Below are 69,424 nucleotides of genomic sequence, written 5' to 3' on the forward strand. Positions count from 1 at the left end.
GAGCAGAAGGGATTGGATGGGACGCCCGAGCAGGAGTTACGGGAGTCGTCATGGGGCTTGGCCACTGCCAAGAGCGTATCCCAGATAGGGGCCGATTTTTCCTCCTGAACCTATGAATGACAAAGACACAAGGAGCAGGGGCCACCTGACCCACAGCAATCTTCAGCCGTCATTAACATACATGAGAAACAAACCTTTGTTGTTATAAGTCAGTGCGGCTTTCAGGGTTCTTCGTTACTGTAGCATAACCTCACAAAAGCTGACTAATACAGGGCGAAGGCGGGGAGGGCCCTGGAGAAGCAGTTCGGTTAAGATGACCCCTGAAGTCCCTTGCAGGCCCTCATCCTAGACGCCCTGGGTTCTGAAAAAGAAGGGATATGGGTCCTGAAAAAGAAGGCACTGGAGGGAGGCAATAGAACCCATTTATTAAGTTTTGGAGTCAGGCGGCCTCTGGCTTGTTCCCAGCGTTGCCATTAACCAGCTGCGAGCTCTTTTTCCAATTATTTAAACTCACCGAGCCTTAGCTTCCTTCTCTACAGAATGGAGATGGGGATGTTCCCACCCCAGAGGGGCAGGGTGAGGGTGAGATGAGCTAGTTCCGGGGCCCGGACCGCAGTCTACCTTCCGTCAGCAAGAGCTGTGGTGGACGCCTGTTACTTTCATAGCTGCCCTGTGTCTTTTGAATAGGCTTTCTGTGTGTGAAAAAACTCCCCCCTGCCAAGCTCCACCTCCCAAAGTGGGCATCGAAATCTCACCCCCAGCCTCCGTGCATCCAGAGGCTCCCTTGCAGGGCTGGGCTTCAGAGGGAACAGGCTCTCAGGAGGGGCTTCTGCGCTTTGCTCTTGTGATGAGGGTAGCGACCTCCCGGGCGGGGGGGGGGGGGGGGGGGGGGCGGTCTCCCAGGAGGGGCCGTGAAGTTGGCTTCCTAGGGCAGGGACGCATCGGGCAGATCGTGGTGACAGGGCCAGTGGTCTTATTTGGCCAGGTCAGCGGTGGAGTTTGAGCCTGAAGCTCCACTCAACAACTTAGGGGGCTTTGCAAGTGCCTTTTACTAAAGTTTTCTACGGAAACAACTAGATTCCTAGCACGTCTTGTGCTTACAGGGCCTGCTGTCGTTAATGGGATTTAGTCACCATTGTTAAATCAGAGTCACCAGGTCCTCGAGGCCTCCAGACACCAGGGGAACTGCAGGCCAGCTGGCATTGGCTCTTAAATCCTACACCCCAAGTTTCCCTTTGTGGGATGGCTGGGGAGTCAGCTGGAGCTTCTAAGAAGATCTAATTTCATGTTTCCCCAAGCCTGGCCCTCAGGCCAGGGCCCCACTCTGCTCTGGGGGAACGTGACCTAACAGAGGCCAGGAGCAGGTGGGGAGCCGGTAGGAACCCTTCCCCCACCCCCTCCCTCCACCTTTTCTCTCTCCAGGCTTCTCAGGATTGGTTGCACTGAGCAGTGTGGACACCAGAGGGCAATACACGCTCATTTTGGAGGGAAGGGTGTGGCGAGCTTTTGTTCGTTTTTTTTTCTCTCTCCATGTCTGTTGGTGACAGCAATGACTTGGAGACCACTAACATGTCCATCTTCCAGCGCTAAGGTAGCAAGTGCTGTGTGTGCACCTTACGGTCAAGGTAACAGACGCAGAGAGGTGAAGAGATGTGCCTCAGGTCGTGAAGTCAACAGGGAGGGGACATCGGCGGGTGTAAAATGGCAGGTCCCTGGGCACCTGGGTGGCTCAGTCCGTTGAGCATCCAGCTCCAGATTTCAGCTCAGGTCATGATCTCAGAGTTCACGGGTTCGAGCTCTGCATTGGGTTCCACGCTCACAGTAGAGCCTGCTTAGGATTCTCTCTCTCGTCCCCTCCCCTGCCCTCTCTCTCTCTCTCTCAAAATAAATAAATAAGCTTTAAAAAACTAAAAAAAGAAACAGCTCCCCTTCCTGTTCCCCTTTCTGCAGCACCGCCCTGTTCACCTTAGGGACTTTTAAGTGTCTGCAGATACTCACAAAGGGTTGCCCAGAGGACTTGTCTCGTTGGTTTGCTCCCACAACTCCTACCTGTGAGCATGGAGGCCGTGGTAGATGGACTCCAATGTGATGTACTGGCATTCAAGGAACAAATAACAGGACTGCTTTATAATTATTTTCATTTTTGCATACATTGAAAGTTTTACACAATTTTTGCCTATTTTTAAATTTTGTTTTTGTGCCTCGTTCAAACGATGCAGCTTGGCTAGCAAAATAGTACATATGTCTCGACGATAAATAAATAGAGTAACATATGTTGGGGTGTGGACCCATGACTGTTTGGGGTGTCCGGCCCCTGCCACAGGGTTGAGCTGCTGCCTGAAAGAGGAAAATAAACAGGTGTCCAGGGAACTGTGGATGGGGAGACGTCACTGAATCATTTCAAACAAACAAACAAACAAGCTCTATAATATGCGAAGTGCTTCGCAAATGCTAGTCATCAAGTGAGTTAACCATATTCAAGGTCATTCTTTAAATGTCTGGCCCAGGGGCGCCTGGGTGGCTCAGTCGGTTAAGCGTCCGACTTCGGCTCAGGTCACGATCTCCCGGTCCGTGAGTTCGAGCCCCGTTGTCGGGCTCTGTGCTGACAGCTCAGAGCCTGGAGCCTGTTTCAGATTCTGTGTCTCCCTCTCTCTCTGATCCTCCCCCGTTCATGCTCTGTCTCAAAAATAAATAAACATTAAAAAATAATAAATAAATAAATAAATAAATACATGTCTGGCCCATGGTAATAGCTTACTTTTTTTTTTTAATTTTTTTTTTCAACGTTTATTTATTTTTGGGACAGAGAGAGACAGAGCATGAATGGGGGAGGGGCAGAGAGAGAGGGAGACACAGAATCGGAAACAGGCTCCAGGCTCTGAGCCATCAGCCCAGAGCCTGACGCGGGGCTCGAACTCACGGACCGCGAGATCGTGACCTGGCTGAAGTCGGACGCTTAACCGACTGTGCCACCCAGGCGCCCCAATAGCTTACTTTTAAAGTGAAGCCTGTTAAAAAAAAAAAAAATGAAGGTTGCTATTACTGCTGTCCCCTTGCTATCGGGGTACTGTTGTGACAGTACCACGCATCACCCCACTGGTTTATCTGTCAGCTTCCCCTGGGCCAAAAGTCATCAGGGCTGGGTGGCATTAACCCTCACACCCTGAGGTGCAGTAGGGGTCTAAAGGATTTTGGTCAAATGACTGAGACAGGAAGGAATCCATGGGTCAGTTTCTCAGGCAGGAAGCAGGGGCCCTGCAAGGAAGGCCCTTGGGGCTTGGGATGTGGGGGGTGGTGGTGCTTGTTAACCCACTGTGGGCTTTTAGGGATAAGACTCAGTGGCTCAGTGTCGGGTGCTCAGAATCTGGATTCCCTGGGCCTCCGTTTCTGCGACAGAAACTGGGTTGGCTACAAACTGGTATTTCTCTTTCTTCCATCACTGACTAGTTGTATGAGCTTGGGCAAATTACTTACCTTCTCAGGGCCTCCATTTGCACATCTTGGAAATGGGCATCACAATAGATAGTATGTAGCTCATAGGGGTCATTATTAAGGGGATCATATGAGTAGTATTTAAATGTACAGCTTCAAAGAAACAGTATAGGTGGTGAGGAGAGAGGTCTTAACTCTATTCTGAGGACTCTCTGAAGAAGGAAAATCCTAAATAACCCAAGGGCACCGGACTCCTTGTCCACCGGACTTCCTATTCTCATTCTTGAGCACAGATTGCACGGAGGCCTGTGCAAGGAACATCATACACCTTTTTTCCTTTTAAATCGGCTAAGTCAGACACTCAGTTCCCACCAGAGGAAATTTTTCTCCACTTATTCTGAGGACCCACTGGGTGCAGATTGTATTTTCCAAAGATGGCTGCGACGGTATCTTCCGTTCTGCAATCTCTTCCAGAACTTTGCCACCCCCTCATCGACAGAGGGAGGCTATGTCTCTCATTCCCTTGAACCATGGTGTCTTTGTGCGCTGATAGAATACAAAGGAAGTGATGCTACACGACTTCCGAGGCTAGGTCATAAAATGCCACGTGCTTCTACCTTGTTCTCTGTTTGCTCTTGAAACCCAGCTGTCTTGCAGTGAGGAAGCCCCAGCAGCCTGCAGAGGGGCCTCATGGAGAGGAACTGAGGCTTTGGTCCACAGCTCCAGCTGAGTTTCCAGCTAGCACCTAGCACCAACTGGCTAGCCATGTGAGTGCGCCATTTTGTTAAGGGTCCTCCGCTTCTAACCGAACCAGCTGATGGTGCACAGAACAGAGACAAGCCTTCCCCCCAGTGAACCCACGCCGAATCGCAGATTTGGGGGCTAAATAAATGACCACGAGGACCTTCAGGCCTCCTCCTCTGAAGCTCCTGTGCCAACTCTGGGGTGGGGGAATCTTCTGAGAGGCTGGGAACCCCATAGACACACCCTTTGAAGGTCTTGCCAAGCCACCATCTACCTCCACGTTGGCCATTTGATACCTCCTCTTGTCTTTCTAGAGTAGTTCTTCCTGCCCCTGTTCCCACCTCCCAAACTCCTGGCTTCACCTCTGGAATGGACCGAAGAATTTCACAAAAGAAGGAAGCTGTCTCTCCCTAGAGGCTGCCTTTGCAAGATGCCCAGGGTAAATCATGACAAAGTCTGACTCCTGCCAGAAGAGAGGAAACAGGGGAAGAACCAAGCCAATTTGATATTTTAGTAAGTAATTCAGACACACCTCTCCTTAATGACTATTCCTTACGCTTCTAATATGGACCAGGCAGTGTGCTAAGTACTACGGAGGCAAGGACAAACAGCAGGGCCACTCACAGACCCAGGCAACAGGGCCACCCGTGTCTACTCAAAACCTATACCCCGCAGCCTTTCAAAATCATGCTTCAGGTATCTAAAAACCCTAGAAATCTCTGCCTAAATGGCCCAACACTTCCCAAGGCCCATCCTTCTGAGGGTGCAACTTGCCCCCATGTGCACTCCTGGAGGGGCGACTAAGTGGTGGCTGTAGGCAAGACGTGTGGGCAGAATTTGGGCATGTGGGCTGAGGTGTTTACATCCCTGGGTCCTAGGCTACTTGTATGCACAGGACAGACATGGGGCCGGGAAGAGAATCCGAGTGGATGGGCTGAGGGTTGAGGGGTCAGGACTAAACCCGCCCCACACTGCCATGTTCCTGCAGAGAATTCTAAGGAGTCCAAGAATTCTAAACTTGAACGTGGCCTTCTTGGTCAGTATGAAGAATAGTTCTCAAGGTAGGAGAATAAACATATTTTATTTTATAGTCTGTTACATGTTTAGATGTAAGCTAGGTGGGTCTCGATTTTTAGCATTAACATGTTGATATTTTTAGCATTTAACAAAACATTTACTTTAGCATTTAATTCAAGCATTTTTTAGCATTTAGGGTACTTAATAGGACAAATAGGCTCTGAGCTCCTATAGGAAGGCCCTCATCTATGGGGCTGCAGAGGGGGGTAGGGGGTATGGCAGAGATTCGAAAATCTGCCTGCCTCCGTGTTGCCACAGCTGCCCCCGTCTCTAATCTGGAGTGACAGACCCAAAGGGGTAGCAGATGGGCCTCCTGTGATTGAATGTCTGTCTGGAGGCGAGGGAGGGGCTGATGTGATCCCAGCTGTTTTGCCAACTGCCAATCACCATCACAAACACCCCCAGCTTGAGGGGAGGGGACGGGGAACAGGGTGGAAGAGGAGGGTGTTTTACGCCCATTTTCAAGGGTCGGCCAGGAGCCCAGTCCAAGACAGAAAAGCACAGTGGTTCTGAAGATGTGAGCCCTGGACCAGCTGTGTCGACGTCATCTGGGAACGTGTTAAGCTGTTGGCCCCTCGCAGGAATGATGGTGTCCCTTTGTGGGAAAGACAACAAAGTGGGACCCTGTTGGCCTTAAAGATTCTTTCGCCCCAATCCCTTGACTTGGTGTGGAGATTCTATAAAGGAGACTTTTTACTGGAAAGAGAACATTTACTGAGCATGCACGGTGTCCAAGAGTGGGCAAACATTTCGTGAACGCCAGCACGTTTAATCCCCAGCAGCCACCCTCAAGACTGGTATTATTATCATTATTCCCCTTGTACAGGTTTCTCCCAGAGTTCAGGACCTTACCTTGCCTTGGGTCGCAAGGCTCCCAGGATGCTACCAGGCCTTTGTGACTCTCAGAGCACCCTAATTTCTTCACCAGTGTGCCCAACGGTGATTCTCCAACTTGCTTGTGATTTCAAAATCACCTGGAGGCCTTGTTAAAACAAACTGCTAGGCTCCTCTCCCAGAGTTTCTCATTCAGTAGGCCTGGGATGGGGCTCCCAAACACGCATGGCTAACAAATTCCCAGACACCACTGCTGTTGCCAGAGGTCTAAGGACCATGCTTTGGGAACCACCGTGCTGGGCTGGGATCCAGCTCCCCACCCTAACTCCACCCATGCAAAACCCGGCATAATCATACCTTCCCCATAATGGCGTCCTTGTGAGATGCCAATGAGATAATGGGAGTTAAAAAGCTTTGTCAGCTGCAAGGTGAATGGTCCCGGTCATAAGTAGGAAACCTACCCGAGGCTGGCCCCTGGGGTCTGGGAGTGCAGAGGGCTGGGATGCAGGTCAGGGCACCACAGCCATCTGGAGATCTTTGCAGCCCTTCTTAATTCTGAGTCACTTCTTAAGGGAGAAAACCAGCTTCTGGGGCTCAGGCCAGCAGCCCCTCCTGCTACCCGCCTCATCAACCCACGCCTCCTCCCTCACCTCAGGCAGCCTGCTGAACACAGCCCCAACAGCTGGCTGGCCAAGGCCACTTCTCCAGGGGCCAGTCCAGGCAAGCTGGGGCAGTATCAGGCTTGTGATTCAGGGCTTGCAGCCGGATCCTGCTCACCTCCAGCGTGAGACTCGGAGGCCACGACTTCCTTTCTCTAAACCTCAGGTCGTCCGTCGGTAAAATGGAGCAACAAGCTACCATCGCAGAAGGTTGTGAGAATTTAAGGGCCAGTCCTTTTAACAGGGCTTGGCATAGAGCCCGGCCCCTGGCGAGAGTCCAGTCGGTAGTAGTTGTTAGTATTTTCAAAAAGTGCCTGGGCCCAGGTCGCCTGCTGATAAAGGCTCGGACTTGGAACGCAAACCGCTCCCACGCCGTCCCCGGTCGCACCCGGACGCACCCGCCCTGGAATGCCAGCTTGGGGGCCCGAGGCCGGCCCGCCCCAGGTTGAGGTTGGCAGGGCAGAACAGGATTAGGGAGGCGCTGAGGCGGGGAAAGGCGTGCCTGGGGAGGGGGCGCCTCGCCCAAGGGGGCTGGGGTAGGCCGAGAGGAGATCGTGACCCAGGCGGGGTGGCGGTAGGGTCTGGGGGGGGGGGGCGGGGACAGCTGAGGAAGGCCGAGGAGGGGCGGGACGGTTAGGCAGCGCTGTGTTGGGGCTTCCCACCAGCCGGGCTCCCGCGCTCGCCTGGCAAGGTTGGGAGGCAGGCCTCCTCCGGGCGCAGAGGACAGGGTCGAGGAGGCGGGCCCGGGGGCGGAGCTACCGGGCTGAATTAGGGAGGCCGTAACGGGGAGGGGCGGGGCAAGAGACGGGCCCACCCCCCGCAGGGCGGGGCTGGGCGGCTGCACCGGAGGCCTGGTGGGCGGAGCCGGATCTGGCCCGGGGCCGACTACATTCCCGCGGGGCCCGGGAGCAGGGCAGGGGGCGTGCCCGGGGCGTGTCCTCCAGGAGGGCGGGGCCTGGCCCCGCCGCAGCCATCCCCGACGGCCGCCGGGAGGGGGACCGCAGAGAGACTGAGTCCAGGGCTGCGCGGTCGGACGGCGAGGGGCTTGCGGCTTGCAGCGCCGAGCAGAAAGCAAAGCCAGCCGGTGAGAAGGGGCAGGGGGGAGGCCGGCCGGACAAACAATAGCAAAGTTAGTTTTCGTTCCCACTTCCAGAGCCCGCTCGGGCAGCTTTCTCGGAACAAGTGACAGATAGGGCTACGGAGGCAGCTGGTGGGTGAAAGGGAGCATAAAGTCTCCGAGTCCTGACCCCCCAGTACTCCAGCTCCGCCACGTACCCGCAGTGTGGCCCCGGGCCCGACCCCCCAGCCGGGTCGGGACTTAAAGGGTTCAGTAAACCGAGGAGGTTGAACCAGGTGCTCTTTGTTGCCCTTTCTCACAAAAACCCTGGAAGGTGCGGGCTGGCAGGTGAGAGCAGCCTGCAGTTCGGCGAAGGGTGTTCACAACGCTGCCCAACTGGAGTTTCTCTCCCTGCCGAGCAGCACGGAGCCAGGTGAACTCTCCTGGAGCGTTAAGCGAATTACTTTAAAGATCACACGAGTTCTTCGCATGGCCCTTGAGCCCACAAGCCCTGGGAAGCAGCCTAAATCAGGGAAATTTCAGTCTCCCCTTCCCCCCAGCGCTGAGATCCCAGTAAGCTTCAGACCAGAACCTCGGTGGGGCTTTTGTCACCCTCCTGGGGCATTTCCAGGTGAGCTGGCCTGGAAGGCCCTGGTTGGAAACCAGGGGACAAGTTCTTACCAGGGTGAGTGGGGAAAAGAAGGGAAAGCCCCACCAAACTGTGGGCCCAGAGTCAAGCCCCCGGCCCAGGGCTCTTGCTGCTGCATGCTCAAGGTTAGTTCTTGGATTTCTGTTCCTGGCGGTAGTAGATCTGTGCCACGGCTGTGGTCGCTGGGCAGTCTAGTTCAGTGGTCAAGATCTTAGGCTCTGGGACCAAACTGGCTAGGATTCCATTCTCCTCCAAGCTTCAGTTTCCTCATCTGTAAAATGTGAGTAACGACAGTACCCAACAGCAGCAGCAAAGACTAAATAGAATAATGTATACACAGTGTTTAGCAAGGCACCAGGCACCCAGCGAGGCCTCACTGTATGACAGCTGCCCTGATGCAGATGGGCAGGTGATGATGGGCTGGCTTCCTGCCGAGGAACGAGCCTGGTTTTGGAGGGCCGGATCCCGGCTGCAGCCCCTCCTGACCTTGTGAGAGCCAGAAATTGCCACCTGCCATCCGCATCACTTTGTCCATTTCAGGTTTGGGGAGTGTGTCGTCTGGACCAAAGAGTGGCTGAGTTTTCTGCAATAGTGCTTGAGGTTGGTGGTTGTCCAGTTCAATAAACCCCAAAATGTTTACTGAGCACCTACTATATGTTAGATGGAGCTAGGAGATACAGAGGTGACCTAGCCAGACCTGGGCTCTGCCCTCATTTTGAGTTGCTGACAATGAGGGCTTCCCCACCCCCACCATGCTCCTGCTGGGGAAGATAACTCACATCCAGGGCTTGGTGCCAGATGAGATTTCATGAGTCCATTGCTCTAGTGTTTGGAATCCAGCTGTTCCATTGCACACTTGGCTTGGGGTGAGAGTCAGGGTTAGTGTGTTACCTGTTGCTTTTTTTTTTTTTTAAGATTTTTTTGAAGTTTATTTTATTCCTTTTGAGAGAGAGCAGGGGAGGGACAGAGGGGGAGAATCCCAAGCAGGCTCCGCACTGTTAGGCGGAGCCCAAAGCGGGGCTCAAACTCACAAACCTCGAGATCATGACCTGAGCTGAAATCAAAGAGTCAGATGCTTAACCGACTGAGCCACCCCGGCGTCCCATAAACTGTTTGATCAAGGCTGGGCACCGAAGGAGACTGGGCGTGCTGCATGTCGACTCCCTGAATGTCCTGGGGAGATGAGCCCTACACTTTGGAACCAGCTAGAAAGTAGTATGGGACGGAGGCTGATTGAAGGCTGCACTACACGGAGGAGACAGTGTCTGTGTCTAGGGGAGGGGAGGGTGCTTAGAAGCAGCGAGACACAGGACTCCCAAGTCCTGGTTGGGTTTGGATCGACTTGGGGCCACAGACTCCCCTGTCCAAGCATGTGAACGGCATAAGATTAGAGTGTGGTGTGGTGGGAGGAAGAGGGTCAGTAGGTGGAGCCCATGGGGGAGGAGAAGACGTTCGTCTCAAACAGAACTTAGTAAGCAAATACTGGAAAGCCTTCCCCACTACCCCTCCAGCTCACATGACGAATGATGAAGGATGACACATTGCCCCCATCCTTAGTTGTTTAGGGTCTGGGAAGGGACACCAGTGACTCTGATAAGAGATAAATGAAGAAAGTATTACTGGGAGCTTTCATGGAGGAGGTGGAGTTTTGGGTGGGTCTTCAGGATTGGGAAGGTTTCAGTAGTGCCAGTGAAAGTTTTGGGCAGAGGAAAATACCTTGGCAAAGTCCAGGAGGTCAGTGGGTTGAGGGAATTTTTAAGAAATCGCTGGGTTGATCAGTCTGGCTGAAGAATTGGAATCGTGCGGGGATGTGAAGGGGGGGTGGTAGGTTGGGTCAACTCACGGAAGGCCTTCAATGTCAAGGTGAAATGTTTAGATCTGGTTTGTAGAAGGTGAGAGCCACTGAAGGTTTTTGAGCCAGGGAGTGACATAATCAGAGGGGCTCTTTAGGAAAGGCAGCCTTGCTTGATGTGCTGGGGTGAGGGACCCCAGGAGTCAAGGGAGAATGATCTGATGGCTGTGGTGATGGGGAAGGAGCTGGGCATGAAAGAAGGGGCACCGTCAAAGGGGTGGGAGGGGAGCCAGGGTCACGTGGGAAGAGGAGAAAGGGTCCCTATGGATGCCCTGTTTTGCTTGGTTTCCCCGTCCAGCCTAGACCCTGGTGCACAGCAGGGGCTCAGAGGTGCTGGGGAGGGTGATAACATGCTACAGAGTGATAGGGAGGGAGGCACCCAGGGAGGCCCTGTGCTTGCCCACGGGGGAGGCATCTGGGCCAAGTGGTAGGAGCTTGCACCCATCAGCGGTGGGTGTGAGAGCAAGGTCGATGGGAAGAAGTGCCCGTGGCTCTCTCCCTCCTAGCTGCAGTCCAGGAGGGCTGGGGTGAGAGGTTAGCCAGTGGGGACACATTTCCCGCGTGTGTGTGTGGGGGGGGGGGGGCGCTGAATTTTGGTTGGCTCTTGTGAAGTTTCTGCAATATGGGGCAGTCCCCTCTCTCGAAGCTTCAGACAGACGTGTGAGCCACCGCCTGGAAGCTCCCCCACCTCCTCCTCACTCTTCCCCACCCTGGGGACCCAACCCCAGTCCACCTGAAGACCGGAGCCAAGCCCTGAGCATTCTTTTGGATTTGGAGCATCTGGGACCAGCTGGCACCCCCGGGTTTTGCCTTGGCCTTGACCCCTGGCTCCAAACCGTTATACCCACTTCCTCCACCGCATGGGAAGCTCCGAGGGGGCGGTTATGACTTAATCAAGAGCATCAAACAGTCAGGATTTGGCTCCGTGAAAGGTGGGAGGGAGGGAGGGAAGAGCCTGAGCCCCTCCGTGGGACAGGATGGGGCCAGGGCTGGGGGGGGGGGGGTTCTGTTTAATCTCAGCAGGAACTGCCCTGCCCACCAGCTTCCCCTCCTCTAAGCCTGGATGTGAGGAGCCAGGAGGGAAGCCCAGAGGTAAACACGGCCTGCAGTGTGGTGTGCGTTGCTTTCCTCCCGCCCTCGTCCCCCGATGCTGCCTGCGAGGTGGCCAACCACAGGCTCGGGGCCTATGTCACAGGCCCAGTTGCCGTCTGGGGGCTGGCGGGTTCCTGACTCACACCTGGGGTTCCCCCTACACTATGGTTTTCCTGTCAGCGCTGATTCACTCTGTGCTGACTTGGAGACACAGCTGAGGAGAGGGAAGAGGCCTGTATTCTGGTTCTTAGATTTCGTTCCAGCTCCTTTGGTTACCGGCTGCGTGACCTCTGATAAGTTCTTTCTGTCTCTGGGCTTCCTTCCCTTCTGTGCTGGTGACCCATCCTTTACTTGGCTTTTAGGAAGTTCTGTAGCCTGGGATCTGTGTTTGTAAAGTAGGGCACATGTGAGCACATGCACACACGCCCCCCCCCCCCCCCGCCCCCGTCTCCATATAGCGTGGACCTGGGAGACGGCTCTCACACATGCAAGTGTTGGGCCCACCTCCCTCCCTCGCTTCCCCCACTGGAAGCAACCTTCCTACCTTCTGTCTGTCCGCAGATTAGGGAGATAGTAGAACAGGGTGGCCAAAAGCTGGACTTCGGAGCTAGAGTCTTGGCTCTGCCCCTTGCTGGCTTTGTGACCCTTTCTGAGCCTCAGTTTCTGAATCTGTGAATTGGATAATGGTAATGACCTCATAGCATGAAATGAGGCCAAAAGCATGCGCCTCCCCAGTGGCACTCTAAGCTTTCTGAGGGTAAACAGGTCCGAAGATGGGGGGCAGATTTTCTCCAAGCCCTTCCTTTCCCTACACCCCCCGCCCCCCACCACCCCGTGCTTGTCTACACTGAGTACTTTCCTCTTCGTGCTGTTTTGTGGCATCTGGAGTGTCTCTGTGAACCCTCCCAGGAAGGGACCGCCCTGTCCATCTCTGTATCCTTGACTCCTGGCACAAGGCCTGGCACACAGCAGGCTGTCAGGAAGTGATGGTTGAATGAATAAGTAAGTGATTCTCCTTGGGGTGGCCCAGCAGGACCCAGCTCGGTGCCAGACCCTTGGTGGCTGCCTGGCAAAGGTGGAGCCGGGAAGCAGGGTTTGGATGCCTGCACAGCCGCCCCCCTGCCCCCGCCCCTGCCCCTCTCGATCCTGGAGCCCAGGTCCAGGGAGGCGAGCTCGGTTTGGCTGGCATGGGATGGCTTCCGTCAGGGCTTCAGCTTCCCTTGTGAGGCCTGGCCTTTCCCCTCCTGAGAGGGGAACAGCCCGACTTCCTCCAGCTCCAGTAGTGAAGGGGCCACTTTGGCCCTTGGTGAACCCTGACTCAGCCAGAAAAGGTGCCTTCAAGTCAGCAGTTATTGGGGTAAAATGCTGTTCCCCTGTGAGGGCACGGACTCGGGGCTGGGGGAGGAGAGGGGCCCTCTGGGAGGCCATCCGTGACAGCATCTTTGCAGGCCATGAGCTGTGCAACTCTGGGAGGCACCTCACTCTCCTCTGGCTTCTTTCCCCATGGGGGGGGGGGGGCGGGCTTCTGGCTCTTCTTTGGGTCCTGTGCCTGACTTTCCTTGCTGTGTTGAGGGGTGATCTGTTTCTGGACCTAGGCTTATAGAGCCAATGCAGGAACGTGGACAAAGCGTCAGAGTCTGGGTGTTAGGGAGTCTGGGTTCAGATCCTCGCTTCGCTGTGGAGTTGCAGAACGACTTTGTCCAGGGAGGTGACCTTCTGGGCAGGTTTCCTAATTCTTCAGGCAGTAAGTGCTCCAGAAGCCTGCCTGGGGTCGAGCTGGGCTTGGCGCGAGTTGGGAAGGAACCATAAGCAATGTCACAAACCAAAGTGCCTGAGCATGATTCCTGGCCCTGCCGCTTACCTGCTGGCCGTGACCTTGGGCAAGTGTTTAGCCCCTCTGTGCATCAGTTTAAGCATCTACAGTGGGGATCATGATAGTACTCACTTCATAGGGTTGTTGAGAATGATCTGAATTAATGTATGTGAAGCGCTTATGATGTGTGTCCGGCACATAGTAGGTGCTGTATATATATCAGCTCGTTTTGGTAGTGGTGCTATTATCAATAGGAAGCAGGATTTCAATCTTGGGGCGGGGGCAGGAAAGCTTGGCGAATAGCCTGAGTCTGGGGATCAGGAGACCCGGGTTCTGATCCCAGCCCGTCCTCTACCTGCCACGTGACCCTGGGCGAGTTACAGCCCGTCATGGGGTTAACTGTTAACTATTACCCTGCATTTGCTGCATTTGGCTTTCGCGAGTAAGGCACATGCAGAGTCCCAATGGGCGCTTGTAGGGTTTTATTCAGAAAGAGGACTCTGGGTGCCCAGCCCATTCTCCTGCACCGGGACAGCCACTGTGGGTGGGCGAGTCCCGGATGCCATCAAGGAGGCACTGCAGACACAGAATGCTAGGGCTACGCCTCCCCCCCCCCCCCCATGCCCCATCCCACGACTGTACTCAAGGCTGAAAAGTGGATGGAAAAGTACGTTTGAATACTCACATAACAATGGGATTATACAGATCAGGTTACAGACCTTTATTTATTTATTTATTTATTTTTTACTTTTCCCCATTTTGTGAATCGTCTGCAACGACTTCCATGTTTTTATGCTCCGGAAAGAAGGAACACACTTATACAATACAGCTATCAAAGGACCTGCTATACATAGTTAAACAAAAATGTATCAGTTGAACTTGGGGTCCAATTCAGGTCTTTGTTGTTAATAAATTATATATATGTCATTTTTTTTCCCCCAAAGGGGGTGGGTTTGGTCTGAAGTTGAGTATCAATTTGTCAGGCCTCAGAAGACAGATGGAGTATTTGTGGAGGGCCCCAGAGCCTGGGAGAGAAGAGACTGCTATGCATGGGCGTGTCCTCCGACTTCCATCGCGGGCGCTACGCTCTGAGTGATGCTTGTTTAGAAAACTTTTCAACAGCCGACACCAGAGGGCTTAATTTCCTCATGTGTAAACTAGGGATGAGAGTAGCAATAGCTAATCAGGGCAGGAGCGTAACACATGTTGAGGTTTTAGAGCGAACCCCGCTTCTCCTGAATTTGGAACCAAATGAAAACAGATGACAAAAATGGGAGCTCCACACGGAAGTGTCATGTGGCTTTCGATCTGGGTCCCAGAGGGCCTGCTACCCGTCTGCCCTCGAGCTGGCAGAGTTACCTGTGTGGTCACAGGCAACGCTGGACAGGGGCCAACCTCCCTGCAAGGAGCAGGTGGGAGTACAGAGGGCAACCCAGATGGAAGGCTTCATGCAGGCAGCCTGGCTCTGGGGGAGGCGGGACCCCACAGAGAGCACGCCCAGCGTGTCTCCTAGATGAGCCAATCACATAAGCCGCTGTTGGGGTCCGGAAGTAAAGGAGGGGGCAGAGCCAGACCAGAGGTGTTCTCCCGGTAGAGGTCCCTCCACGGAGAAACAAGTGGAGAGGGGAATGTTCGTTCCCCTGATAAGCATAAGGCTCTTTGAATGATGCTGGGTATTCAGTAAGCGCTCACGAAGTGTTAATTTGTCGTTGCTTATAATAATGGTTAACATTGAATAATTCTGCTACAGTTGGAAAATCATTTTCCCGCTGTTTTAGGAGAGACGGTTTATCAGAATGTTTTTGCGGTGGGACCTGATGAGATGTCCTGGTGTATAGAGAAAATAGAAACTCCGTGGGGGTGGGGGAGGATTGATTTGTCTGAGGTCCTTGCAGACGTGAGTGGGTGGCTAGTCCTTGGGTCACTGTGGTTTTGCAAAGACAACCCACCTCCCTGACCGCTCTTGAACACATAAGGGAGGAGCAGCTGGGGCAGGGAGGGTGTGTCGTCTACTCACGCTGGGCATTTAGAGGCTCTCGGAAAGATCCTCTGATCTCCTTTCTCTCTGCCTCACACCCGCTCCTGGCACGGTTGAGCAGCAGGCTCCTCATTTGCTGGGAGACTGTGTAGCTGATTTTGCAAACTGTGCATCAAATCCCTTGGGGACGAGCTGCAAGCAGGGGGCTTAGGTACGGGGCCAGCTCTTCTTCCCACCATCTGCTCACCTTTGGGCAAGTGTCTCAGACGCTCAGAACCGTGGTTTCCTTATCTGTGAGCTGGGTAACAATAGTGGTGCGTCTACCACGGCTTGCCCTTGGGAGGATTAAATGAGGTAATGGATATGGGTGGAATGCTTAGCGGTGGGCCCAGTGCAGAATGCACCCTCAGTAAAAGCCAGAGACTGATGAAGGTGGTTATGAATGAAGGCTGCTCCTGCCACTCCTATTGAGAAATGACAGAGTCCTCCTCCCTGGAGATTGAGATCTCCGATCTGACGTAAAGGAGCTTTCCAGGGCTGTTTGGAGCTCTGAGGGCCAAGAGGGCCTCCAGCTTCCATGTGCTTAGTCCTCGATCGGACTGTCTGAGCCCAGCTTTGACTTGAGGGTGCATGGCTTAGAGTGGAGGGCAAAGTTAGGGGCTTGTGCCTGCATTAATTGGATTGTGGTCTTGTGGGCATGTCTGTGGTTCATCGAGTCAATCTACCTGCCCAGTCTAGTGGACAGCATCCAGTCTTTGTTTGCATACCTCAAGGCTGGGAGAACCCACTGTCATCTCTGCACAGATGTGACTTTTAAAACATATGGTATAGAATTTGAACAAACCCAGCCTCCCTTAGATTCCACTCATGGTCCTGATCATGCTCATTGGGATGATGTCCGCCTGGAATGTGGACACTCCCTAGGGGAGACCAAGTCCCCCTCGCAGCAGAGGTGGCCCCAGGCCAGTGGTTCTGGTATAGGAAGGAGATATTTCTGTCAACTGTTCAAAAAACATCGTCTCCATCTGAACCAAATGGGCATACACACACACACACACACACACACACACACACACACAGGCTTTATAATTATTGAAGACATAATTTTTGTGGAAAAACTTGGAAGTTAGAGAATAGAAAGCAGCACTGGGGATAGTTTGGTGTCCACACACGCACAATCGGGATTAAACCATAGGGACCACGTCTTGTGCCGCCACTTTAGGTTAGCAATGGAGAGGGAGGATTTTTCCATGTTATTCAATATTCTTCCGCAGCCTGTTTCCCCGCTCCATAGCAACACACCCCGTGGATCTACCATGACCCAGTTGAGCATTCTCCTGCTGTTGCACATTTAGGCCATTTTGAATTTTTCATTAGCTTCCACATTGCTATAGTGGCCACTTTGTCCCTACGTATATCTTGCGCTCAAATCTAATGCTCTCCGCGGAGTGAATTCCTAGAAGTGGTTTCAAGTCAGGTGGGTTTTAAACTCATGGTCTGAGGACCATAAGCCCTTTCCCCAATACCCACCAGAATGTAACCACACACCCCCCCCCCAAACACTTAGCTCCAGCACTACCGGAGAGAGAGGGCACTGTGTCTGTGGGTGCTAGGGAGCAAGTGCGTGGAAGGAAGGAGGCTGGTTCTGTGTGTGTGTGTGTGTGTGTGTGTGTGTGTGTGTGTGTGTGTAAGAGACAGAAAGAGAAAGACAGATATGGGGGAGCTTTTCCTCTTCAACCGTAGTCTGACTTCTGACCCTCTTCCTGTCTCCTTTCCAGGAGCCTGTGGTGTCATTAACTAATTATGAGATCTCTTTACTATTTAATGACCTTTCTCCATGGTGACTCCTTCCTTCCCAACAGCCTTCCGGGAGCCAGGGAATGGGAAGAGGAACCTGTGGGAGGACGCTCGTCTGGAGTAGGAGTTGGGTCAGGGAGGGGTCCAGTGGTTCTCAAACTCTGACATGTGGCAGAATCTCCTGGAAGGTTTGGTAAAGCACAGATCATACCCACAAGGCTTTCTGATTCCATTGGTCTGAGTTGCAGCCCGGGAATGTTGCATTGCTAATATGTTGCTAGGAGATGCTGGTCTGGGAATTAGAATTTGAGAATCCATGGAGTAGGGGAGGCTGTGTGGTGAGTCTCAGCTCCTGGTCCTGCTGACAGTAGGGACCTTGTCCTGTTTAGTAAAGGCTTGTGTGAGGCCTGAACTCACATTCTGCCTGCCTCCACCCCAGTCACCTTTTCCAGCATGTGCTATTTATATATTTATGTGCAGGAGGATAAGATGTTTATCGCCATCCCCATTTCACAGAAAGGAAAACTGAGGCTCTGACAGGCAACCTAATATGTCCAAGGGTGCCCTGAAAGTCAGCAGGGGCACCAATACAGGAACCCTGTCCTTGTCACCTCTCCCTGCTCCCCTACAACACCCCTCCCCACCCCCTGCAGTGTATCACACACTCTGGGCTTCTCTCCTGCCCGTCTGGGGCAGAGCAAGAGGTACCTTCCCTGAACACTGTGCCTGCCCCAGGGGACCCCAGGTGAGGGGGCTTGGAGGGCAGGTTTCTCCACACGGTCTCTGAGCCAGGGTCTTGCTGTACTTTTTATCCGCACCCCCCCCCCCCCCCCCCGCAAACCCCTACCCGCTAGCCATTCAGTAACATGATCTTCTTCTAAGATCTAGTGTTCTCCAACCAGTTTATATTCCCAGTTATTGTTCTGGACATTTTTCTGGGAAGCCACGGAAACGTGTGCCCGACCACCCCCTGGCAGGCACAGCAGAGGACGAGGAGAGAACCCTCCTCTGTCGAGCATCTAATATGTGCCGGGCCTGCCCTGGACACTGTGCAGTCATGCCCCTGCCCGCCCCCATTGTACAGATGGGGAAATGGAGGGTCGTAGCAACTTGGCCAGAGTCACAGCTGAAAGGCACAGAGCTGGGCTTTCGATCCCGAACTCCAAGGCTGGGCCCCCTCGTCTAGAGTGGTGGCGGGCCCTGGACCAGTACAGCTGGGGGACAGCCTATGCCCTACCCACGACTCTTGCAAAGAGGGTCGGCCTAAGGGGCACAGCTGCCTTGGAATTCGGCGTCTGGCCCTGGGAGACCCAGTTCAAATGGCGCTTTGCTACCGTCTGCCTGTGTGACCCTGGGGAAGTCACTCCCCTCCTCAGGGGGTTCTCATTTCTGCTAATGATACCTTACGCTTTATAGCTTTTAGCAGTGGACATTTTCTCACGTACTTACTCCTGCAGACCTCCCAACACCCTGTAAAGTGTGCAGGGAGGGTATTATTTCTGAGCCCATTTTATAGATAATGACAGGCTGCGAGTGAGATGCCCGGGGATCCTACAGCGACGGAGTGCTGGGGCCAGGACTTAAAGCTGTGTTGCCTTGCTCCCCATCCTGAGCCTGGTCTGTCACCCTGAGCTGTCTCCTTAGTCAGGAGAGAGGACTCTGGCCTCCTCTCTATTCTCTGCCTCAGCATTGGGCATCCCAGGGCTCTTTCCTGGGCTGGTGGCTCTCGGGTACAAGGGGCTCTAGGAAAGGACTGGACTGGGATCCTCGCTCTGGGCCAGGAGCCTGCGGAGGGAAGATGGAGTGGTTCGGGCCGTCCCTGTTACCGTCTCCTGCCTGGCCATTTGGGGCCCCTGCTGATGGAGGGAGGTGGGGTCCGGCCCGGCTGTCCCTCCTACCTCAGCTCCTGGCTTCCCCTGGGGATTGTGCCTGCCCTCCTGTACTTCTGCACAGTACAGAATTTTCCAGACTCCCAGACAATGGTGTCTGGGCCCTGCAGTTCTGCCCGGATGCCCTCACCTCCTCCCCTGTCCCCCGACTCAAGTCTTCCTCATCCTTCTAGGCCCAGCTCCAGCCACCTACCTCTCTGGGGCCAGCCATGTGCTCTGGCCAAGCCAACTCGGCTGTCTTGGGTTCTGCCCAGCGGGTGAGCTAATTAACCGGGTTAGTTAACTCCTCCCTGAGGCCATGAGACCAGGGGCTGTGGCTGCTGTAGGTCCGAGCCCCTGAAGGGTCTACCAGGCTGGCAGGGCTCAGGGTGCTGGGTCTGGGTGGGCTGGGCATGGCCGACCCTGTCAGGGTCAGCCTCACACTTGTGGCTCTCACACTTGGTGACCTTGAGCAAGTTCCCTATCTTCTCTGACCTCTGGCTCCCTTCTCTTAAAAATAAAGCTACTTTTCTCACTGACGCTTGTGAAGCTTGCATGAGATAAAGTGTGCAAAGTACCTACCACCACTGACGTCTGTTGGGGTTGAGGTGCTCAGGAAATGCCTCTGCTTCCCCTCCCCTCCCCTCCCCTGCAGTCAGCTCGGGCTTCACTCTGCCTCCACCCACCTAACACGTTTGAGCCCGTATCTGGTTGGGCCTTGGTCTAAGGCCTGCACTGTATCTGCTCTAGCTAGGGGATGTTCTAGGCTGATAACCAAGGAAGGATTGGGCAGAGGGACAGAATCAGCTGCACACATAAATGTGGGGTTTTTTTTAAAAAGGTTTTTTTTTTTTTTTTAACGTTTATTTTTGAGAGACAGAGCACGAGCAGGGCAGGGGCAGAGAGAGGGAGACACAGAATCCGAAGCAGGCTCCAGGCCCTGAGCTGTGAGCACAGGGCCTGACGCGGGGCTCGAACTCACCAACTGCGAGAACATGAGCTGAGCCCAAGCTGGATGTTTAACCGACTGAGCCACCCAGGTGCCCCCAAACATAAATGTGTTTAACCAGGCTCTGCCGGTTCTAAGTTGTGACCCTGGACATAATCCCTCCTAGAGCCTGTTTCCTGATCTTCAGAAGGGGGTTACTCCTACCTTCTACGTTCTCAGGATCACCCTGGAGCCTTCCCGGTAGGGTAGGGGTGGGAATCCAGGTGACCCGAAGCCCTGAGGGCTGCCTCTCATGAGCCCAGCATGGTTCGTTTACCTATCTGTTTTCCTGGTGCAGCATGAACGGTCCCCTTCCCCTCTGGACACCCGGAGGCTCACCAGCCCGTTGAGTTCTTGGCTCCTGGCCTGGTGTGCTGGGTTGCCTGGGGGCAGTAGCCTGTCTAGGGGAGCGGGCCAGAGGCCCCACCTGACTGTCTGAGACCGAGGTGGTGCCCGCACCCCCCCCCCCCCCCGCCCCGCTGCCAACAGGTCCCTATGCTCACAATTCTTGGAATGCCAAGCCTGGCCCTGGGGCCCACTGGGGACACAGGTCCCCTTTCTATACTGCTACACAGCTTTCCTTTCCACGCCTGTCTGTCTGCATATGGGACCTTCTCACGGTGACAGTAATCACACGCTTCCCTTTATTGTGCGAGAGCATTTTTATTCCTCAAACCCCCCACCTCCCTGTAAGGCAGGAATGAACTGTTATTATCCTAGAGAAGGAAGGGGGCTTGCCCAGGCCCGCTGCTGGGACTCACGACCTCTCCACCCAGCCCCGTTCCCCCATCCACGGTGTTCGCAGTCTTGGCTACATTTTGCCTTGCAGAGACATGCCCACCGGGAATGGGGAACCCGGTTGAGAGGAGGTGGAGGTCTCCAGGGTGAAGGGTCCTAGATGCCTGCCCCAGGAATCCGGGAGCCGGCATAGGGCCTACCCCACTGCACAGATAAGGAAACTAAAGTTTAGGGAAGAGCTGTGATTAGAAGGTAGAGGGTAGCCCAGGTTGGGCTCTGTTCCTTTCTTCTTCCCCTTCCCCAGGGCCCTGAGGGCTCAAGTTGGGGAACTCCGTGGGGCTGTTTGGGACCTGGGTGCTCATTTTGGCTTAGCCACTGCAGGCTGAGGTCATGTCCTCTGCCTGCTTCAGCAATCTTCGGGGTCTGTGAGTGCCTCTAGTATCCCCTCTGGTGATACAGACCCAGACTTCTCAGAAGGGGAATCTCAGAGGGGGCAGTTTCCGGCCATGGCTCTGCCTGGTGCTCCCAGAATCTGGGGGAGGCCAAGGCTGAGGAGAATGTTCTGGGGAGAGGATGGGCCATTGTTCATGGCCGGTGGGGGAAGGACAGTGCGGGTAAGAACTGGAGGGCGCCAGTCTCAGGGAGGCCACAGGGGAGGCGGGCTGTTGGCTAGAGGAGATGGTGGGGAGTGGGTAGGGGGAGGCCGAGCTGGGGTGGGATCCTGCTTGGGTAAGCAGGGCCTTCATTCCTGGCCGGGTTTTGCCTTAGGCTTCCCTGGGGACTTCCTGTGCAGACCAGAGAGGGCTGGAGTCCTGGATGCACAGAAGGCTCCCTTCACCTAGGATCTGTGTCCCTCCCTCTCTCCCTGTCATTCTCTGTCTCTCTTTCCTTACCTCTCCCCTGTCCCGCCCAGCAACACCCCCCACCAGTCTACCTCTGCCTACCCACCAAGTACCTCTGAAGCCAGAAGGTCTCTGGAGGTACCGAGACCCAAAGCCACCCTGGCTGGCTCTGCCCAGGCCTGGGGCTCTCTGTCCCTGGGAATAGAGCCATAACAGGCTGTGCCCCGGCTGTCGGGTGTCTGGGCTGCCTAAACGGCCACCACCCTGCCCGGGAACCTGGGGCTTGGGTTCCACCCACCACATGGGAGGTACAGCCCTTCATCCCAGGCTCGGAGGTCCCGGATGCCTACAGCTGACTGTGGAAACGGATTTCCCCAGGCCGCTCCTTGCTGGAGCTGGGACCTCCTATGGGGAAGGCTGGCTAGGCTGGAGCCGGGGGCCTGTACGCTGGTGAGGTTGCCCTGGACATTCCGGACGTCAGAGGCTCTAAGGAGGAAGGATGCACGAGAAGGAGGCTTGAGAGCTGGTCTTGGACACAGGGAGAGACAGGGGCCAGGGCGAAGCTCAGAGGAAGCCACGGGGGGAAATAGGGACAGATACACAGGAGAAGAGGCAGGGGAGGGGAAGGACTGAAGGAAAAGGCAGAGAGCCCCGCTCTTCCCTTCTCTCCTGGCCTGAGCCACTTTAGTTGGGTCCCAGCCAGGAAGACCCCCATCCCCCCAGAGCTCTTGGGGTTCGAGACCTGCTCCTGCGCTCCACCCTTGGCCCCATCTTTTCTGTGTCTCCCCCCAGGGACCCATGAGAGAGACAGTCCCCGTACCCGTGTGCGCAGCACTTTTCCTGGACTGCGTCTCATTCACCCCGCCCCCGTGTCTGTCCCTGGCTCTTCCCATCAAATATCCCTGGAGCCAGAATGCTTCTCAGGCCTAGAGGCGCTGAGAACTGTAGCCTTGGGAGGTGGGAGGTATTAGGCCATTTTACAGATGAGGGAACTGAGGCTCAGAAAAGTTTAGTGGCAGTTAGGAGTAGACAGAGCTAGGGTTTGACCCCATGGCTGTCTGATGCCCACCCTAACTCCTCATGCTGAGATAATTAGGGCTGCCAGACAGCCCCTGAAAGAGTCTGTGCAGGAGAATGTTCTGGGAAGGCTGCCTGGAGGAGGTAGAATCTCTGCTGCCTTTTTTCTTTCTTCCTGAACCCAGTGCCTAGGGACAGGATGCTGTGACCAAAGAGCCTGCCTGATGCCATGTGGGGTCCCTTCCTTCTCCCTAATTGCCTCCCTAGGGCACACTTAGCACCCAGCCTCAGAGTCTTAGGAACCCCAGCCCTGACGCAGAGGTTAACCCTTTGCTAACCGCCTGCCTCCAGGCTCTGTGATGGGTGTGCGAGCTGGTCCCTGGCTCTCGAGTGTGGTTCCAGAATGTCTTCAGTTGGTTGGGAGGCCAGACCGTAAAACCCAGTGAACTTGGGTTAGGCCTTGGTGAAACTATTTTCGTTGGCTATCGTTTGTAACTTTGTTTCTGCAGGCAGTGTAGATGACAGCAAAGGGTCGGACTGGTGGGGTTCAACTCCCAGCTTTACGGTCTGTGTCACCTTGGGCAAGTCCCTATCCCACCCCGAGCCTCAGTTTCTCCCTCCATAAAACGGAGGTAAAAGCAGAAGCCACCTCGTCGGGTCATCGCCAGGGTGAACTGAGCCATGTGGAGCACTTGGCATGACTGCTGGTGACAGGTAACTGCAAAAATGTTATCTTTGGTTAGTATTGGCTGGGTGCCGCTTTAAGATGATGTCGGTGGGGCGCTTGGGTGGCGCAGTCGGTTAACCGTCTGACTTCAGCCAGGTCACGATCTCGCGGTCCGTGAGTTCGAGCCCCGCGTCAGGCTCTGGGCTGATGGCTCAGAGCCTGGAGCCTGTTTCCGATTCTGTGTCTCCCTCTCTCTCTGCCCCTCCCCCGTTCATGCTCTGTCTCTCTCTGTCCCAAAAATAAAAATAAAAAAACGTTGAAAAAAAAAATTAAAAAAAAAAAAAGATGATGTTGGTGTGTGATTGCTCCCGTTCACATCCGCCAAACGGGGCACTCCCTGAGGGCAGGGGCGTCTCCTCCTTCCTCCCCGTGTCTGGCTCAGGGCCTGCCTGGAGTTGGAGATTCAGTGACCTGCAGTGGGCTCGGTGCAGGACGCAAACTCTGAGCGGAGACGGCCACTTGGGAGCCCCCGGGAGGGCCGCCCCTCGGGCCACAAAGTAGGCAGGACCCTGGACTCCAGGGTTAGGGGGTCTGGAACACAAAGCTCATGTGACAAGGGCAAGGGCCACCACCTTCCTGGGCCCCCGCTGATAACCCAGGATGACGAAGCCACGCTTTCCGCCTCACCGAGCGGCATGGGGTTGATTGGCTGAGGTTAGCGAAGCACCGCTCCCTCGGAGATGCTTCTGTAAACGCTCATGCCATCCATCGGTCTTCCCTCTGCCCGATGTCTGTTTCAGGTTCGCGGGGACAGGAACCTTCCTGGGGCAGTTTGCGGGAAGCCGTGTGTGTCCTACGTCTCAAGGGACAGTCTTCGTGCACACCCTCCTCCTGCCGTGTGAGGAGGGGAGTCATTTCGCCTGACTCTTCCCACAGCCCCCGGTCTCTGTGTGCTTGCATCCGAGCGTTTGGCAAGCTGATCCCACCATTTCCCCGGCCAAGGCTTGATAGCCCCATTTTACAGATGAGGACACTGAGGCTCAAGGTGGGTAGGCAACTTGCCAAAAGTCACACAGCTCTGTGAAGTGGGATTGGAATTTAGGTCTCTCTCAATTCAAAGGCCATACTATGACCTGGTTCATTGTTCTGTCCTCCGCCACGGGGAAGGGGAGGGGTCCTCGGAAGGTGGCTAAATTCTGAGGGCCCATCCGGGTCTTCCTGTTAGGGGCCCTCGAATCTGAGGCTCCTGGATAGCCTCTCAGAGAGTTCTAAATATTCCTCCAAGTTAGGGCTTCCCAGCCGATGTGGTGAATGTCCCCAATGTGTTCAGATGGTTGGTTATCTTCTCAGCCCATGGGGACAGAGCCCTGGGCTGGTCAACTCAGACCAGGAGCATTCCTCTCTATCCACCCCAGGGACCAAACAGATACTTCTCTACATGTATCATTATGTGAAACAGGTTGGGAAGGAGATGGCTCTAACCAATCCCCTCCCTTCCCCCACCATACATACTGAGCACACACATTCCCCAGAAGGGTGGGGATTCATAGTCCTCTCTGGGCCTTGGTCTCTTCATCTGAGAAATGGGGACAAAGTAGGTGATGTCAAAGGCATCCTTCTGGCACTGCGAGTCAAAATATATAAGCCCTAGGACCAGCATTGGGAGGGGGCAGGGTCTGCATGGGGCCCAAGTAGCCTGCTAAGAAGGCCAAAAACAGTCCAGAAAGGGAGCCATGGAGAGGGAGAGGTCAGAGGCTATGGTTCAGCCTCAGTTTGAGCCTTTGGCTGCACGGTGCCAGGTGGGGAGGCTGGAAGGCTCAAGGTGTCTGCGCTTCGCTTCTTGGTGTCATACCGTCTGTAAAGTGGCCTTGTCCTCCTCATGCTAATGGCCTGCCGGTCTCATTGCTTGGGTTTCAGAGCAGAGCCTCGTAGGAAGGGCCGCATCTGTCAGCCTCATCAGCCACGCTGAAAGAACACTCTGGCTAGGATTGGTGGGGCTGATCTTTTCCTTCCTGACAGGAAGCCAAGAAGCAGCCTTGGAGCCGTGGCGGGATGAGGGGCAGGCAGGCAGGGGTGCGGAAGGGTGGGCTGAGCTGGCTCCACCATCTACTTCATTCACTTCGGCAGCAGGTGAGGAGGAGGGAGCTTAGCCACTTACTTGTGTGGCCTTGGGCGGGTCACTGAACGCCTGAGACTCAGTTTCCTTATCTATTAAATGGGTATGACAGTATCTCTGTGGGGTTCGTTGCAGAGATTAAATAAGAGACAGTGGGAATGGTATGATACAAACTATAAGGTGCTGTTACTCCTGTGCCACAGGCCGGCCGGGCGTGGTGGCTGCCTGCGTTCCTGGGGTGCCCCTGGCCTTCTTCCCCCAAATGCCAGGAGTCAGTCCCAGCTCCAGGTGTTAAGGTCCTTAGGAGAGGACCCGTCACCTGGGCTCATGGGATGGTGCGGCAGAAGCGGGTTCTGTATCTGTAAGACAAACAGGAGGGCCTGGGGCTCTAAGATCCTGTGATTCCTGGGAGGGTCTGATCTGAGTGTCTTCTGACCCGGGATGGCGGAGGTGGTGGCATTCGTACCCCCGTGTTAGAGATGAGATGGGAAGGCTCGGAGAGGTTCTGCAATCCCCTTGCTCAAGGTCACACAGCTAGTTGGAAGCAGAGCTGGGATTCAGACTCAGGTCTTAAAGGAAACATGAGCCTAATCACGTTCTATGGCCTTGTGATTTTCCTGTTGCCCAGAGAAACGGCCTATTATACTTTTTCTTTTCTCTTTTAACAACAACAACAACAACAAAAGGGAAGATTGGGGAATGAAAAATAAGATCGTGCAGAGGTCAAAAAGCCAGCCCCCGGAGCCAGCCGAGGTTTCAGGAAACACATCACCTGCCCCGCATGAAAACAAACACAGCCACCTGTGACCAGCCTCTTTTCGTGGATGACCAGGACAAAGTCCAGAGAACTGGGGAGCTGAGTGGCTGAGGACTAGCTTGCAGGTGGAGAGCCCGCAGGGTAGGCCGGTTTCCAGAAACGAACCCGCCAGGCCAGGCTTTCTCTGAGTTCCTGGTGAGATCAGGTGAGATCAGTTGTCAACTCACCAAACTGGCTGGACCTCCAGGCCTCAGGCCTCTGAGACACTGCCAGAGGCTCAGAGACAGAGGCACCGCCCGTGCTCAGGTCAGAGGCCCTGTTCCTTGGCCGGCCCAGCCCTGCCCTGCCCTGTTTAACCCCTACCCTCTTGCCAGGAGCAGCAGCGGTCACCCTCTGGCACGGAGGCCCCCAGGCCAGGCATACATTTGGAGGCTGGATCCAGCCCCCTTGCACCCCCCCCACCGACCCCCGGCGAGAGCGCTTTGGACTGTTGGTCAGGAAATCAACGACTCTGGGTAGTAATCATCATTGTTGTAATTGGATAGCATTTATTTGACACTTCCTGGGGCCCAGGCACTTTACAGATATTAGCTCCTGGAAGCCTTGCCATAATCCATTAGTCAGTCCATTTTACAAGTGGGAAAGCTGAGGCATCGTGGTGAAGTGATTGCTCAAGGGCACATAGCTGGCTGCGATGCGCAGATTTGGTATCTTCAGTCAGGGAGGGCGGGAGGGATGGCCAGGGTGCCCAGCACAGACTGAGCCCTACTATGCATGAACCTGATTGTGGTTCGTCTTCATACCTGTGTGGGGCGGGTACGTTTACTATGCCCATCTGCTGACAGAGGCAGCTCTGTAGTGTTTCCCAAGGCGATGTGGCTGAGCTGAGGCATATGAGGCCGCTCGGGGGTGGGAACGAAGGGCTGCCGTGTGACTGTCCTATACCTGTCTATGCAGAAGGCCCGGGGACCCAGGACAGGCAGCAGGTGGCCTGGGGATGTCCAAGTCCTCCCTGTGTGTCAGCCCTGATCTTGCTGTGTGACTTGTGAGCTCTTGCTGTCTCCATCCCCTCTGGGAAATGCGGGGATCTGGAAGATCTTCTGCAGAACAGATATTCCTCCTGGGATAAATGACCCCGGTGTCGTGTGGGGGAGGGGTGGCGTGAGCCTCTAGCAAGAGGAGCAGAGGTACAGGGAGCTTCGTGTGAGATTCTCCCCGGCCAGGCCCTGCTGCCCCAGGGCCCGCAGGCCTGCCTGCGTCGCACTGGGAGCAGAGGGACCAGGCCACGCTGGGGATCAGGCCGATGGAAGTGGGTCTCAACACATTAACATCCCCTGGAAACTTAAAAGACCTTGTAGTCTGGACTGTAACCCAGACCAATTTAATCAGGATCTCGGGGGTGGGGGGGGAGGCACGAGCAAGCTGTACAGCTTCCAGGGTGATTCTACGCACAGCCGAGATTGGGGACCACTGCCCTAAGCCAGTTGGGAGATGGGCGAAGTACGAACCTCTTGGCTTTCCAGGGTGAGTGACCCAGGGAAAGCACGCGCCTGCCCATCTGCGTCTAGGGATAGGGCTCCCAGCTTTTCTGACCTAGAGGAGATTAAAATCCATTCTTGGGAGTAAACAGCCTCCCCTTCCCATAAACCAACAACGTCATTCTTAAGGACCAGAAACCTCCAGGTGCAGGATCAAAGTTGGTTTGTCTCATCTCCTCTGAGAAATCTTTCCTGAGCTCCCCAGACACCCCCTTCCCCTTCCTTCTTCCCGCAAATACATACCGAGCGGGGTGAGCGAGACAGACACAGCCCTCCCCTGAAGGAGCCGCGCTCTAATGGGGGCTCTAAACGCACTAAGTGAACCAATAAGCTAACTGCGGTGAGCAGGCCATGTGATAGGCCCCAGTGTCCAGGGTGCTGTTCCTTACAGTCAGCAGGCGAGACCCCCTCACCCGAACCTGAGATTTGGGCAACTTGGTTGGGGCAGGGACGGGGGCTGGATGTTGGCATGTTTGGATTCTGCTGTGCAGATGAGGTGTTCCGGGAAGGCCTCAGGGAGGAGGGAACTTGACCTATAGGAAGTGGAGGAACCAGCCGGGAGCTTTGGGGGAACGACCAGGACAAAGGCTCTGAAGCAGGCAAGGACCTAGTGTACCAAGTCACAGAAAAGAGTGGCCTTAGGAATGAGCGCGTGTATGGGGAGGGCCAAGGCGTGCGGTGCTGAGGACAGGGGAGGGGCAGGGCAAACCAGACGGGGCCCCGCCTGCTGCCTAAGAGGCTGGATTTTATAGGGGACATGTTGGCTACGTCAAGGTTACAGGGCTGCAGGCAGGGGAGTGACAAGGCCTGGTTTACCGTTTTCAAACCCCTTCCTGCAGCGTGGATGAGGGATGGGGGAGGACAGGAGTGGAGCCTGTGACCAGCAGGGAGCTGCACTGGTCCAGGCAGGAGGTGAGATTTGGGCTGGGTGAGGTGTGGGACTAGAGGAGACACCTTCAGGCTGCGGGATGAGGGGGAGGAGGGAGAGGGAGTGTGGGTGGGTGTGGCTTTTAGGTGTTTGGCCTGGGACAGCTGTTGGGTGGAAAGGCCATCCCCACCCCATCCCTGGCCCCCGAACCCTGCAGCACTTAGAATCCTTAGCGCCGGCCCCTGAGTAGGCGCCTCTGGTCTGGCATTTCCTAAGACGTGCTCCGTGTGGCCTTGAGGGCTATTAAGTGAAAAGTGGTTTCAGTTCAGCAGTGTTTGCCTCGGTGATCTTGAGGATGTTAACAGCCTAATGTGTGGTGGCTCTCGGGGAGAAGAAGTGGCACTTTATAGACTCGGTGACAGCAAACCTTCTGTTCTTAACAGCGCGTCTTCGAGGACTCATTGTGAGGCGCCACTCCAGGAAACGCTGATCTGGTTCCAGCCCGGCATCGCACAGGTGAGGAGGCGGGCCCAGGGAGGGCGGTCACCGCGCTGGGTCCAGTACCCCGTGTCCCACCAGAGTGGGCACCGAACCCGCACCTCCCCACTCTGGGCCTACAGGTGCCGCTCCATCACGTAACTTTTTCCACGAGGCCGTTTGGGGACATGCGTGTTCCAGGGTCAGGCTGGAGGGCCCCTGCCCCCCCCCTCCCCGTCCTCAGGTGGGGAACAGACAGAGCCTCCTACCCTACGAGAGCAAATTCTCAGATGCCCCACACGGACAGCGGTGCTCACGAAGACACCAGCTCTTTCCCAGTCCTGCTTCCTGTACCCAGGGGGCTTCGGGGAAAGTGAAGGAGCCTTGGCAGTGGGTCCTGGCACCCAGAGCTGGCTCAGGGAGCTCGCCCCACAAAACCCCCACCCCACCCCTTGGATGAGGACAGAGGAGGCCTAACAACAGTCCCCGCTGACTCAGGGGCCGTGGGTATCAGACCCCTTTCAGGTGGCTGAGCGCTTGAAAGTCCAGGTGTTTTATGGGGAAGTCCCTCCTCACTTCACCATCCCTCCATTCTCCCCTCCACCCATCCCTCCATCCATCTGTCCATCATCCTTCCATCCATCCAGCCCGCCAGTTATCCCCGCACCCTCCCACCGCCAACCCCCATCCGTGGCTCTGTCCAGCCACCCACTCCATCTTTGATTCTGCAACATTTGCTGGGAGCCTACTTTGTTCTCATAAATAATACATAGTCTTTCCCCTCAAAGTATCACGGTTCACAGGGGAGATGGACGATGAAGTAGACAATTACCATACAGCGTCATGAATTCTCGTGGTAACCTCCATTTATTGAAAGCCTACCATATGCCAGGCATTTTATCCACATTATCTAATTTAATCTCCGGACAAAGCTTCCAAATGGGTTTCATTTTCCTCCTTTCAAAAATGAGTAAGGTGACGCTCAGAGAGGTTAAGTCAGCTGTTCAAGGTCACACAGCTGGGAGATGAGAGAATTACATTCAAACCCAGGCAGGCCCTCTAACGCCGGAACCTGTTCTTGGAACAACGAATCCAGTATCCGAAGCTATTGGAAGGAAGCGGAGAGGGGGCGTGGCTAACCAGCAATCCGTGTTGACAGGGACGAGGTGACTACGGTGGTAGAGACAAGGCAGGCTGGAGTAGAGGCGTCTTCCTGGAGGTGATTTCTGAAGTCAGTCTGGAAGGATGAGTAGGCGTTGGTAAAATATCAGCCCAGTAATCTCACAGTACAAATCGGTTTGGCGTAAAATGGTGTATTTGGTCAATTTAAATTGTGGTTGCGTAGAAATGGTCAATTTACCTGCTATGAAGTATAACATAAAACAGTCCCTCCTACCTACTGCCCAGACAGCTGTCGGAGACTGCTCTGGAATTTTCCAATAAAACGCGCATTCGTGTCATTCCCTTGTGTCGTCGGCCGTCCGTACACGCTTGCCGGGAGGCGTGGGCAGACCCTCCAGTGTTTACGGAAAGTATACACAAGGAAGCATAACATTCTCTTCAACTTCATCTGCAAATGAAACCCTCACCTCTTCCACAAGTACCGATCGACACAGGCCCAGGGAGCCCTGGCCGTACGAGGTACTGACCTATCCGTTTACAGCAGTGGGTTCAGTCAGGCCCCTCACCCTGTAGGTGAGGAGAACGAGGACCTAGAAGTCCCTTCCCTGTGGCCACGTGTTGGCAGAGCCAGTATCTGAGCAACTCTGGGAGCTCCCTGATGTTGCTGCCACACCCCGTCGCAGAGCCACCTGGGCACGTTCTCAGCCTGGGCTGTGACTCCCAGACCTTCTTGGGGCTACCCATCTTCTCCGTGTCGCTTTGAGGGGGAAATGTCTGTACCTTACAGGGAAGAGAGACTTTGCACCCTTGGATGTTGGCCAGTGTGCCACTGGTTCAGGGCACCTTCTCCTCCCTCAGGAGATCCCCAGGGAGCCTCTGGGGCTTCCCGGATTGGCCAAACTGCCTGCCAGTCATGGGGCTGCTGGCTCCTGTTCTAACATCTGAGCCCCACCCCCCGCCCCAGCTGCCTCCCGGAGAAGATGGGGTGGCCTAAGGGGTTAGGTGGCCTGAATTCTGCCCTTGCTGGTCAACATACCAGTGACTGGGGACAAGCTCCTTCACCCTTCTGTGCCTTTCTTTGCTTATAGGACACGGAAGGGCTTTGCCCAATGTCTAGTACAATTCATGTGAGTGCCCGAGACCAGTGAGGTTGCTCAGAGTCTGGAGCATCCGTGAATACCAGTTTAGCAGGTTCTGTCTCCTTCTTGCCCGCTTGGGAATCCCAGCTGTCCCCAGAGATCCCTTTATGTAGTCGAGGCCACTCAGACAGGACGCACTTCACAGGGGAAGGGTCTTGGGCTCTGGAGCCCACCCCTGCTTGGGCGCTGTGCGTCTTGGATGAGTTACTTCACCTCTCTGAGCCACGGCCTCCGGGGATAGGAACACCTCCCTCCCTTTCTGGGCGCGTGAGACGCGGGTGGCCTCCTGAAGTCGGTGCCACTCACTGGCGGCCACTCTTTCTCACTCAGCGGGCCCAGAATTTACTCTTGTCCGCCAACTGCCCTTTCTTTCCTGAGCACCCACAACCCTGTGAGGCTGCCCTGGCGCCCCAGCCTGAGCAGAGGATGTGGAAGTGGAATGTGTAGAAACTCCCTTCCCGTACTGCCTAGAAACAGACAGACAACGGTTGCCAAAGACCGTTTGCGTGTTTCTCCAATTGCACAAGATCCCAGCGCGCGCTGCTCGGGCCCTTGGCCGCTGCCAGAGCTCCGCGAGGCTCTTTGAGTGAATCGTGACCTGTCTGTAGACTGCTTGGGGCTCAGCCTGGGTCAGCCCCTCGGGGCGTCCCGCGTCCCTTACAGGGAGGAGACCTAGCCAGGCAAGCATGAGAAACACGCCCCCTTCCCCTCCATGAGAGACTCTTTCCTCTGCTGTTTCTTGTTCCGCGCAAGTTCATGAAGAACCTGTGGTCTTCTGTGCTGGAGGGGGGAGAAGAGGACAGTCACGCTCCTTCATGGGGACCGTCCCCTGCAGGTCTCCCTCAGGCCAGGCCTCGGTTCAAGATCTCAGATCTCTAGACCTCCTGACACAGGGAGCCCCTGTTCTCCCCGCTCCGGATCTGGGATAGGCCCCGGGTGGAGTTGCTATGGCCGGGGGTTTCCCTGGCTCCGAACTCCCTGTTGTTGTCCCTGCGTTTCTCAGACCCCAGCCTTGGACCCTGGTAGACTGGAAGAGCCGTTCAGGCCCCTCTCCTCACGTTGCACTTGAATCCCCGCAAGCCTTTGTTCAGGCTTTGCTTCCATGCCACTTGTAACAGGGCGCTCATTACCACTCAGATAGCCTTTTCCTTCTTTGGACGGCTTTGCTTCATGGTGTGCCCAAATGCGACGCGCAGAAAGGCAGCTAAAGAAAATGTTCTCTAACTGAGACGTGAGAAAACTGAACTGGGTCCCTTGGGAGGTGGTGGGCCCTCCCCCTTAAGCCCTCTCCCCCATTACCGGAGGTGCAGAAAGTGAAAGCGGACCTCCCACTGGCAAGGATAGAAGATCGTTACATGCAGAAAAGGCAGAGGGGACCTCCATAGGGACAGGATGTATTCACAAGGCTTAGGGCTGCCTTTTACCCTTGCAAGAGGAGGAAGGGGTAAAGCCCACCCCTTGGCCCTCCTCCCCTCTGCTCTGTGGCCTGCCCCTCCACCTCCCGTCCACAGGGCAGTGGGAACAGCACTGGGCCCAGTGCCTGCTTCCCCACCCCCAAGCCCAGCTCTGCCCATGCAGCTGCCCCATGCAGCTGTCCCGGCCCCAGCTGCCCGGCCCTGGCTCCTTTCGCCCCACGGAGCCCAAGAGCTGGGCTGTTGTCATTCCTGGATTGTATGGCTTCAGGGAGGGGGCGAGGGCAGCCAGCTTCCAGCTTCCCTCTTCCGGCCTGAGGTCCATCAGTGTGGGGAGATACAGCCAGTGTGCTCAAGCATGGTTTGTGTTTCAGAAGCACGAGTGTATTGCCCAGGAAAACAGTGAGAAATTGGGAACAACCATGGGTCTAATCATAGAGTATTGGTTACATGCTTTGTGATATATCTGTATCCGGGACTTTAACCCTAGGATCCTTGGGGGTTCCTGAGCGAGCTTTGTGGGGCCTATAAACCTCCGGAAATTATTTGCAAAATGCTGCCTATACATGAGTTTTCTGGAGGAATCTCGCCCTCCAGAGTGTCAAATGATCCGCAGTATGGAATCCTACACAACATGTAAAGTTGTGTCTTAGAACATTTTATCAGCATGCAGAGATAGTATATTGTAGGATGAAAAAGGCGGGTTACAAACCACTCTATACAGTATGAGCCCGGTTTTGCTTAAAACCATCTGTTAAACACACATGCTGGAAGTATAGCTCCTAAAATGATGCCAGTTTTTACCTCTGGGGTAAGATAAAAGTTGTTGTTCCCTTTGTGTTATTCTGTATTCGTTGGATATTCTACCACGCGTATTTGTTCTCTCTTTGAGGAAAAGGTGGAGGGCGCACTCGGTCCATTTTCTAAGAAGCCAGAACTCTCCTTCTCTCCCAGCAGCCCCCTGGCCCCAGACGGGGCTGCAGATCTGTGCCATAAGCTACGGTCTCACCTCTGAGTCTCCAGCAACCACCTGCCAACTTCCTTGCCTCCTCCCTTTGACCAGCATCCACGTGGGCATTTCCAAAGCCCAAGAGGGTCCTACGTGACTTCCCTCCAGGCCCTGCCCAGTTGAGTGGCCAACCCAGACTAACTGTCAAACATCAAGCAACCGAGCTGGCCTGTAGGCCCGCACTTCCTGGCTGTGTGGCTTTGGGCCAGTCATCGAACCTCTCTGGGCCTCCGGGTACCATGAAACAAGACCTCGTGTTAGTTCCTCCCTCTGGGATTGCCATGAGGATGAGCTGGGATGATTTGGGGGCCGCTGGGTCACTGAAAGCGGTCAGCATTGTTCCCTTTCCGCCTGGCCCAGCCTGGCCCTGACCTACCTGCCTTCTCTCTCCTCCCCAGGGAGCTCCAGGACCAGCAGGATGGGGTCAGCCTGTATCAAAGTCACCAAATACTTTCTCTTCCTCTTCAACTTGCTCTTCTTTGTAAGTACCACCAGCACCAGCCGATTGCCTCCAACAGAGACTCTCCTCCTGGGGGCAGCCCAGGCTGAGGACCCTCCAGACGCTCCAGGCCAGCGATGGCAGTGGGACGTGGCCAGCGAGGGCCGAGGACAGACCACTGCAAACGGGACTGGGTGGGGCAGCCGGGAGATAGCCTGCCCTCCAGCTGGTTCTGTGGTGGAGCACTGGATGCCTCTCCCAGCTGTCCCCTCTCGTGTCCCCAGCACCGAGGTCCTGGGCAGTCAGGGTTGGAAGTAGGCACGGGTGTGGAAGAGTCCGCTGGGTGTCCCCTAACTCATCAGCAGGGAGTTCTCTGAAATCTTTCTCGTCCTGTCCTGGCCCTCCCCCTACCTGTGTCCCCTCTGAAGAACTCCTGTTACGGTTCGAGATTTCAGCTGCCCCCCTCCTCCCTCACGCCTGTTGTGGGGGTCACACCCAAGCTCCCAGAGGGTGTGCAGGAGAGACCAGGCTTGGGGCCAGAGTGGGGACCCAGTGCCCCTTCACCAGACCCACCCTGGCAGGCCTCACCAGGTCCCCAAGCCATGGGGCCGCCCAGATGTAAGCCCAGTGCACATCTGGAGCTGGTTTTCCTGGGGCCTCCATTTTCCTCTCTGGCCTGGCACTGACTGATTCTTCCTGCTTGGAGTTGCAAGGATGATGTTGGGGTGTGCGTGTGTGTGTGTGTGTGTGTGTGTGCGCACGCGTGTGTGATGGGGTGGGGGAGTGGCCTGAGAGGCCCTCCCGGGCCCAGGGTGGTGCTAGGGGCTATGTCTCCTCTGTTGCTGGTTTACCCTATACTGTTAAAAATCAGGCTGAAAAAGAAGATGTTTATTATAATCCAACTTAATTTTTAAAAATTACGCACACACACGAATATTTCTGAGAGGGGAAGAAAATGCCTCTCCGTGTTAGTGTTGGGATTCCTGAGAACTTGGATTTTATTCTGGGTGCTTCTCTGTGTTTTCCAAATCTTCCTACAATAGACATGAATTACTTGTGGGGAAAAGACGTTTGATGTCAAGTTACACAGGATCGTAGACAGTTTGGAAAGTGAAGAGTCATTCTAAATCCCCCCTCATAACTGTAACCCAACAGATACTTACGAGTGTGTTGGCACACGCAAACACACACACACACACCCTTATGTGCATGCATGTGCACGCACAGCTGTGGTGCTGCCTGTTGGGCCGTTTGTCCACCCAGCCCCCTCCTCTGAGACCTTGCTGCGGCTCTTGTCCTCCCCGGATGGCAGCCGGCCCTAGAAGCTACCGCAGCCAGCGCCTGGGCACCTGGGCTTCCCCAGCTTGGCGGTCGGGTCCCTCCTGGCTGGGCCGAGCCTCTGGAAAACAGTTGCCGATGCAGCCGGAGCCAAGCCTTCCCTGGCAGGTGCTTGGTTCCTGGGCCTTCGCCTGGCTTCAAGTCCGGCCAGGACTGGGGGGACAGGGGGGTGGGAGTGCTGTGGTTCTACCCCTGGGGACTCTAGGGACTGAAGACAGGGGTCTGGGCTACAGCCTGGGGAGCGCCGGGGTTTGGAGTCCAGGGACACAGACAGCCCGTCTCACCCCGTGCAGTGGGAGGGAGGGGGTAGAGACTGGAGAAAGGAAGCAGGCTTGATGGTTTTGGCCGAGGGGTCCCTTCCCATCCTGCTCCTAGCCTGCCCCGTGGAGCCAGAGACTGGAAAAGCTTGTCTCTGGCCAGAGTTTTGGGGGCTGGCAGGAGTCAGGTGTTAACCCCCTGCGTGCTGGGGTCCAGGATGGCCGATCAGGATCTGAGGGGGGTGGGCAGGGAGAAGGGGAGCTTTCATCAGAGGAGGGGGAGGGGAAAGGAGAGACTTAGAGGGACAGTGCACGTTTGTTCACTCACTCACTCCTCCCTCGTTCGCCATGTGTGTCCTCGACACCTGTGCATATTCAGACCCTGTCATGGGTCCCGGGTAGTCACTCACCAACAGAAGGGCCATGGTTTCTGTCCTACGTTCCTGGTGGAGCTGGGGGGGCTCCAGTCAAGTATTTATTCAAATGGATGATAAGACGGCATTTGTCCCGTGTGCTGGGCATGAAGGATGTGGCCCCCAGGAGAGGTGGTATTAGTGCACTTGACCTTGTCAGGATGGCCAGCTACAGCTCCCTGGAGTTATGTGTGGGGGGTGGGGAGAGAGGAGTCCGGGCTTCTGCATAAGTCCCGTATGGGTGCGGGGGGCAGAGTGGGGCTTTCCGGGGTGTGGGCCTTGCAAGCCTTCCAGGAAGGATTCTGGTTTTATTTGGTGCATGGTGGGAAGTAGTTACGTGATCAGACTTGTGGTTTGGAAGAGTCGCTCTGGCTGCTGTGTGTGTTCGCATATGCATACGTGTACACGTGTTCCTCCTTGCCTACGCTCCCTGCTGACCCCGGGCTTCCCAGAAAATTGCCCAGTCAGCTTTTCTTAGGTTCACAGAAACCCAGAAGCCGCTTGCTGATGCCGTACTGTTCTGGGGGAAGCCGTTGCTATAAGGGTCCTGGCTCCCGGCTGAGCCCTGAGGGGAGATCCTGGTGGACCTGGGGTGCTGGGTGTTGTCGGTTAAGGTGGGGGTGCCCCATGGTCTCAGCCTTGGTTCACAGAGAAAGAGAGTGCCAGGGTGCCTCCCCCATTCTGGTTGGCTGCCTGGCTGGGGCTGTTCCTGGCTGACTCACAGCCTGGCGGCTGGTCCGGCCACACAGATGTCAGTCTTTGGACATCAGACCCACACGGGGCTGAATGGATGAGTGCCGGGGACTTCCTTTTTGGGTGTCTTGAGGCGAGCCGAGGAAGTTAGCTGGGAAGTCCTGGATTTTGACCTACTTGGGATTATGTTTGCCCACAGGGAGTTTTCTGCCCTGCCCTGTGAGTGTAGGGAGTGAGCAAGTCAGGGGCTATGCCATACGGGTCAGAGGTGCACAGGAGCAGACTGTGGGCCTGACGCCTGGCCATCGGCCAGCTGTGCTGTGAGGGGCAGAGTTGGGGTGGGCAGGGCCTCAGGAGTCTTTGGGAACCGAACTCCCAAGTTCTGTAAAGTCCTGCTTCCTCCCAGCAAGCTATATAGTCCGAGGCACCCCCACCTGACTCGAACCCTCCGGCTCAGCAGGGTCCCAGTAGCCTCACTGTCCCCAGAGGCTGGCTTTCCAGGTGAAGACCCAGGACAGACCCCGGGTATCCCTGCTGAGGCCACCATCTGGCCTAGAGTAATAGACCCGGCTTTCAGCCCCTGATGGGAGGAATGGGCCACCTCTGGCAAATCGGGGCGTCAGTTTCCCCATCTGCAAAATGACAGTAACAGGGCCCATCTGGCAAGGAGGGAGGAGGGGACTCATGACCTGCTGGGAGACACTGGGGGACAAATGTAGGGTTGCCATCAGCTGCTACTGTCTCTAAGGGGGTCAAGACTAGGGCAAGGTGCGTGAGGCACTCACTTGGGGACGAGAAATAGCCCCGCGCTGTGCCCTCTCAGGGCTCTGCTCTTTTCAGAAGGAAAAACATCACTGGTACCGATCCTGCCTTTATTTAAAAGTTTGATATTTTGTTCATCATAGATTTTTATTTTTTTTTTAATTTTTTTTTTAACGTTTATTTATTTTTGAGACAGAGACAGAGCATGAATGGGGGGAGGGTCAGAGAGAGAGCGAGACAGAATCTGAAACAGGCTCCAGGCTCCAAGCTGTCAGCACAGAGCCCGACGCGGGGCTTGAACTCATGGACCGCGAGATCATGACCTGAGCTGAAGTCGGGCGCTTAACCGACTGAGCCACCCAGGCGCCCCATTCATTCATCATAGATTTTTAAAATGAATTTTGGTTTTTAAAAGTAATTGCTGCAAATTCTTATCTTGGGCTTTGTGTGTGTGTGTGTGTGTGTGTGTGTCCTCTTAATTTTTATGCCCAAGGCAAGCACCCCGTTTTCCTTACTGTGGTCCTGGCTCCGGCTTTAATGACAGCACAGCAAGGCTGTTCAAGCCCCGTGGGCTGTGGTGCTCACCCCACGCTGAGGCTCAATCAGCAGCTGCTGGCCTCGCAGCTTAGGACCTGATGGCTGAGCGGGGAGCCCAGGGCCTGTGATGGAGGCGGGAGGTGGCACGCTAGGACCCTCAGGTGGGCTCAGGCCAGACCCCAGGTGAAGGCCAGCATTGGGGGGTGATGCAGGGTCCTCTGCTCCCAAAGGGAACCTGTGCTCTTGCCCCGACTACAGGCACTTCCCCAGCCTTAGCTGGCTTGGGGGGATGTGAGCCTCCGCTGGGGTCCCACCTGGGGAGTGGGCTCAGGTTGGGGGCCACCCTGGTGTGAGGCAGGGAATCCCTGGGCCTATGCCACCCATTCTCCCCAGGTTTACCTTTCTACTCCTGCCTTTACAGTGGGTTCCTCATTCGTTCATTTCCTGAGCACTCAGCACCTGGTGAGATAGGCGCCCTGGGCATACAGAGCTGCATACAGCCCAGCCCTGCCCTCAGGGAGCTCACCGTGTAGCCTGAGAAGGACATACACAGCTGGTTAAAGCCAGTAGGAGGGGCGCCTGGGTGGCTCAGTCCGCTGGTTTGAACTTCCATCTAGAGATTTCGGCTCAGGTCATGATCTCACGGGTTTGTGGGATTCAGCTGGGAGTCTGCTGACAGTGTGGAGCCTGTCTGAGATATTCTCTCTCTCTCTCTCTCTCTCTCTCTCTCTCTCTCTCTGCCCCTCCCCCACTCTCGTGTGGAGGCACGCTTTCTGTCTCTCAAAATAAGTAAGTTAACATTGAAAAAATAAAAGAAAATAAAGCCAGCGGGAATGGCTGTTCAGAAGGGTGCAGGAGTGGTTGCCACAGAGTAGGGGCCCCTTGGCCGGCCTTGGGGGGAGTCAGGAGGGCTCCTGTGGAAGCCGAGCTCCGAGGGGCAAGTGGCAAGTGGGCCTTGATGTTCAAGTCCGTACAGGGTTTTCCCCAGAGGTGGTTTGGGATGTTTGTGGCCCCTGAGATGGGCTGGGGGAGGGGGGGGGATGGCCCTGGGGAAGAGCCAGGAGGTAAAGCAGGAGGGCATCCCTGGGGGGAGGCTGATTGACTTGGTTTAACCACCCATGGGCCTGCGGTGGGGGAGACTGGAGGCAGGCCCTGCTGTCTGGATGGCTGGGGTGCACCGGGACTTGGGGTGCAGGGCCTGAGGCCACCCTGACATCCCTGGGCTGGGGCGGGGATGGAGGTGGTGTCCCCGCCCTTCCCCCCCGCCGTGTCCTCCTGGCCTGGCTGCAGGGGCAGCCCGCAGGGCCCTCAGAGGCCCCCATTGACTGCACCCTCTCTTTCCAGATCCTGGGCGCGGTGATCCTGGGTTTCGGGGTGTGGATCCTGGCCGACAGGAGCAGTTTCATCTCTGTGCTGCGTAAGGACCCCTCTGATCCCCCTGCCCGGCTGGCTCTGGAGTGGCGGTCCGGGGCAGCAGGCAGGGCCATCGCAGGAGGACTTGAGCCTCAAAGCGGGTCCCTTTTCCAGCTGCCCTCAGGGCCTGGCCCAAGTCCTGTGCTGAGCACTCTGCCCTGGGCCCCCTCTGCAGGGGTTTTCAGAAGGAATTTTCTCTCCCTCCCTAAACAAAGCTGCTGTTGTCTGGAGAACAGTGGGGGGTTGAGGGAGGCTTGCTCTCCCATTCCCGGCCCTTCCCTCAGCCCTGACCTTGAGAAAGCCTCTTATATTCTCCTTCCCTCCATTTGCCGGCTCAGCAAAATGTGGGCAACAGTCCCTCCCCAGTCAGTTTTGGTAGATGGAGGAAAGGCCGGGAAAGACGGATTGTCAGGATTTGGTGACGTGCCTACTATGTGCCTGGTGCCAGTCAGACTGTTGGGGCCTGTGGGCTGAGGAGGAAACCACCGGGCACAGCAATCGTTGTTTGTGTTCCTTATGCGCCAGGCAGGGGGCCAAACGTTTTACACATGACAATTGCCTTAGTCCCTCAAGAGCCCCGTGAGGTAGGGACTCTTCTGTTGCTGCCTTGCAAATGAAGAAAGGAGGCTCAGAGGAGTGATGTCCCTGGCTCAAGTTCACTTAGCTTCGAGTGACAGGTGTGAGATTCGAACCCCGAGAGCTTTGGTCCTGACCGCTGCCCATGGTAGGGGAACCACAGCAGGGAGGCCCCTTCTCTCACTGTTGAAGCAGGAGGAGAGAAGCCCAAGGCACAAGACCTTCCAGGTCTACACACACACACACACACACACACACACACACACAGCCTCCTCCAGGAAGCCTGCCAGGCTTGCTGCCCTGATCTCATGGCTGCCCTGAGGTGGAAGGGAGGCACGGCCGAGGGCCCCCGAGTAGCACTCCCATCAGTGAGTGCATCCTTGGCTCGCTTCCCTCCCAGCTGCTGCTGAGGCAGCAGGTTTGGACTCAGGCCCATGACAGCTGCTTGATTTGAATAAAGCGGAACCAGGCTAGGATGGGTGATGGAGAGGCCACACCTGTCACCGTGGCCCCAGGGGGCTAGGCCGCCTCTCAGACCTGAAAGGAAGCAAGGACGATCCCCCGTCCAGCCACATCCGATGTGGCCTGGGGCTGGTAGTCTGGCCTCTCCCTGAGGGGTTGCAGACTGTACCCCCATTCTGGGGCTAGGGTCTGCATTTCCCGCCCCGGCGGGGTGCCCACGCTCCCCGTGCCCACCCTCCATGGGCCCTGATGAGGCCCAGGCTCCCCACTTCCTGGCCGTGGCCTACACCCAGCAGGCACTACGCCATGGGGCAGAGTCTAAGGTCCGGCCCCTGCCCTCTGCACCTTGCCCCAGGCCCCAGGCTCCAGGAACCTCCTGCCACTTCTCCCGCCTCCTCGCATATCAGTTCTCAGACTCTGGAGCTGCCAGAATTTAGAGGTCCCCTAGGGGCACCTGGAATGTTTTCACAAATACAAGGGCCCCCAGGGATCTGACTCCATTGATGTGTGGGTGGGGGCCTGGAGTACTATGGTTTTGAAAAAGCTCCCCAGGTGCTTCCCCAGCCAGGGCTTGTAAACACTAACCTACCAGAGGAAAAAGACTTACTAAGAATCACACACAAAGTGAGGCTCAGAGCTGGGACCTGTGTCCCTGGCCTGCGTGACATAGCTCTTCCCTTACCTAACCGTGGGTGCACGGGGCGAGGCGTTACATCTTACAGTGGGGGAAACTGAGGCACAGGAAGGGGAAGTAACTTGTCCAAGGACACACAGCTAGGAGGCAGAGCTGGGATATGAACCAGGTGGCATGGGTCCTGAGCTCCCGGAGCCCCAAGCCCCTGTCCTGCAGGGTCCCACACATTCATGCCTTAATGAGAGGAAGCAAGTGCAGTGGTTAGGGGCACAGACTCTGGAGCTGGGCTGCCATGGTTTGAATCCTGTCTCTGCTGCTTACTTACTAGCTGGGTAATCCTGGGCAAGTTACCTCACCTCTCTGTGCCTCTTTATCTGGAAAATGGGGATAATAGAATATACTGCAAGGTTATGGTGAGAAATGCAGTGAGTCCATACATGAAAAGCATTTAGAACAGCTCCTGGTGAAAAGTAAACCCTACACAAGTGATTACATTTATAACAACATCTTTAAGAAGTAGGATTTCGTTCCATTTCACAGAGCAAGAAATAGAGGCCAGAGAACGGCTTGCCCAGGCTGAGCCCGTTAGCAGCAGAGCTGGGATTTGAGCCCCAGTCCCTTCCGGCCTGGGTCCCTTCCTACCTCACTGGTAGCTGCCAGGCCTGGTGAGACCAAGATGTTTCTGCTGTGCACAGTGGAGGGCCACCCCAGAATGTCCACTTGTCCCCTTCCTAAGTCCAGATGCTGAGACCAGGGCCAGCCTGAGACCGTGGGTGAGGTCAGGGACTGATGTCCACTAACTATTCTGAGAAACCGAGACCCCACATCTGGGCTAGCCTCCTGGAGGAGAACCTGAGTTGGGGTCTCAGCCCTGGGCACCTGGGTCGCCTGTTAGCCTCGCTGGGCTTCAAGGCTCGTAGGGACAAATCGGGATGTAAATCTACCCTCATCGGGCTGTTGTGGAAATTAAGCAGATGATTCGGATAAAGGGCCTTGTTCTGGCTGGCACACAGTGGATTCTAGGCAGTGCCAGTGTCTTTTTTCTGGGAGGTGTCCCTGGGAGGAACCCAAACCCGGGAAGCTTAGAGAAAGTGACACTTGACGGCCTCCCCCCTGCCTGTGCTGATTGCCGAGAGCCTAGAATGAAAACTGGTTCAGTGCCCGGAGCCCCCTACACTCACCACAGCAGGGGCACTGCCCACCTGCCTGGGGGCTTCTGTGAGGAACTGGGCGGAGGCAACCCAGCCCTGGCACCCCGAGAATGGGGTGGGCTGTCCAGGGCTTTTCCGGAGCTCCAGAACACTCTGTCTGTGACCAGGAAGTGGAACTGAATCAGGCCCTCCTATCCACCCACATTTCGGCTTTGTAGTTTTTTCTAAAGGGCACTAACACTCCCTCGGTGGCCAGGGTGGGGATCTCAGCTTCTCCGAGGTCCCCCAGAGAGCCGGCCAGTGTTCTCCCTGCTGACGGTCACTTGTGTCAGCCCTGGCCACGGCTGAGTCATTAGGAGAGCAGGTTAAACTTCCAGATTCCAGGTGGTCCCCAGGGAAGTCTGTTAGTTGTGATAGACCCAGGAACCCACACTAATACACTCCAGGCTGCCCACCAGGTTTCTGGAAACATCCTGTCCCGGCTGTCTCCCTGAGAGTGCGGGGGCTGTCGTGGGAGGAGTCCGCAGCCCCTGCCAATGGGAGGCGCGTGACGGCCTCGGGTAGAGCGCATCCCAGGCCGGCAGGCTGGAGGTGGGCAGGAGCTGTGCCCTGTTGTCGCGAGTGATGTGATGGGCTTCTTGGGAAGGAAGAGGGTCTTCTTTCCCTGAAGAGGGTCTCATGCCATCAGGCCCCTCTCGCTCTGCCTCACGCATATTACTGCCAGACTCACACCCTCGCCTTCTGTCTCTCCTTCAAATACGTCAGGCCCACTGCTTCCTCCTTGCTGTTCCCACGGCCTGGAATGCCTTCCCCTCAGGTCTTCACCAGGTCACTTCTCCATCCTGGTCTCAGCTCACATGTCAGCTGCTCAGACCGGCCTCCCCGACCCAGCCAACCCACTCCCTGCCCCGTGGTTCTCTACCTGAGCCGGCTTCCATGGCTTCTTGGCCTGCCCCCAAACCAGAGATCTGTACTGTTTTTTACCTATGGCCCCCCACGCCCCAGCCCACTGGAGGTCAGCTCCTCGGTGTCGGGACCTCATCAGTCTGTACCCCCAGCAGCCCAGCACAACGTCTGGCACGCGGCGGGCACCTGGGAGATTTGTTGGCCGAGTGAATGAACGAGCATCACGCCTACGTCAGCACGTGTGCCCCATGCGTCAGGGGAAAGAGCGTGGAATTGGGGGCGTGCAGCTTTCCACACCCCAGCTCGGCGCTTGCCCCTGGGCCTCTCCGAGCCTCTGTGAGGTGGCCGTGCCCCAGCCTACCAGGCAGGATGATGTCAGAGCTAGAGACGGTGTGCGTGAGGCTCTGGAGGGCAGTGAGTGGGCTGGAGAGGCTGGGGTTTATTATGACAGGGATAAGGAGGAAAGCAGGCCTTCAGTGTCTGTGGCCCCAGCAGAACCTGCCCGTCCGCGGTTCATTAACTCAGCAGGTATTCATTCAGGTAGCTCTTTGCTGCACTAGACAGTATTCGGGGAGCTGGGGGTTCAACGGGGACCAAAGTCCCTGCCCTCATCCGGCTCACCCCTTCACGGAGCCAGTAGGCCAGGAGCAGGATACATCAGTAAAACATAGTCTTTGCAATCCTAAGTGCCCAGGAGAGCATCAGAGCAGGGCTGGGGATTAGGACCGATGAGAGGGCGTGGACATCCAAGGGAGGCAGCTCCCAAAGCGGGGAGGGAGCGGGTCCTGGGGTGGGGGCTGACCCCAGCACTCTGACTCCAGGGTGGGGCGGTTAGGAGCGGGCCCAGACCTGCGGGCTTTGCTCCGGACTGACGGACTGACGGTGGTGCGCTTCAAGAGGGTGAGCCGCCCCCGGGCTGCACTCAACGCCCCTCTTTCCATCCCCAGAGACCTCCTCCAGCTCGCTCAAGGTGGGGGCCTCCGTCTTCATCGGCGTGGGGGCTGTCACCATGTTCATGGGCTTCCTGGGCTGCATCGGTGCCATCAAGGAGGTCCGCTGCCTGCTGGGGCTGGTGAGTGCGGCTGGCCCGCCGAGGGGGGCGCAGTGGGGGGGGCACCTGGTAGCGGTGCCCGGCTGACTCCGTGCTGCTCTGTGTCCCCCAGTACTTTGCCTTCCTCCTCCTGATCCTCATCGCTCAGGTGACCGCTGGAGCCCTCTTCTACTTCAACATGGGCCAGGTAAGCAGCCTCCCGGGTCCCCGCTGGGCGGGGATGGGCCCCGGGGGTGGGCGAGAGACAGGGGCCCTCTGAGTTGTCCCAGACTAACCCAGGAGGTGCCTGGCAGCCTCTCAGCCCTCCGGTCCCTGCGATCTCCCGTCTCGGGCAGAGTTGCTGCAGGGCCTGAACGCGGCAGCTGTGCCCCAGCACTTTGTAGCTGTGGGGCGGTGGGCGAGCCGCTTGCCCCTGTGCCCGTCTCGCCTTCCGCAAACTGGGGAACTAAGGACGATAATACATTCAACTCCCAAGGTTCTGGTGAGCAATCAGTGAGATTACTCTGGTAAAACCCGGCCCAGCGCTTGGCATGGTTGTCCTTGTTCTTAGTCAGGCACCTCAGCAGGTACTAGGTCATGCCATGAGGCCCAGGCAGGGGACTGTCAGCAAAAACATTTGTGTCACAGGGAAGGCACTCAGCTTTAAGGAATAGAAAAGCAGGCTTACTGTGGCTCAAACCCGAAAGACGTCTGCCATCGACGTAACCAGAAGCCGGGTTTGGAGTCTCAAAGACCGTGCGTGCCACTCACTATGTGACAGCACTCACCTCACGGTCACAAGACGGCTGCCACAGCACCAGGCACAACATCTGTGTTGCTGCAGCCAGAAGAAAGGGAAAGGGACAAAGGCAAAGTAAGTGCTCCCACAGCCTTCCCCAGATGGGGTCGCAAAGGCACCCCTGGCTTTAAGGGGTCTTCAAAGACAGGCACAAAGGAGAAGGGAGCCGGGAATAGCTGTGGGGTGGGCCAGTCGATTGTGACGGTCAAAGTTACCGGTTATGGAGCGCCTATTATGTGCACATGGTATGTTCTAGAAGCTTCTCCCACATGGTCTTGTTCTGTGGCATCTGTGCACTGTGTTATGTTGGCAGACGGGGAGGCAGGTGTTGAGAGGGGTGGGTGTGGCCAGAGCAACAATAATAGTAACTAGAATCACCAGCATCCCTGCGGTTGGTTCAGCACATACCATATAGTGAGTACAAGGCCGGCCACTTGACTTTCATTCTTTGATCCTCACCATGCCCTCCCTCTCAGGGTAGCGTGTGAATCCCCGTCCTACGGGTGCAGGGCGAGGGCACCCAGCCAGCCCGTGGCCGGGCCAGGCGAGGGCACAGACTCCCGGACTCTCAGCCAGAGCTCGCCCCAGACCCACTGCACGTGGCCTGTGACCCAGCTGACCCTGGGGGCCCTGCCTTCCTCCAGCATTACAGTTCTTGTCCACCAATGGGGGAGGCAGAGCTGGTGGCTAGCGGGCCCCCACCTGTTACCACTTGAAGGTCAGGTTGCCTCAAATCACTCTTACAAGGAAGGTGAGAGAGCATTCACCCATCATCAGCCACTGACACCGAACAGAGCCTAGAACAGGTCCGGTACTGGCTGCTGCACGCACACGACAGTCACTGTGCTTTCCCCACTACAAGGCCTAGGAGATCGTGGGCATGGTACCCTCGTTTTGAGACATGGGAGCACAGAAATTAAGCAGTGTGACCAAAGGTCACACGGCTAGTAAGTGGCAGAGCCAGGATTTGAACCCAGGCAGGTCGCTTTCTGGGTTCATATTGGTGAAATTTGCTTTGCCGTGGTCCCTACCTGAGTCTGCCTTACTTATTTATAAATCACACCCAGCCTGTTTCTCCGGAGATTTAGAGCTGAATTCCAACACAGGCACAGGGTCACTAAAATCAAGAAGAGAGATGGGAAGAGGAAAACCAGTGTCCCTGAAGCCAGGGGACGAGATGCTCATGGTAGCTGAGGGCTAACTTGAATGCTGAGCTTCCTGGCAGCCAAGGCAAAAGGGGAAATAGTGGTTTCGGTAAATGAAAGGAAGTTCGCTTGGCGATCAGACAGGAAGGCAGTGTTTAAGGGAGGGAAACTCTTTCCAGTGAAAGCTCGTGAGACCCGGTCTTCATTTCAGCCCTCTTGGCACCCAGGGCTTCTCTGAGACCCAGTCCGTGGTACCTTATAATCAGGGTGAATAAAAACAGGGCCCCAGTGAGTTCCTATGATTCAGAAGCTGGTCGACTCTATAAGGTTTTTGAGCGGTCCCTTTCTCATCCTCTGTGTGTTTCCCCATCTACGTTAATAAAGATGGCACCCATGTACCGTCATCTATCGAATGACAAGCACATGCCAGGAGCTGAGTACTTGGTACTTGGTACTTGGTTCAGTTGTACAAGCATTTTCCAATTGAAGAAACTGAGGCTGAGAAAAGCAAAATGACTTTTAGACACAGCCACACATAACTCGGATGCGTCAGAGTGGAGAATTCCATCCCGATCCCTCTGACCCAAGGCCCATGCCTCCCGCTACAGTAGGCTGCCTCCCTGTGGGCGGGTATAATCTCTGCTTGGCCAGTGACCAGGAGCTATGCCTCAGAGGCGTCCCACAGCCCCAGAGCAAGGCCTGTTTGGAGAATCGGGACTCCCGACTCCAGTCCAGACTGTCACACCCCTCTGCCTCCTGCTTACCGCACCCCACCCCCCTCAGGCTCCACATCTCATGCCTCCGGGTCCCAGCCTGCCTCAGCTTGACCCCCCCTCTTCTCCTGGAAGGCAGAGGGATGTTTCCTGGCTCTGCTGGGGAAGTTCTGGCACCACTCTATCACCCCGAGTTGGAACGAATGATTTATTTTTTCTTTCCCAGCACATTGTAAATCCCGGTGGAAGACTAAACATGCCCTTGATGATGTTTATTCCTGCAGATGAGGTCCAGCTGGGGAGGTGAGCCTTGCTGAGCCTGAAGGGAAGAGGCCTTTTAAAAGCAAGGGCCCATCCTTCCCCTCACTCTCCAGGCCTCCCGGGCAGGTGGGAAGGACGAGCCACCGGGCCCCCCCTGAAGAGGTCTCCGGGGATGCCATTTGTCCTTCCTGCCCCAAGTTCTCAGCAGCCACTGTCCCCAGGGGAGCGACCGGGAGGCTGGGAGCCTTGGGCAAGACACGTGGCCTCTCAGGCCCTGGGTTACCGCATCTGTAAATCGAGGGGAAGCCTGCTGGGCCCCCACTCCCAGGGCTGAAGCGAGCACACGCTGCAACACGTGTATAAAATAGGATAGGGTGGGGGCCAAGGCCTCAAGTCCACAACCTAACTGCCTGGGTGGTGATGCCTGCTCTGAGGCCCCCCCCCGGCAAGTGACTCCGCCCACCTCCTTATGCCTCACTCGCCTTGCAGGTCAACCAGCTGTAACCGTGCGTGTCCACCAACCCCCCCCCCCCCTTATCTGCAATCCTGAAACCCAAGAACCACTTTGAAAGGCAAAAAATGCCACTTGCAGCCCATTTGGTGGCAAAATCAAACCTAAGCAGAAGCAAGGCTATTTGTGGCCTCTGTTTACCCCCCCCATTTAGGAGTCCCTCGGGAATTATGAATGGGAGAGACCGCGGGGTGTGGCACAAACCCCAGTCCCTTTCTAAAAGTGGAACCTCCCTCGGTGCCAGGGCACGCTGGCCCCAAGGGCCACCTCAGAGCACTCTGCTGAGGATGAAGACTGTCGCCGCGTGGGAAGGGCATAGCGTGGTGCCCGCCCAGAGCAGACATCTGCTGGCTCCGTTGCAAGGGTCTACCGCGATTGTCACCGTCATTAACTTCACTGATGCTTAGTAAGGGCTCAGTAAATGGTGGCCGTACCTGTTGCCATTGGTGGAACCTGAGTATTAGCAAGAGCTGTGGGCACCGGGATTTGGGAGTGAAGATTTCCTCTGGCTGTTTCCTCATCTGACTATCCAGCCTATTTAGTGGACACAGCCCAGGTCTGGGCTCCAGAGGCCCTGTGTTCTGGGGTGGGCTCGGACGATTTACCCGGCCTCTCTGAGTCTCAGCTGTGGTCTGGGGCCATTCCCAGCTCTGACACTCTGGGATCCTGACTTGTTCTCCGCAGGCAGTGGAGAGTGGGAGAGGGTCAGGAGGAAGGACGTGAACATACTGTTTGCCAGGATGTCGGGCACTGGCCTTGGCGTGCTTAAGCAGGCCATACTGCTAACCTGCCCACAACCTGCACGGGGGAGGCCACCGGGGCTTCGGTGGGTTCCACCGGGGGCTTGAACAGAAGGCCTAGGGGCTGAGGGCTTGCGTGGGCTGAGTGGGAGCTGCGGGGTAGAGGTGGTGACAGTGGCCGGGCCACACTGCTGGATGCTCCCCCGGGAGGCTGGTCAGGAGAACTGTGATGCCCTTCCCCCACCTCCTCTTTCCCACCTAGGAAGCTCAGAAGAGCCAGTGCGCCCACACCCTAACGTACAGGTGGTAAGACGGGTTCCTTGAGGACAATGCAGTTCTGTGAGATGCCTGCTCACTGTGCTGGAAACTTCCTGGTCCACCGGGCTGGATTTCTACCGGCCCTGGGTGTGGGCAGCTGGAGCCAGGACAGAGAGAGGTGGCCTTTCCCTTCCCTCTCGGGAAAGGGAAGAAGGCGTCCAAGCTGCCCTTCTGGAAGGGAATCATGGAGAGAGTGGGATGGAGACTGGCATACCTGTCAGGTGCTGGGGCCTGTGTGGTTCCATGGCAGCGGAGGGCAGTGCCTGACTCAGACTCTGCCCGAAGGAACTACGGGAGCCTGGGGAGTTCTGGGCTAGCTGCTTGTGTAGACTGTGGCTGGCTTTCAGGAAAGACGGAGGCGGTGGGGACTAGGAACAAACAGGCTTCCCCCTCTGAGTTCACCATTGCAAAGGGCCCGCGTTTCCTATCGGGATCCCAGGATGATGCCTCAGATCTGCTGTATCTGCAGGCTTTTTTGTTTTTTCATTTTCTTTAGTTTTTATTTTTGAGAGAGAGAGAGAGAGAGGTAGACACAGAATCCAAAGCAGGCTCCAGGCTCCGAGCTCTCTGCACAGAGCCCGACGCGGGCCTCGAGCTCAAGGAACATGAGATCGTGATCTGAGCCAAAGTCGGATGCTCAACCGACTGAGCCACCCAGACGCCCCAAAGTTCTTACTCATTTTGAAGCAAGGGGCCCCGCATTTTCGTTTTGCACTGGGCTCTGATTACACGGCCGGCACAGATAGTTCCACAACCCAAACTGGCCGGAGCTGGCCGGAGGCTCGGCTGGATCCCAGGACTCTGTCCCTCTCCATCCCTCGCTCCTGGTCTCCTCCATCGGCTCCCTTCTCAGGCAGGCCGTCCCCAGGGGAGCCTGAGGTGGCCGCCAGCAACATAGGCCCTCATTCCGCCAGACTCGTGGAAAGAGAAGGTCCCCCCCGGGTAACGAGCCCGTTCGTTCTTGAACCACTCACTCTACTCAGGGTGTGGCCGCTTGGGACTTGCCCGCGTCAGCGGGGGGAGGGACAGAGCTTCCCAGCCCCGTGGACGTATTGAGGGGTGGTTACCCCTGAGGAAAGCAAGTAACCGTTTCGAGAAGGGAGAATCCAGTGCAGAGCGGACAAGTTGCGGAGGCAGGGGCGCGGTGAGATAGTGGGCATCTTCCCGCTCCCCCTCCCTGTTCCATCGCGTCCCAGGAGAACTACCTGGTTGCCAAGGTGACCTCCCTGAGCTCCCAACAGGGCTTCCTGGGCCTCAGGACCCCCAGGCATCCGCTCCGGGCTGAACCAGCCCCACGCCCTGGCCCCTAAGGCCCGGCTATGTCCTTCAGCTACCTTCTGGGCTGCAGGACGGTGTGGTGTTTCCATGGAAACCACCCAGCCTCGATGGAAACCACCCAGCTTCCATCACTTTCTCATTTCAGAGGGACTGAAATAGGGAAGTCCGGGCTGCTGTGGCAACCACGCTGGGGAATAAATAGAGTCTAGGTCGCTGGGGCAGGCAGGTGGGACAGCCGTGGGAGAGGCAGCCCGCCATGCAAATGCCTCTGGGGACCCCCCTGCTTGCCACGCCTCGCCTCGGGGATCCTCTGCCCACTGGGGAGAAGAGGTGGAGAACAGACGGTCAGGGCCCAAAGGCCCGAGACCCGCAGGCAGCCGGCCCCAGCTGTGTGACAGGGGCCGGCCACTCAGCTTCTCTGGGCCCTCCTTGACACGGCCCTGACCTACTGCAGGGTCTGGCCATGCGTTTTAAGTGCTGGCAGGGCTTAATGGGTGAACACTTAGGCTGGGAATCAGACAAGTCTGGGTCTAAATCCCAGCAGCTCTTCACGTGTTGACTGCGTGAGCCCAGCCAAGTTATTTAATCTTTCTGGGCCTCGCCTTCCGCACCTCCGAAAACGAGGGACCGGTCTGCCCTGAGGATTAAAATGAATCAATGCCCTCAAAGTGCTTAGCACAGTGCTGGTGCAGGGCACGCACTTGATAAAAGCTAGCCACTGTTGTTGTTGTGATTAGTACCAACAGGAAAGCTTTGCAAATCTGTGAAGCTCGCCGGGGGCCGGTGGGGGGGGGGAGTAAACTAAAAAGTACCATGCTGGGAGTTGTGTCAAGAGGGAGAGGGGCAGAGAGCCCTCCTGGGGAGGGGGCTAGTGTCCTAGGGTTAGTGAGGGGGGCAGGGAGCCATCCTGGGGAGGGGCTAGGGTCCCAGGGTTGCGGAGGTGGGGGGCAGAGATCCGTCCTGGGGAGGAGGCTAGTCTCCCAGGGTTGGAGGGGGGGTGGGCAGGAAACCGGGAGCTAGGGCTGTGGGTCCATCCGGAGGATGTGGGTTCTCTGAGCGCTATGTGAGAGCCTCCTGTGGGGTTCTCGCGGAAACTCACTCACTGCACTATGAGCTGGGCTCTGAAAACCCCTGACTGGAAGTACCTGTCCCATATCCTAATCCTTTCCCCAGAACCCAGGGGCACGTTTGCGGCCGTCCCCTTGGCGCCCTGGCCCCTCGCCCTGGGGTTCTGTGGTGACAGCAGGAGGCTGTGACCAGCCTCTTCATGCTGATGTGCCAGGAAGGCCCCGGAACAAAGTCCACGGGAGAGGCCAGGCGGGGCCAGGCTGGGGCTGGCTCTTGCCCCCTTCCCCCCCCCCCACTCCTACCTGGAGTTGGGGCCCTCCCTGTTCTCAGTTCTCAAAGCCGGTTTCGGGTTTGCCTCCCTTTGCACAGCTGACTTGTTCCTGAAAAGCTGCCGAATTGCGAGCCTCTGTTTGGAGCTCCGCTGAAGGGCCTTTGGGGTTGAACCGTTTGTCCCCTGCACCCCTTCTCTGCCTTCTCTGCGAATCGCCGTTTTCTTGGTGGGGTTCAGGTGCCTCGCTCCGTCACCGAGGGACCCCAAATTCCCAAGCACGGAGGGGGATCAGGACGGTCAGGATCTGGATCTTGTGGGGCCTTGGCAGGCACGAGGATTAGTTAGTTGGGAGAGTGTGAGTACCAGCCTTGTGTGAGGCGTGTCACAGAGTACACGCCCATTCGCTATTCAGGCACACCACTCCTACTCCGGCCAGGCTTCAGCAGGTACAGCCCTTGCTCCCATGGAGCTGACATCCCAGTGAAGGGGAGAGATAATAAATCCTGAAAACAAATGAGCACGGGACGACAGCACTAGGAAGGAAAACACAGCCTGCCTGCCTGCCCTTGCAGGTCGAGGAGGGCCTGGGAGGGGTGGGTGGAGGGGATAGAGAAGGGATGTGTTCTATAGGGTGATCTAGGAAGACCTTTCTGAAGAGGTGGCATTGAAGCAGAGCCCTGGAGGAGGTGGAGGAGTGAGCCTTGTTAATATTTGGGAGAAGGGGAAAAACAGCTGGTGGGAATAATAAGTGCAAAGGCCCTGGGGCAGGAGCGCGCCTGGCAGGAAGACAGCAAGGAGACCTGTGTAATCGAAGCAGAAGCAGTGAGAGCAGAAGAAAGGGGGTTTGGGAGGAGCAGGGGCCGAACAACGTAGGGCCTTGTGGGCCACTGAGGGGATGATGCTGGAGTTCTTCCCGAGAGGGCCAGGGGGCCACTGGAGGGTTTGCAGCAGTGACATGGAAAGATGCACATTGAAAGGGTCCTGCAGCCACTGACTGCTGAATAGAGCATAGGGTGGGAGTGGCTGGCCCTGACCGCTCCGGGCTTAGTGTGGCGGCCAGCAGGCGGTTGGCACCCTGGAAGTACCAGGAAAGTAGTTGGAATGGACAGTGAAATGCCTTCAAGCCAAGAGCGTGTCCCTAGAGTTGGGGTGGGTGAGGAGAGAGGCCTTCTGAGTAGATGTGACCACAGGTGGCGCACGGGTTTCAGGAAATCTGCCCTTGATCTTGTTCTCCGCTCTGCAGCTAAAGGAGGAGATGGGCAACGTCGTGACCAAGCTCATTCAGAACTACAAGGATGGTCACGAGGACAGGCTGCAGGAGGCCTGGGACTACGTGCAGGCTCAGGTGAGGCGGGGGTGGCAGGGACAGGGCGGCGTGAGGGTCCCGGCCTGTGTGGGTCTGGGTCTGGGTGTCCGTGTCCCTGACAGAACGTGCCAGTGACCGTGTCTGTGCGTGCATATCTGTTGGGGGCAAGGGGGTCCCTGAGGCGTCCCCTTCCCTGGCGCCCCAGCCACCACAGTCCCTCGCTCAGGGGGCCCAGGGTCCTGGGGGCTGCCCGAGGCTCGCAGCGCTCCGGTCTGGGGTCAGGAAGAAGGCCCTCGTGTCACGCCAGGCTGGGGAGTGTCGGGAGTCCGTCCTGGGGGCTGAGGAACCGTGTGCCAAGGCTGATATGCTCACACGAGTCTGAGTGGAGGCTACCTCTGGGAGGGTATTGTCAGGACAGGTGCCGTGGGAACCTTCTGGGGTGAGAGGAAGGTTCTATCCAAATCCTGATGCAACTGGCAGTTAATGCCAGTATGTGTGTGTGAACATCAAGCTGTTTGTGCCAGTGTTTGGGTATTCCACCTCAGTTACAGAGAGAGAGATCCACTGACTGACTGAATGAATGAATGAATGGCTGAATGAATGAATGACTGAATGAATGAATGAATGACTGAATGAATGAATGAATGAATGCCTGAATGAATGGCTGAATGAATGGCTGAATGAATGAATGAATGGCTGAATGAATGAGTGAGTGACTTGCACTCTGTGTTCCCAGTCTGCCCTGGTGGTGAACCATTCACCACACCCACAAATGGACCCCAGTGATGGTGAGGATCAGATGGGGCGAGTTCGGGGGATGGGGGGGCTGTGTCAGCTGGAAGGCTCGGTGCGCGCAGGAAGATGTTTTCGTCACACGCTCCGTGTGACCCGCCATTGCTGAGATTAGAAGGAGGCTGCTGTCCCAAGATGAGCACGTACACCTTCAAGGAGTCTGGGGCAGAGCTGGGTCCCTCGAGGGATGGCGTGCACCCTACCGTGGGAGGTAGCTGACTGGTTGGGGGGTTCCCGAGGCAGACAAGGCCTCTAGATCATTCTGTCAGACGCTGCTTGGAACTGGGGCTAAGAAAGCTGACTGAGTCGGGCTCCAGGGGGCTGGAATACCAACTCTGACACTTCCTGAGCCTCAGTTTCCTCGTCTGTAAAATGGGGCTGTTGATCCATGCCCTTGTGAGATGTTTCTGAAGCCCACGGCCCTTACGCACCACCTGAGTGGGGAGGTTTTATTGCTCCTGCACAACCACTGAGACGTGGGCTGGTGGTGGCTGGAGACAGATCCTGGCACCAGTCAGGGTAGGAGGCTCTGCCTGGTGTGGTGGAAGGGCCCAGGACACCTGTCTGCTTTTGCTGAGCGTGTGAGGGCCTGGGGGTGCCCCTCAGAGGCCTCAGCCTCCCTGCCAGAGGAGGCAGCCAAGTTCCAGAGCAGATGAAGCCGGGAGGAACTACTGCCTGCAGCCCGGGGAGCCTGAGCGTGCTTGGCTCGCCCCCTGCTGGCCACCGGGCTGCTCGTCAGGCACCTGCCACCCTGAGATGGGAGGGAAGCAGGCGGGGGCACAGACCACACGCCTGAGCCACAAAGACCACAAAGTTGAGCCGCTGGTCGGTGGCAGAGCTGGGATTCGAACCCGGTAGCCTGACTCTAGACACCCCCCCCACTCTTCAACTATGTGCCGTTCACCTTTCTTGTGTCCTATACGACTACGTTCTGTCTTTCAACTTGAACGTCCCTCCTGTTCTCCTTTATTATTTTTACTGCTCCCAATTTATTTTTCCTCCTGTTTTAATATTTATGGTATGTGTTTCCTGAAAGCCCCTTTAAATTCCCCGTGGCTCACAGAAGCCAAAGTGAAACCTGAACTCTGATCCTGGCGATTTAGGCAGGACCTGGGGGTGGGGGGGGCAGTACCTGAAAGCGGCAGATCCGAGCCTCCGTCCTGGGAGACCCCACCCCGGCCAGGAGGGCGGCCTGCCTGAGGGCCGGGGCCACAAGCGGCTGGTCTCCCCGGCAGGTGAAGTGCTGTGGCTGGGTCAGCTTCTACAACTGGACGGACAACGCTGAGCTCATGAACCACACCGGTGTCACCTACCCCTGTTCCTGTGAGGACCAGGAGGGGGATGACAGCTTCCCTGTGAAGACGGGCTTCTGCGAGGCCCCTGACGGCAACAGGACCGAGAGCGGGAACAACCCTGAGCTCTGGCCCGTGTACCGTGAGGTGCGTGCAAGGTGGAGCTGGGGCTGGGCCTGGGGCACTCGTGGGTTCGGGCACAGGCCAGTCAGGCTTGCCTGGGCTACTCCTTCCTGCCTCCCCTCCTTCCTTCCCGCCTTCCTTCCTTCTTCCCTCCCTCCCTCCCTCCCTCCTTTCCTCCTTCCTTCCTTCCTCCCTCTCTCCCTCCTTTCCTCCTCCCTCCTTCCCTCCCTCCCACCTAACCTTCTTCTTTCCTTCTCCTTTCCTCCTAGCCTTCCTCCCTTCCTTCCCTTCCTTCCTCCCTCCCTCCTTCCTTCCTCCCTCTCTCCTTCCCCCCTTCCTTCCCTTAGCTGTTCCTGCCCTTGATTCATCTGTTTGCTTGTCATTTGTACCTGCCTCTACATATTCGTTAATTTATCCATTCAAGGAGCACACTCCCCTCTCTGCAGGCCCTCTGCGCTGGGGGCGGGCCCTCCTGGTGATTGTGCATGGAGGGGGGAGGCGGCTGGGCGTGGGTGACATGGCTGTGTTCTCCCCTTGCAGGGCTGCATGAAGAAGGTGCAGGTGTGGCTGCAGGAGAACATGGGCATCATCCTAGGCGTGTGTGTGGGCGTGGCTGTCACTGAGGTCGGAATCCTTTCCCCCCACCCAACCCCCCCCCCCAGCCATATCCCATTGTCCTTGCACTGCTGAGGCCCCCTGGAGGCTGAGGCCCATCAGCTTCTAGAGGCCCTGCAGCAGGCCTGGCCTGACCACTGCCCCTCCCTGAGCCCCTCTGCCGCTGGAATCACAGGCTGGGCACGAGGCTTTCGTTGTGGGTCTGCTTAATCCTGTGCAAACCCCGTGACCCTCGCTGACCCGGACAGTGAGATGCCGCTCCGGGGACCTGGGTGGCCCTGACTCCCTCTGACTCTTGCCCTCTCCCCCAACAGCTCCTGGGGATGCTCCTGTCCATCTGCCTGTGCCGGCACATCCATTCCGAAGACTACAGCAAGGTCCCCAAGTACTGAGGCAGCTGCCGCCCCCACCTCCCTGTCCATCCCCCAGCCTCATGGCTTCTCGGGGTCTCCCTGGCTCTCCTCCAGGCTCACCTCCCACCTCCCTCCCCCACACCCATCCTGTGCCGGCTGGAAGCAGGGGGCTTTCTGGAGCCTGGACCCCTCTCCCTACCTTTCTGCCTCCAGACTTGAGCCCCGGGTGCTCTGTGGATCCTCAGCTTACCGCCAGGGTTCTCTTAGCAATCCAGAGAAAACGCTCCCCGCAGCGTCCCTGCACAGGCGGACTGGGTTTCTACCTGCCTTGGGAGCTGTATATATTGGATGGCAAAGTGTATTGAAAATTGAGGGTCAGGGTGGGGGTGGGGGGTGGATCAGGCACCCTGGGCTGTCAGGGGATGCCCACTGCGTGGGTAAACTTTTTTTCCACGATAACGCTTCTGTCTTTGGTTTTCACATTTTCATTGAGGGCAGTGGGAGAGGGCGGGCTTCGCCTGACCATAGGAGCAGCAACCCTTCCCCGGGCGGCCCCAGCCCTGCCCTGGCAGCTCAGCTCAGCCTAGGCCGTGCCGTGAGCTGGCAGAAGAGCCCCCTAGACAAGGGAGTCTGGACTGGCCCCGGGCTGCTTAGGGAATCCGAAGGGCGAACCCTTGGGGCATGACACAGAGCTGACCCTGCATTCACCAGGATCCCGCGCTATCCAGGGACGGGGGGAAGGATGCTTTCCCCTGGGAGAAGCTAGGCTGGCCTGTCGTCTGCCCCCTAGGGAATGGGTGGGTGAGGCTGTGCCTTGTGAAGGGGTGGGGAGAGGCTCTGTGCGTAGCTCTGTAAAACATGTTCGAGGTTTGACAACTAACTATTAAAGAGGATTTGTAACAATCCAGTTGGCTGCGTGGAGATACTGCTTCTGAAGTCAGGAGGACCGATGGAGAAGAGGCCGGCGGCGTCTGAAGCGGGGCACCGAGGGCCGTGACTGGGAGGTGTTTCCACTGGGCCCACCAGGTGGCGCTGCTGTCCCAGCCAAGGAGCCCGGCGGAGCCCGAAGTTGTTCCTTCTTCCATGGCTACGTCCAGGCACCCCACCAGCCCCGGGCTGGTGAGCCTTTCATACCAGCGGGAGCACTGGTGAAAATGCAGATTCCAGGGCCCGGGGGTTCTGATGCAGCAGATCTGGGTTGGAAAAGAATCTGCATTTTTAGCAGCCCGCCAGTGATTCCTGATTCATGTTGCTTTAGATCCCCAGGCCCTGATAAGATGTAGCCACAGATGCTCCCCAAAGGGGGGGGTGGGGGGCAGGCCAGACAGCCTTGTCTCCAGCCGGGAGGTAGGAGCACACACTTTAGGGACAGTGTGTCTGTTGACCTGAACCTAATTAATTTCTTGCAAAAGACTTTCTGTGGCTGCTCCACAGGCTCAAGCCCGTGGAAGGCACGGGGACAGCCCCAGGGGCCGAGGAACCCTGCAGCTCCATGGAGGCCGCTCTCCGCTGCAGTCAGAGGCTCTCCCTGGAGCTCTTACAGTGCACGGAGGTCTGAGGGCTCTGAGTGAAGCCATTCCAGCTTATTTATGACCTGCTTCATTCCACGGGGAAGTACGGGTAATAAAATATAAAACATAACGGGGAAAAATACAAAATTATGAGGAAATAGAGGCATGGGTGAGATAAGTGCTGCTGAGTTGCCCCACCTGGTGGTGGCACATTTGTGCTGTGCACCTCACGTGTTCTCCATGGCTGTACTCAGAGCAGACATCACTAGTCGATCGCCATTCTCATTGCCTTAGCCCAGATGCCAAGGCCATGCTCAAAGCAAATGTTACTCATTGCAGCCTCCTTTCCTAGTCGGTACTATCCATAAATCAAGTTGGCATGCAAAATGAAAGCAGTTGCCGTCTCTGAGCTCTGGTTGTTTGGTTGAGCCATATCTAATTTTGCCTCCGAGCTTCCTGGTGGTCAAAGCAAAAAGGGAAACTCTGTCAGCTTTATAGCTCTCATTTCCCAAGGTTTCCTTAGCTTAGCTACTAGGAAGAGTGTGGCTGGCTGGAATCTAGAATTCAAGACCACCCTCAAACACACAGACTTTGGTATCCCTTCGTGACTGGAGCAAAAAGCATAAGTGAGCCTACTGGGCCCGACCTTACGCTGGTTATTGGCAGCAAGGACAGAAGCTGTGCGTCTGTCAAGGAGTAGACAGGAAGACCCAGTGAATGCATGCAAAGCAATTGGGTGACCATTTCACATAGTAATCGGTGCTTAAATAGCATGTGCTCTGTCCTGGCCTCCCTGACATAGGTTAGCGGATTTACTCACTATAATCCTATGAGGTGCCTATCCCTCATTCTCCCCAGTTTACAGATCAGGATGATGAACAAGTGATCAAATGATTTCAACATCCTGCTGTCGCCGACAGGAGCCAGAGTCACACCCCGGCCCTCTGGTGGCATAGTCCACAGGCTGAGGTGGATCCGGGAGCTGTCCCACCCTGGCTGTCTGCCCCCTCTGGCCCGTGGAGGGACCCACATGCCACCCGTGGCCTGATGATGGCCTCCTAGGGGAAGAGAGGCTCAGTCCCCGCCTGTGGGTCAGATAAGGAGACTCGGAGCCGTGTGGGGTGGGGACGCAGTCAGATTCAGCTCAGAGGTGCCTCGGTGCCCACTCAACAGTCCCACATCCCCAGGTCTCAGGGAGGGCTTCTCAGAGGAGGGGCTTGGGCCGTGGGAAGAGCAGTCCCGTGTTCCAGTGGAGGCTCTGGTGCTTTGCAGCCTCACGACCCCTGGCAAACCCATTCACCCCTGGGGACCCCCCTTTCCTCATCTGAACGCTGGGATGGAGACAGGGTCGTGCGAGGCTCAGGTGAAGGGATGTAGAGGCCTGAGCAAGGTGCCTGGTTCCCTGGGAGCCCCGAACCAGAGTGAGTTAGCGGCCATGGTGCCCGTCTCACAGCATTGCCGGCTGAGCAGACTTTCCGGTCTCTGGCCCGGTCCGCGGCAGTAGGCGTCGAGGGGGTCCTACAGGGGGTGAGGGTCCGCAGGAGGTGGGGAGCGAGGAGCACGGGGTCCTAGGGGGCAACATAGAGTCTAGGCCACCGGATGGAGCCACTTTCCTGCCCTTCAGGGATGCCCGTGTGGGGAACTCCGGGCATGAGACCCGGGGAGTAGAGGCCACGGAGGGGCTTAAGTGTCCCAAACCAGGTCTCTGCCCCCGTGATCTATCAGGGTTCCATCAGGCCCCTGGAGACAATACCCGGGGTGGGGCCAGCAATCAGAAGAACGCAGAGAAACTGGGGGCCCGTTTCTTCCCCCATTTGTGTCTCCCCTCCTCACCCCCTTTAGGCCAGGGTAGTGGGGAGAATGGGATGCTGGGATGGCCCAGGAAGCCAAGTCCGCCCAAAGAGCAGCAGCGGATGTCAGCTGGCCAAGAACAGAGCACCAAGTAAGATGTGGGTGACCCCGGTGCCTGGGTGTTTGAGCTGAGGCTGGGAGTTTTGTGGGGGGTGCGGGGGAGACACAAGAGAGGTCCGAGGTAAGCACTCTCCCAGGCCGTCTGCTGACCCCCAGCCTAAATGGAACCAGTTGAGGGGTGTCGGCTGCAGGTGCCCTCTCTGGCCTCGGTCGCCTCCCTCTTGGGTGGGCAGAGCGCGGGGGAAGCTGGAAGATTCTATCTGGGCTATTCTCCAGGGCCCTGTCATCCTAATGGGCCCTCACAACCTCACCCTCAGGGAGGGTACAGGGAGCCTCTCAAGATGGCTCTTCAGAAATTCCTTGTCATCGGGGGCCCGGGACCTGGGTTTGGGTCTAGCTGAACCTCCGTCTGTGTGACCCTGGGTCACATAAAGCAGGGGTGAGCTCTAAATTGTGTCTGCAAAATAAAGAAGGCGGAGACAATGTCAGAAGTTACCAAGAGGGTGGGCTGAACCCCCAGCCTGCTTCCTCCGGAGGCTTGTCGCTGGGCCTCGCCTCTAGAAAGTGCCAGGGCCAGGACTGGAACCGCACAGATGGGACTCTAAGATGTCCCCCTGCCTCCACTGCCTCCCAGGTTCCTGGACACGCCCCCAGGCTGGGATGTGTTGTCAGAGCTTGGCCTAACTTCTGTGACACCTGGGCTGGGCACTGTGAGCACTGAGCCTGTGGGGCCCTCACTCCCACCTCCTGGGGAGGGCCCAGGTTCCACTGCCCTAACACCCCAGGCCCACCCCCCGGGCTCATGACGTTCCTTCCGGAGGGAGGGAGCACAGTCCGGCTTCTCTCATTCCTGGGCGTGGAAGCCAGACTTGAACTGGAATAAGGTCCCGTGCAGACTGGCAGGCAGTCCGGAGGCGATTGTTGTCAACCAGGAGAGAAGAATGCCAGTTTTGCAGTGTGCCATGGCACACACACACACACACAGCCCCCCACCCCCTCCAAGGCCCCGCCACCCCTGAGGGCTCAGTCCATTCTCATCTGTGAGGGAACCTGGAGCCTGTCCTCAGACTAAGCTGTGGGTGGCCAGTGTTGGGCAGGCAGAAAAGGCCAAATGTCTGCCAGCCTGGAATGTTCCAGACTGGCCCTGGCAGACCCCAAACCTGCCTGTTCCCTAGCAGAGCCTTCTCCAGCCCCCTCCCTGGGGCCTTACAAGTGAACAGGTTTCCCAGGCTGAGGAGGGACATGGTGAAGGAGGCTAATGTCACCAATGACCCTGGAGTGTCCCGTCACCGGGGCCCCTCCCAAAGGACTGCCGCCGCATCCTTCCCCTGCAGGGGGACGGGGACCCAACTTGCTGCACCGCCTCGGGGCAAATTATCTGGCTGCTCTCTGGGGGTTTTGGGCTAAGCCTCCTTTGTTCATTGGTTGTCCATTTACGTATCCATTCCTTCGTTCGTTCGTTCATTCTATGAATACTAAGTGGGCACCTATAGGCCAGGCACTGTTCGAGGCTCTTGAGAACACAGCAGTGAAGAAAATTGCATGGCACCGCATGGCACCTGCATTCCGGTGAAAACAAGGGCTCTGGCACACTCACCTGGACACCCCCCCCCCCCCCAGACACATGTCACACGCCACCCCCGCTGACACCACAGTCCTTGCCGAATGTTGCCGTGGGATCCCGGGGGCCCCTCCAAGGCCTCTGGCATCCTGTGGAAGGAAGCAGAATAATGAACAGCCAGCGGACAAACAGGAAAGCGTGCGGAAGCACTCCTACTCGGCCCCCTTCCCCCCTGCAGCCACACGCCACAGGAATCGGGCCCCCTGGAAGCCCCCTCCCGATGGAAACAAATCAAACCAAGCAGCTCCCGGGCTCGGGAGCCACGGCCGCAAACCTCTCCCTCTGCTGGGACACGGAGGCTATAATTCCAAACTCCCTGTGTTAACTGTGGGAGTTGCGTGAGGCAACAGACACAACAAGCTGTTTCCAATGCAGCCTCTCCCCCTGCCTGGTCCTCCGCTTCAGTGGGAGCCCCCATCCGCCGGCGGGATGGACAGGAACAGGCCAGCGGAGAACTCGGGTGCCTCCAGGGCAGGAGCTGTGGACCGGTCCGAGAGGCTGGGCGGGGCCAGGAAGGGACCTGTGCCCAGTCCCCGCCCCGTGGGGTGGGGTCCCCTTACTTCTGGGGAAGGTGCAGCAAGCAGGTAGGAGGAACTCTGAGCTGTGAGCACCCCCACCCCCACCCCCGGCGCCTGCTTTGGGCTGGGGGAGGGCAGTCCGGACAGAAGCCAGTCCCTCCCTGCCCACTATGTCACCTCACACGCCTCAAAGTAGGTCCCCTGGGAGCAGGAAAGGGCTTCCTGAGGGATGCTGGGGGTGTGGAGTGGCAGAAACAGTGGGGGGCTGGAGTGCAGAGGGGCTGGAGGGGAGGGACGGATGGAAGGTGGGGTCTAGAGAGGCCCCAGCAGCCTCTTGGGGGGCTGTGGGGGGTGGGGGGTGCTGGTGGCAGCTGACAGAAGTGAAGAGGTGTAGCCTCTGCCCCTGCAGCACGCACATGGCTGAGCCCAGCTCGGGACTGGCCAGGGTGACAGCGACCCTGTGTTCCCAGCAGCCAGTCCTCTTGGTGCTGCGTTATGGAGGACGCCGGGCCTTGGGGCCGGGAGGTATCCTGTGTCCGGTAGGATGGGAGGAGAGAGGCCCTTCCTCCGAGGGGCCGGCTCCACACCTGAGGGGGGAGGGAGTGCAGGAGAGAGAAGGATGCTGTGAACGGGACCCCAGCCAGAGGCGGAGCCTGGAGGAAGAGCTCTGCAGGGGGAGGCGTGCCCTGGGCAGCAAAGGGGCAGGCAGGGCAGCTGGAGGAGAGAGGGCGGGAGGCCAGCAGGCCCGGGGAAGGTGCATCTCCCTGGACCCTGCCTCCCGCCCAGGTGGCAGCAGCGGCAATCTCAGCAGCCACCTGGTACATAGTGATGTCCAACCCCCCCGCCACCCCCCCTCAGCCAGCACGGCAGACACGAGTGCTCCCCCCACCCCCTGTTGGTTGTGGAACCCGAGACTTGGAAAAGCTACATTGTGTGCCACAGGCTGCCCCTCTGCACGAATCTGGGAGGAGTCATTCACACTGTAGTCTAAATAAGTGGTTTCCCCTAGTGTTGGCAGCGAGCAACCAGAAAACCGCCCGTGACTGCCATGCGTCTCTGGTCACACAAGTGGAGATGCTGGGATTGGGCCCTGGAGCCTGTGGCTCAGCGTCCAGTGCCTTCTCCCTGAGGATGCCAATGGGCATAAAGACCTCCCTCCCCCCAACCCATTTCAGAAAAGGAGCTGAGGAGGTGGTCCCTTTTCGAAGAGGCTCAGCTCAATGAAATCTGACGTTTCATCCACAATCTGTGCAGTAACGGTCGGGCACCCACTGAATGCCAGGCACTGGGAGGGAATCAGGGCGCAGCCAGGTGACCAAAGTCCCTGTGTCACGGAGCTCGCAGTCTAGAGACGGGGCACAGGCAAGAAACACAAACCAGAAGATGGGCCCCGTGTCAGGGACAGATGATCAGGACTGTCTCTGCCCATCAGTACATGCACAGAAGCTGACGGAAGAAGCCTGTCCCCGGACCAGCTGGCGTCACCTGATGTCCTCGTTGTCTGGGGTTACGTGGGGACGGCCACTCCACCAGGAGGTTGGCTGGCCCGGAGTTCAGGAGGAGGCACAGGAGCCAATCAAAATGTGGATATAAATGTCACGGCCTCCCGGGGGTTCCACGTGGGCAGGGAAACCTTTCCCAGGCAGCCTAGGGAAACTATCTGGAGCTTGGGATGGTCGACCGCCTCATCGGGAGAGTTTGAGTTTGGTTGGGGGCTGCCCTGTGGGGAGGGGTGTCCAGGTGCACTGGGGGTACGTCCTGCCTCTGAGGACGGAGGGGGTGCGGGTCATTAGGTCCCCACGACCCCACGCGTGGCATGCGTGCGGCGGGCCCTGTTTGGACTCTGGTCTCCATCCCCTGAGGGTAAAGGAGTTTGAAGGTGTAACCTGCTTCTGAGGCTAAAAATGGAGCGGTGAAGCCATCTGGGAGAGCCACGGACCTTGCTGCTGGTGTCATAGGGCAGAGAGGGCAGCCGAGGTGGGATCACTGCACTGAGAATCCAGAGACCCAGTTCTGGCCCCAGTGGCGGGCAGAAATGATCACTCTGTCCCCCTTCTTGTCCAAACGGCCCCCGCCACGTGACCGTGCAGCCAGAACTTCCCCGGACCCTGCCGTGGGATCCTGCCGTGGGATCATGGCCCGCCGTGGCCAATAGGAGACGGGGAGCGGCCAGGGGGCCGATTCTGAGCCCAAGCCTCGAGAGGTTTCGTGCCCTTCCACTCTCTCCTTTTCTCAAAACTCTGCCACCGCACGTGAAGGGGCCCGGGTTAGCTTGCCGGGGGCTGCGGGCAGGTGGCCTCGTCACCTCTTTACCCCAGCCGGCAGCCCGCCGGCCCTCGCAGGGCCACCCAGCCCGCCCACGGCCAGCCACAGATGCAAGAGGAGGCCCGAAGGACCACCCAGCCGAGCCCAACCTACGTTTTTGACAGGCAGCGTCAGGAGGTCAACAAACGGTGGTCACTTTCCGCCCCTAAATCTGGGGGCAGTTATTACAATATTATAATAGCTGGCTGATACGGTGATGACCTCAGAGGATAATGATGACGGCTACCATTTGCAGAGGGCTTGCTGTCCGCCAGGCCCAGCTCCCAGCCCTGGATGGAGATCACCTCCTGGGATCCTCCCATCGGCTCTCACACTTGGTGCTTGGGTCCCCACTTTACAGACAAGAAAACAGAGGGGTGGAGAAGGCCCTCGTCCGTGCCCACCTGAACGGTCAGAGGCAGGGGCGGGATTGAAACCTAAGTCCGGACTCGGCTCTGAATCACCTTCTCAGACGAGCCTCAATGTCACGGCAAGCCAGCGGCGCTGAGAGGGAGTAATGTATTCTGCACACAGGGGCTGACGTCACTTAGAATGTTCTCAGCCTTCCGTCCCCCAAGAATCATGCCGCGTCCCGCCCGGCTCTTCCCTCGCCCCCAGCCGAGGCCTCTAATCCCAGCGCGCTTTCAGAAAGAAAGACAAAAGCACAGATGTTGGGATCATCTGTCTCTCTTTTCTACTCTACCTCCTATTTAATCAGCAAATATTTATTGAGGGCCTGTCACGAGCCCGTTTCCATCATGGTCTTTCCTTCGTGACATTTCCCGGACGCTCGCTGGGTGCCAGGCCCTCACTCGGCACATAGAGCCCTTACAGACGGCACCGCGGTAGTCAGGGCCACCCCCCCCACTTTACAGACGGGAAAACTGAGGTTGCAGAGAAGTGAAGCGGCCACCCAGAGGCCACCGAACTGGTCAGTGGCCAGGACGGGATCCCATTCCAGGTCTGGCCGAATTCAGGCCAAGCCTCTTCTTTTTCTATCGCCATAGCTGTGGCTTTTGAAGAAGGAAGGGGTTTTGGCATTTCCCCCGGGCTCTGTGTATGGCAGGCAGGCGGCTGGGAGGCTGGGAGGAGAAAGGGCAGTGGGGTATTAGAAACTGTGCCCTGACTCCCGGAGCTGGCCGGCTCCCTGCACGACGTCCGGGCCCTGGGAGCTGCCGGGGCGGGGGGGGGACGCATCAGGCCCATCAGGAGGTGGCGTTGCCGGGGCTGGAGAGATAACCTCAGCCTCCATCCTGCTCCCCTTGTGTCTGGCCCACAAGTCCCGGGCAGCCTTCCCCGCCACCCGCCCGCCCCGCCCCTCTGCTTTGCTGCTGGACCGCAGCCACCTGCCGGCCCCGGGCGCTGGGCACGGTGCCCTTCCCCTCCCGGCTGACCTGTTTACAAATGGGGTATTCAGGGACAGCCTGAGCCGTCTCTGCCTTCCAGGGTGATCCCTGGGGTAGGGACTTAGCCGTCGGCCTCCCAAGTTTCTCAGAGCCCAGCTCCTACAGAGGCTGCCTCCTCCAGGCTGTCCCCACCCAGGTGTCCCGGTTGATCGGAATCCAGCTACAAAGAGTCTTCTTGTGGCCCAGGTACAGAGGTGAGAGGCTAGGAGGCTGGAGGGTCTTCTAGGCAATGGGGGAACCTTATCCCACAACCGCGCCTGACTGCCCTCCCCTGGGGCGACTTGGGTGCTGGAAAGACCCCTGCGCTGGGGGCCCCCATCGGCTGAGAAACCTTCGACAGGTCACCTGAGACACGTCTACCTCTCTGGGCCTCCATCTCCTCGTCAAATCAGAGAACGCTGAGAGCCACTTACCACACAGACACGAAGTAGCCCGGGTTGAGGGAGCGCTCCCGCTTCGCACACGTTATCTCAGCTGTTCCCCCCCAACAACGCTAAGGCCTAAGAGTTCTCAGCTTCGTCCCCATTTTGTGGATGAGAAAACCGAGGGGGCTCAGAACAGTTAAGTAGCTTGCCCAGGGTCACACAGCTGGTGAGTGGATGGCCAGAGGGTGTTTGAACTCAGCCGCCCTGACTCCCAGCCCCGGGGGCTCGGCCTCATGGCTGCTGGCCTCCCTTCTCGGGGGAGGGAGCCTTTACAAATGCCTCGACGACGTCCTGCCAGGACACCGGCTGCGGGTCGGGTCCTGCTTCCACACCTGCTTGCCTGATGTGAAGCACGCTGCCAGCCCCAAACTCCCTGTTCTCCTGGCTCCCCACCGTCTTCTCCCCAGACTCTGGGTTCCTCGGGGCAGAGAGAGCTTCTGGCTCGTTCCTCACCCTGCCCCAGCTTGAGCACATAAAGGACATTTAAGACACATTTACTGGGGCGCCTGGGTGGCTCAGTCGGTTGAGCGCCCGACTTCAGGTCATGATCCCGCGGTTTTGTGGGTTCGAGTCCCGCGTCAGGCTCTGTGCTGACAGCTCCGAGCCTGGAGCCTGCTTTGGATTCTGTATCTCCTTCTCTCTCTGCCCTTCCCCTGCTTGTGCTCTCTCTCTCTCAAAAATAAATAAACATTAAAAAAAAAAAAATTAACTCAGGCAAGGGTGAGTGCCCCATATCTGCCTAACAACCACTTAAGCCTTTTCTTATCTAAATTCCTGGGCCCCACCCTTGGAGATTCTCATTCCTTGATTGTGAGGGGCTCTGGGAACCTGTGCTTTTAACAAGCACCTCTGACTCACAGACGCAGGCATTTTGAGAAATGCTGGCTTAGAACAAAGCTCAGAGAGATCCACAGAAGAGGGAGGGGCAGATACACCATTAACATGGCCCAGAGGCTTGGGGCCAGGGTGTCCTCCTGAGAGAATGGGCAAAGGAGAAAAACCGTGGGCTTCCTGAAGGAGGCAGCGCTGGGGCCAACCTTGAGGACTGGGAATGAAGACACGGGGGTCAGGGGCGTCCAGCTCCTTTACCACAATGACCACATCCAGAAGACAGAGGGAGGTGGCAGTAACCCCCCTGCGGGCCAAGTCCAGGGCTCCGTGAATCGGGATGTCCCAGGGGAGCATAGGAATGTGATGTCCTGTCTGTCCTGTTTGGGAGGGAATGGGGTCAGGGCAGCACTTTCTAAAGGAATCCCAGTAGGGAAAAAAACCTCAGGCCTATGACTAGGCCAACTGGCCTCACCTGGGGGAGGTTCCCTTGGTTCTGGAAGGGCTGGGGGCGAGGGGGTTCGTGGTTGATATTCCCCGTTTCTGTCATGGCCCATCTAGAGCCGCATAGCAGGCATTAAGGCTAGAATTGGTTGCAGGATGTGCTCAGTGAATGCGTAGAGGAGTTCCAGGGTGTCCACATAGACGTCAGCACCGTGATCCAGGGATCCGGGTCTCTAGAACCCACCGACAGCCTTCTGAGAGCTCCAGGCAGGACAGGACCTGCTCATATCTTTAGAGTTTAGCTGTCTGGGGAGACGGGAAGGAGGCACCTGCAGGAGACAGAGAGCCTTGACAGCCAAGGGTTTCATGGAAATGGGCAACGTCCACCAGGCCATGGGGGACAGAGGGCAGGGGCACAGCGTGTGCTGGACTGTGAGATGCTCCTCTAGGCAATGGGGCCCGGGCTGAACGAGAGGAGACGTGTCGGAGGCGGGATGGGCCAGGATGCCCACAGCTCGTCAGAGTACAGGACACATGTGTTTTCTGAGGACCAAACACGGGCCTGGTCTGCCAACGTGTTTCACAAGACACAGAACATGCCCCTCCTCATCCTCCTCTTCCTCCTCCTCCTCCTCCTCATCATCATCAAGGTTATGTGGTCTAGCAAATTTGGGGAACAAAACACAGAGAGCGTGTATGGACCTAGAAAGCCAGAGAAGACTGGGGAGCAGCCCGGTGAAGGAGGTACATGGTCCACGTCTGGGAGGCACAGGTGAATGTCCTCGGTCGGGAAGGGGCCCGAAGACCCTCGAGTCAGCCCCACCCTCTTCAAGGCCCCGTGAGCAGAGCCAGCTCACAACAGGACGAGCGAAGTAAACGTTTCCTTCCCTCCGCCTCTCCTTCTCTCTCTCCCTCGCCAAGCAGCCTCTGACACGGCAAAGAGCAGGACGAGGAAGAGGGGCAGAGGAGCGAGGACCCATGCGGTGGGGGCAGGAAGGCCAGACCCCCTTCAGGGCTCACTGCCTGTGGAGGGGAGCACGGGTAGATGTGTAAACTCTAACCTAAGCTCACGGCTGTGAGTATTACCTGGGCCCAGATGCTTTTCATTGTTCACCGGACCCTGTGTTTGCAACCTAAAGGGACCTGAGAGTTTTTTGTCACCTAACAGAGGTCAGAAACCTTGTGGCACTGCCGGAAGTTTCCATCCAGGAGCAGAGGAAGAACTTCCTCCCAAGGATGAATCATAAAGGGACATCGGGACACCAGAAAACAGTTGTTCTCCACTCCCAGCCCGTGAGTCCAGATCAGGCAAGGCTCTGGTTTCAGTCACTGTGAGCGTGAATCTGTCTCCCCTCCTAGAAGGGGGGCTCTTCGAGGGCAGGCCTTGTCAGATTTAGCTGCATCCCTCCAGCACCTGGCCACCTGGACAGGTTAATTCTCCCCTTCCTTCTGCCTGACCCTGGGTGTTGAGAAGGGGTGACGTCAGGTACCGGTGAGAGGGTAGCCCGAGTTCTCGTAGAAGTGGACAGAGATTTGGTGCATCCCCATTGGCATCTCCCAGTGCCAGTCACGTAAATGAGACAGTCCATCAACCAGTGAGGAAATAAACAGGCCATCAGACATCCGGGCATCCAGTGGGGAAGGCTGGACACCAGCCTTGCCCATCGGACACGCAGACCACCTGATGACCGCTCTGCACTCAAGCTGCTGTGGACCCCGCTTTCCAGGGTCCCCTCCCAGGACTCTGAGAATGTCTCTCCTCTCCCCGTTCAGGAGGCCTGATGCCGGGTGCTCCTGGCACGGTGCCCGTTCCTAATCAGGAACTTGGCAGCTTCCTCGCTCCCGGCTCCCGTGCTGCCCCTCCTCCTTCCCAAGGTGGGAGCTTTGGGCTCTGCTACAGCATTACTAAGAACAGGGATGACGTCACCCTCTTGGGCCCACCCCATCCCCGGCCCCCCCCCCCCACCCTTCACCCTTGGCTGCCCCTGAGAATATGACACATCCTGGGTGGGGGAAGGGGCCATCCCCTGGGACAGACACCCGAAGGTCCCCAGCCCCAGGCTCAGCGCACTCAGACTGCCTTGTCTGCCCCCAGCTGGAGGCTGTTCTGTCTTGCTGCAACGATCTCGGTCCCGGAGACCAAGCCAGACGGATCCAAGCGTGCACTCAGTCTCCTCCAGCTGGGTGGCCCTGGACGAGATAAATCTCTTTGGGCCTCATCTCTAAACAAGGATGATAATTAGACCTACCTCAGAGCAGAGAGCGAATGGGAGGCTTACATGAGGTCGTGTCCATCAGGGTCGTGTCCCAGAGCAAGGAACACAACTACGCACATCGCCACCGCCACCGAAAGTAAAATACCAGTAGTGAAGGTTTGAGGTGAGTACGTTTGGGAAACAATGCAAAAACTCTCCCCCGCGTACCCGCCTTCTGCCCAACGTGACCTCGGTTTTTCACAAGGAGCGCAAGTTTTTATTGGTGTTCTTATTACAAACATGCATGATCACTGCAAAAAGTCACCATGGAAGCAAATTAAAAGCTGAAAACGAAGTTCCTCGGCTCACTTAAACATATGAACAAGGAGGGCGCCTGGGTGGTTTAATCAGTTAAGCATCTGACTCTTGATTTCGGCTCAGGTCATGATCTCATGGTTGGGATTTTCTCTCCATCTTTCTCTGTCCCTCTCCTGCTCACGTTCTCTCTCCCCCTCTCTCTTTC

General features: G+C 56.9%; 1 protein-coding gene across 4 annotated transcripts; it reads left to right on the plus strand.

Moving 5' to 3' along the window:
* The first annotated feature begins 7,701 nt into the window (after positions 1-7,701).
* Positions 7,702-56,645, plus strand: CD82 (CD82 molecule). Of its 4 annotated transcripts, none has more exons than XM_043581013.1 (10): positions 7,702-7,830; positions 28,827-28,899; positions 33,941-34,023; positions 39,326-39,398; positions 44,071-44,195; positions 44,287-44,361; positions 52,501-52,602; positions 54,591-54,794; positions 55,311-55,394; positions 55,700-56,645. In XM_043581013.1, the coding sequence occupies exons 3-10, from the start codon at positions 33,961-33,963 to the stop codon at positions 55,775-55,777; spliced, it is 804 nt and encodes a 267-aa protein (XP_043436948.1). In that variant the 5' UTR covers positions 7,702-7,830; positions 28,827-28,899; positions 33,941-33,960; the 3' UTR covers positions 55,778-56,645. The 4 variants fall into 4 exon arrangements, with proteins under 4 accessions (XP_043436948.1, XP_043436951.1, XP_043436950.1 ...); XM_043581015.1 differs by lacking the exon at positions 7,702-7,830 and adding an exon at positions 24,125-24,149; XM_043581014.1 differs by lacking the exon at positions 7,702-7,830 and adding an exon at positions 26,159-26,182.
* The last annotated feature ends 12,779 nt before the right edge of the window (positions 56,646-69,424 follow it).

This window comes from Prionailurus bengalensis, chromosome D1, assembly GCF_016509475.1.
Source record: "Prionailurus bengalensis isolate Pbe53 chromosome D1, Fcat_Pben_1.1_paternal_pri, whole genome shotgun sequence".
NCBI classification, from domain to species: domain Eukaryota; kingdom Metazoa; phylum Chordata; class Mammalia; order Carnivora; family Felidae; genus Prionailurus; species Prionailurus bengalensis.

Bases quoted from the DNA above. Each gene is read 5' to 3' on its own strand.
- CD82 (XM_043581013.1), top strand. From the start codon at position 33,961: ATGGGGTCAGCCTGTATCAAAGTCACCAAATACTTTCTCTTCCTCTTC. The intron at 39,399-44,070 runs GTAAGGACCCCT...TTCCATCCCCAG, and splicing joins CAGTTTCATCTCTGTGCTGC to AGACCTCCTCCAGCTCGCTC. The intron at 54,795-55,310 runs GTGCGTGCAAGG...CTCCCCTTGCAG, and splicing joins TCTGGCCCGTGTACCGTGAG to GGCTGCATGAAGAAGGTGCA.